This window comes from Pseudonaja textilis, chromosome 7 (genome assembly GCF_049901715.1).
Source record: "Pseudonaja textilis isolate UNSWEBS1 chromosome 7, rPseTex1.2, whole genome shotgun sequence".
Taxonomy (NCBI): domain Eukaryota; kingdom Metazoa; phylum Chordata; class Lepidosauria; order Squamata; family Elapidae; genus Pseudonaja; species Pseudonaja textilis.
Genome location: NC_141996.1, coordinates 29,420,830 through 29,482,075, shown reverse-complemented (window position 1 = coordinate 29,482,075; position 61,246 = coordinate 29,420,830). Strand labels below are relative to the sequence as shown.

At 36.4% G+C, this 61,246-nt stretch overlaps 2 protein-coding genes and 1 long non-coding RNA gene across 3 annotated transcripts; 2 read left to right on the top strand and 1 right to left on the bottom strand.

The window, feature by feature from the left end:
• Window positions 1-1,661: 1,661 nt before the first annotated feature.
• Window positions 1,662-16,009, top strand: SFT2D2 (SFT2 domain containing 2). The gene is made up of 9 exons (XM_026722403.2): window positions 1,662-2,028; window positions 4,104-4,190; window positions 5,403-5,488; window positions 5,672-5,753; window positions 8,214-8,249; window positions 8,344-8,402; window positions 10,425-10,454; window positions 11,123-11,165; window positions 12,446-16,009. Exons 1-8 carry the CDS (start codon window positions 1,966-1,968, stop codon window positions 11,160-11,162), a joined length of 483 nt encoding a protein of 160 aa, XP_026578188.1. The 5' UTR covers window positions 1,662-1,965; the 3' UTR covers window positions 11,163-11,165; window positions 12,446-16,009.
• Window positions 16,010-20,796: 4,787 nt separating this feature from the next.
• Window positions 20,797-38,267, top strand: TBX19 (T-box transcription factor 19). Its single transcript, XM_087937894.1, has 8 exons — window positions 20,797-20,993; window positions 26,387-26,651; window positions 28,813-28,947; window positions 29,800-29,861; window positions 30,173-30,238; window positions 33,413-33,537; window positions 36,365-36,500; window positions 37,912-38,267. The coding sequence occupies exons 1-8, from the start codon at window positions 20,797-20,799 to the stop codon at window positions 38,138-38,140; spliced, it is 1,215 nt and encodes a 404-aa protein (XP_087794020.1). The 3' UTR covers window positions 38,141-38,267.
• Window positions 38,268-46,137: 7,870 nt separating this feature from the next.
• On the bottom strand, window positions 46,138-60,608 carry LOC148125282 (uncharacterized). Its single transcript, XR_015744308.1, has 4 exons — window positions 60,376-60,608; window positions 57,703-57,814; window positions 54,074-54,144; window positions 46,138-51,917 (listed from the first exon to the last, which is right to left on the bottom strand). It is a non-coding gene; the product is annotated as an uncharacterized LOC148125282 (long non-coding RNA).
• Window positions 60,609-61,246: the final 638 nt, after the last annotated feature.

Here is a 61,246-nt window from a genome sequence, read left to right as displayed (position 1 = left end):
ATGTTAAGGTAAGTTACAATAGGAATGGAAAACCACCATGGTTATTTCTCCCATACACAAGTCATGAATATACTGTATAATTATGCTAGAACTATTGTTTACCTCGAGGAAAACTCACCAGTATCATTGATTCAAAACCTTGGGTGTTGAAGGGATTCAATGGGATTTCAGCTACACAGTTGTGTTTGAATATTGAAAGTATTGCAAACATTTATCTATTTTCCTTGGACTCAATTTTCAGATAAAATTGAAGATAAAAACAGATAAAAACATGAAGAGACTCCATAGGAAAAATCCATTCTGTGTGGGTACAGAATATTAAAGTATAAAAAGCTAAGAATGGCTTAGTGACTGTTCTTTCCTTCAATATGACATAATAAATATGAATATGTAAAAATAACAATAATGTTGCCTTAGAGTCTAACCTTATTGATAATTTATTGGATAATGCAGCCATTATTGTGATTGTCAGTAAAGCAGAAAAGTTTAATATTGCAGCAGTAATGGTGTAAATTTTTGATGCTGGTAGTCTCACTAAATAATAATATACCGGTTGATGTGACCTTCACATTATTCCCCTTCAGGGTAAATAATGTTAAACAAAGTACAGGAAAAAAAATAGCAACTGCTTTCTGTAGTCCTGTCCCCTAATGTCCTGTCCCATTGCCTTTCCAGCAATATTTCCTGCCAAACAGAAGCAAAGCCCTTTTCTATATACCTGCTCTGATATATTTTTAATATGGCACTTTAGTTCCACCAAATCTAAGCCATTTCTATAATTACAAAATCATCCTAATAATTGAAACCTAAAATGTTTCATTTTTTTTTCAATTTTGAGAAAAGTCAAAAAAAGTTTCTTAAGTAGAAATAAAAACTAAAACAGTCAATTTTGCCATCCCTTCTAACTCTCATCTTTACCATTCATTTTTCCACTGTGAGAAGTGTGTGTCTTTTCATCTTTGTAGTAATATTAAGATTCTTGCTGCTGTAAAAATAGATAATAAAATTCCAAATTTTCTTTCTAGTTGTTTATCCATCAAGCTTCTGTTTCACTTTATATTTATTTTAATAATCTTCTGAATTAAAGATTCAGTAACAGATTCAGAATAACAGGATGGGATTTTGGAAATCTTCTAGTCCAAAGTTTTCAAACTTGGCAAGTTTAAGACTTGTGGACTTCAACTCCCAGAATTCCTGAGCTAACATAACTGGAGGAGGAATTCTCGGAGTTGAAGTCCACAAATCCTAAAGCTGTCGAGTTTGAAGACCCCTGTAATCTAACCCAACCCCCTGCTCAACCCTATATCATTCCAGGCAAATGGCTTTCCAATCTCTTAAAAAGATCCAGTGGTGGAGAATCCACCACTTTTGGAAGCAGGCAGTAAAAATTGGATCCCAGAATTTTTTGTTTTTTTGTTTATCACAGGTGCATCAGATATGATCAAATGTATCCTTTTTACAGTTGTACTTCCAATATTCCCTTATACATATTTGACAATTTCTAACAGTTCAATTTATTCTCATGCGTTCTTCCATCTACAGCTCTCACTGCATTCTGCAATTAATCTTCAAGTCATATAAAACATAAAGCTTATTCTCAACGTCAGCAACTGTAAGATGTGTAAACTCCGGCACTTAGAATTCACCTGCTAGCATGCTGGGAGTTGAAGTCCACACATCTTACAGTTGCTGACGTTGAAAAACACCGAGCTAAACGTGTGAAGAAAAACGCCTCAAGACTAAAACTTCTACATGCGTAAGTGGGAAATTTCTACCCCAACTACATTTCCCGACTTGCATCGCAGCGGCGGGACGGGATGAGTAGTTCTGAAAGGCACCTGGCGGAAGCCTCTGAATGTTCTGTTTGCTGGGAGTTGTAGTCTTGCGAAGCTAGAGAAGGTTGATTGATGCGGGTGGAATCAACATAGGAACTGGCAAAACTCGGGAGTGCTTGGACCAGGAGGAATGGATAAATTAAAGCGAGTTCTCAGTGGGCAGGACGCGGAGGACCCTGGACCTTTGGCAGAAGTAAGCTTCTCTTTATTTCAACAGGATAAGGCGATGCCAAGTTACCACTTGCGTCGTCTTCTTCCGTTTAGGCTGTGTTTTCTTTGGATTTCTCCTTTGTCTGTTTCATCGTGTTTTGCTGCTCCTGTCCACCGCCAATGCTCCGTGTAGTCTCCCAAGTGTGCTCTTTCTGTCCACCCGCCTCCTCCTTTTCTTTTCCCAGAGATGTTTCAGAGTCTGTTTCTTACTTCTTGATACTGACAGCTTTTCTAATTAGGCTAGCAGCATATATGATTTACATTATTCCAGCGACCACAGTCGTTCTGGCTGAGTTTGGTGAAAGTTGTAATCTAAAACCTATTTACAGATGTCATTCTCTTCATTCTGCGAAGTTCTTGTGCTTTTAACTCTAGTGTGATCATCCTAATTTTGAATAAAGGCACTGTGCCCCCCCCCACACACACACATTATGGCTGTATTAGCAGGATGTACTTGAGTCATTAATAGTCACCTTTTAGTCTACTATGCTGAGTAAACATTTCTCCGGTTAGTTTATGGTACTGTATAGTGTAAATCCAGAAAAATGTGAAGGAATCTTGATTAGGGTAAACATGGATGAGTAGTATGTGCACACCTTTCTGTCAGTGCTTGAGTATTTACTTGTTTCGTTATTACACTTCCAACATTTTTAGCTTTTGACTCTGTGTGTGTGTGTGTGTGTGTTAGAAAAAGAAAGACAAGAATTGTTGCTCCTTAGTTTTAGAAAATTTGCCATTTCTTCTTTGGTACTTTATTTTGGTGAAATGAGTATCTTTATAGTTTCGTAAGTACTGAAAATGTATAAACTCCCATTTTGATAGATATTATGGCTAGAGAATTAAAAAGAGTTTTTAAATTTTTACCACATTTAAAATATGTCCCAGATATACTAAAGAGGTATCTGAAGCACTAAAACAGGATAGGATCTCAGGGGACGAAATTATGAAAAGGTTGTACCAGTAACAAGCAAATCACTCTGAGCAGTATTGACAAAGCACAAACACATAGGAACAAACAACAACAGGTTTGCAACTTAAATTGGTTATGAAAGTTATGGCTAAATTTGTGGTTTGATTACTAAGGGGAGTTAAAGCCAGTGTGGAGCACTGATTAACCAGTTTGACTGCCATTTGCAAAACCAGATTTGAGTCAGCCTTCAGCTTTGGAAGCATAGTAAATAGCTTTGGGCAGTCTTATATGAAGGGCCACAGATCTTTTCATGGCAGGAATTAGAAATGAGTAGTATTTAAAAAAACACAACAGCTTTATTTTGGACTACTTCAAAATACTGTACATTTATACAGTACATTTATTTACTACATTATTAGATTTATATCCTACATATATATGTACAATTCAAAGTGATGTACGCTGCTGCCTCCTGTTTTCCCCACTGCTCTATCTGGAAGATATTTTATTTTTCAATTAAAAATGAGAAACTCCAAAAACTTATTTAGCAGGTAGCTTCTAGTATTATAAAAACATGGTTTTAAATTTAAGCTAAAAACTAAAACTAGCAGTGATTGGGCATAACATATAAGAAGTAAAATAGCAGAAAGAGAGTAATTTAATGAACGTTGGTACTGTATAAATGTTAAAATGTTAATCTGATAGCTTATGAGAAAGCGAAAAGAAAGAAAATCCATGCAACAATGGAGAATATTTTAGAACTGAGAAAGTCACTAGTAAAAAAAACCTCAGCCAAATGTTACCACCCCTTAGTATGGATGAAACTTAAATGGAACCATTTTAATTTTAAAACATTTTAAAGAAGTTAGATACTTCCTTCTGTCACTAAGCTGTTAGGGAAAAAATACAAAGCAACAGCTACTATGTTGCTTGACATTGATGTTTGCTTATTAGAAAACTAAACAGAATCTCCTTGTTAATGCATAGGAGGACTGGGCACTGTTGGCTGAACTGGGAAACTGAAAAACAATCCTGGAAGAGGACAGTGGCAAAACTCTGCATAATGCTGCCAAAAAAGCTTCATAGATGCATTCACCAAGAACTGAATTGATTTGTCAGCATCCTTATTTTACTTTTAATATTTCCAGATAGCTGATGCAACTTCCTTAAGCTGGAGTACCAGATTGAAGGCCTTCATAGCTTGTTTTATAATAGGAGTTGTGTGTTCTGTTATGGTAAGTCTTTAATTTAATTTCTTCTATTCTTATCATAAAATTCTGCTCTTTTGGTACACTTATCACCTGCAGTACCAATACTTATTTTCAACTGCTTGTTACTGTACATGGATATACCCTAACTGAAGTACAACATGTGTTTTGACTGAATGGATTTTGATTTATTCACCATATAATTTTATATGAGTTGAATAGTTGCAAACCCTATGCATGTGCATTGAGATATAAGAATTCATATATTTTCAACTTTTCTAATTTAACTTAGAACAGCACAATTTCTAGGTTTAGGACTACCTGCAATCTCTTAAACAAGAATTCATCCAAAGGTTGCTGTGAAATCAGTTTAATCTGACAAAAGAGAAAAATAAGGATTGGATAACACTGACACACAGACACTTACACCGACATACCCACACACACTCGTATAACTTTTAGCCTTTTCATTAATTCATCCTATAGCCTAGTTTCTATGCATTTATTCATGAGTTCCACTCTACAAAAGCAGACCACAATCAAATATATCCTTGATGTTTTTCTTATTTTTAATGCCAAATATCTTTTTTCTTTCTTTCCACTTTCGTTTTATTCTTTTCTACATTCTAAACTACAATTTACCACATAAAATAGTCAAAACTTGCTTATTGAAACAAAAAATAAATTGTAGTTCAGTGAGTGTACTCACAAGTAAGTATACTCTGCAGTATACCATCTTGGCATATTTTTTCCTAGCCAAACCATACCTCTTCATCTCTTGAAGAAAACTACATTAATTGCCAAATAATTGACTGTAAAGCATGAATCAGAGGCTGCCTGCAGAATTCTTCTGTTCAGCCTCCTAGAGACTCTTTTCCATTTCCTCCCTGTTTGTGATTGCTGATCAGGGCATCTTCTGTGTCCATGGGGACACAGTCCATGTACTCAAAGCCAAGTTCCCTCTCCACCCAGTTGTACATGCTGTTTTGGCTGAGCAAGGATTAATATTCAAGAAGTTTGAGTTTGTTATTAATATGAGAATTGCTCCCTCTGAAAACAGGACTGTACATTATACATAGTAATGTTGTCTGAAGTTGTTTTATTTGAATATTTAGTGCTTTAACAAACAGACTCTGAGAATCAATAAGATAATTTGAATTTAATAACCCCTTATACTCTTACCTACAGGACAATATAAACATTTTTTACAGACTTCTTATTTCGTTTTCTCTCTTTTAGGGTTCATTTCTGCTATGGGTTCCCAAGAAAGGACCTATCTTGTTTGGAGTATTTTACACCCTGGGGAATATCTCCTCCCTTGGAAGGTAAATGATTCTTATTTTGAATTTGTAGATGATAAAATACTTTCAAATGCGTTAATGAGATTAGCATTAATAATACTTGAAATACATAACTCTACATAATGCATACTAATTTCTGCTGATTAAGTCAAAATATTTTTATTCTATATATTTGTTGAAGGTTACATTAATCTTTTTCTTCTGCAGTACCGTCTTTCTTATGGGACCAATGAAACAATTAAAAAGAATGTTTGAACCCACTCGTTTGATAGCTACAATTCTTATGCTTGTAAGTCATTTGTCTTTTTGATTTCTTAATGACTAATGAGAATGTTCAGTTCGATATTTTTTGTACAGAGGGGTATACATGGTTTCACAGATACTTTTTTCTTGTCTTTAAAAACCTTCATTTCCAATTGCACTGCAAAAATTACAAATTTAAAAAAGAAGAGCTTTTGCAGAAAAAAGCAAAATTGTAATATTCAATCTTTTAAGAGATTTATATATCTGACATCTCTTCTCCTTAAAATGACAAAGTTCTCTCCATCATCCTGTGATGCCAGTACCATAGTTCTTAGAAACTGATTTTTTAAAAAGTTCATCTGTTTGCCAAAAAAGTTTTCCCAATTCTTTTAAAGAAGTTTAGATAAATACCATTTTGCTTTTTAAAAATTGTTTTTGCTCATATAGATTACTGGATATAGATTACTGTAATTGTTTGTTAATGGCTCTTAAGGGTTTTTTAATAAGTGAGGCTTAATATAGGAAACTGCTTTTTTGTTGGAAAGAAATATACAAGATTTAGATACAAGATACACTCCAAACCATGGGAATACAATTATTAGGAATAATTGGGATCTTTTATTTAGAAGCTGAATTTGGGAAAGGCAATCTTCATTTAGTTCCATCTAAATTTCAGATGAAAAGTTATTCCAGGACCAGTGGTGGCAGCATCAAATCTTTTACCTGGGGGAACAACTACCGTGTTTCTCCAACAATACGGTCTCCCCCAATAGGAAGCCCCAACATGTTTTATCGGCATAAAATCAAATTAAGCCCCTCCCCCCAAATTAAGGCCTATATTAAACATGCGAAATGGGGGAGAATGGCAGGGGGACTTGCCATTACGAAGTACTTTTGTTGCATACCCGGATATGGTGCTGCCTGCATTGACTTTGGCGTTGGTAGGGCACTTTTATCAGGAGACCTTCCGCCACCGTTGCTTTCCCTTCTCCCCATGCTGTCACGGCATTTAGAGCAACGCCGCGGTGTTTGGTGCTGCCATGCACGGCCAGCCAGGGCTCCTCCCTGCAACCGGACCCCGTCGGAGACACTCGGCTTCAGGCGCTCCTGTCACCGCCTTCCCTTCGCCTTCGAAGGCAAAGCCAATTCTTTTAAAAATGATGTCCTACTACCAGTACGACAAAGCCTCCCCTGCCCAAGAGGGCAGCCCAACCCCACGTGGGGAGGTGAATCTCCCAGGGCAGCAGTGCAGGATTGGGCCACCCTGGGAGAAGCGCCCAGCCACCATCCCTGCCTGGTGCCAGGCAAGCACGAAGAGCTACGCCTGGGGCACCCAGCGCAGCTGACAGGCAGGCCCTCCTGCCCGGTGGCAGAGCTCTCACCAAGGCAGCGATCACCTCCCTGCTGGGCCCTCCACTCATCCTGCGAGGGCTGCGCCAGAGCCGTGCAGGCTGTGCAGAGCTGGGAAAGTGAGCCACGGGTGCGCGCCCGCCTGCCAAGCGAAAGAGCAGGGCCGACCTGAGCTTGGCTTCCTTCCCAAGTCCCTCCAGCCCGAACCCGAAGGGGCCACCAGGAGAGGCCACCCGAGGCAGTGATAGCACCCACCCATCCCTGGACAGGGAGGCAAGGCAACGGCCTGCGCCATGTCCTCCGAGCTGAGCCCCGCCGAGTCAGCGCCTCTGCCCGATGCCTGTGCTGCTGCAGCGTTTGGAGCTGCCGGCGCATTTGGAGATGCGTGGGGATGGGAACGGGCTGGGTGAGGGGTGGAAAGGATGGGCGGCTTTGGGGTCTCTCCACTGGATCTGCCAGCCAGGGAAGCAGTGCTGCTGTCGCCTCGCCTCCCTGTCCGCTATCACTGCCTCGGGCAGCCTCTCCCGGTGGCCCCTTTGGGTTCGGGCCGGAGGGACTTGGGAAGGAAGCCATTTGCAGATTCTCTGTTTGCTTCATCATTGCTATCTTTAAAATATACATATCATAAACATGAACCATTATAGAAAATCGGGGTATAGGAATTGTTTTGCTTTGCAAATGGGAGGTTTTAGGTTGTTGCTTACTTTTTAATGTTATTGTAAATGGATCTCTATATTATTGCTGCTATAGTATTTGGACATGGGTTTAATCTTTCAAGAAAAGGCGCTGTAATACTTTACCCAGTATTTTATTTCGATTATGCCTTCTATCAATAGGTATAACTCCTAATTAATTTAGAACTTAGAAAGTACATACTTGCAAAAAAGAAAATTTAGATTTGGCCTGAACCAGAAACTTTTATGTTTTCTGGGGATAAAGAGCAATTATAAACACATCTGCTTTTTAATTATTTACTTCAAGATTAAGTACTTGTACTATAAGTACTATTATATAGTACTATTACTATTAAAGCAACGCTTATGTGCTTCCTTAAATAAATTAAATTTATTTAGTCCATTTATTTATTTATTTATTTTGTAGCTATTATATTAGATAGCATTTCTTATTCAAATACTTTCTTTATATATTTTTTTAGTTATGCCTCATATTAACTCTATGTGCAGCTTTCTGGGTAAGTAATCAAATTTACAATGTGACTGATATGTTTTAATAAAATTATTTGTAAATAATTGCTGTCTAAGTTATAACTACCTTTTTCTTTTCAGTGGCATAATAAGGGGCTTACTATCCTCTTTTGCATTTTACAATTCTTTGCCTTGGCATGGTATGTATCACCTCATTTTTCTTGGCTTGTTTTCCTGTGTACATAAATTGTTGGCAATAATTGAAAGTTCTTGTGCATCTAGGAACAAAAGCCTTTCTTATATCTTTCATAGACCTTGCATCCTTTTCACATAAAGTATACCATAATGAAGCCAAGATATTTTCTTCTAATTCCCTAGGAATTTTGAAGGCATTGCCCTAAGTATCTGTTTTCACTGGATTTCACATGAGAAAACATGTCCACATTTGCATATAATGCAAAGGCAGTGATTGGCAGGATTGCATGAACATTTGATCTCTTACCTGATGAGATTTGACTCACTGTGCATCTGACCTCCTGGTTATTCCCGGCATATAAATCTTAGTTCTAACGTTTTATTAAAGAGTCGGTTTGAGGTAATATTTAAAGGTTACAGGTTAGAAACCAGGAGACTACTCAGCCTTAGGTATAAAACCAGCTGGGTGACTTTGAGCAAGTCACTCTCTCTGTCACTTTCCACAATTTTAGAAAAAGGGCACTTCCAGAATCTTGGGGGAAAAAACCCTACATGGATTAGTCTATAGTTTGCTAATTTAAAATCTTCAGTGTTTTCTAGTAAAACAAATAGTTTGTGGGATTCAGAAGGGACCAAACTGAATAGTAAAGCAGATTTCAAATGAATATTTTAGCCATTTCCAAAAGCTCTTGCAGTAGTTAAAAGGACAATAACCTAGTTTAAAGTACAAAACTCGTTTGCGCTCAGGATCTTTTTAAAAATCTGTTTAAATCTTTATGTTACACTTAATCAAATTACGAGTTTTTCTTGTAAACAGGTCTCAGAATTAAACTTCTAGCTTAAATCCTCCAAATATTAGTAGACTAAGATAAAAACAACTTGATCCTAACTAAAAGAGAAATCAGACTTCAATCAAGATATGAGGATCAGATAATTTTTCAATATACTCAAACTTTTTTAAAAAAAAAATCACTGGAATACCAAAAAGTTTTCCAATGATATCACTGAAAATCCAGAAGAATAACGTTTCCTTTTTCATATGAAATTAGCTAAAAAAAACAATGGGTCTGCCAATCCCATAAAACTTTCTCAATTGTTTATCAAGCTTCTTAAAATACTGAAGATAAATTAAACTTGGATTTCATACACCTGCATATGTATATATGAAAATCAGTTTAGATGCTGCATTCATTTTAACATATTTTTTCCTGTAAACTCATTAGGATATGCAGCCATTCATACATATGATGACTTAAACATTTAATAATGTTTAGCTCATTAAAACAGTTTTTACTGGAATTAATATTTGAAGATATTTAAGAACATATGAATAATAAATCCATTCTTGTAGATTTCCTAAAATAATTTGGATTTGAATGAAAACATATTATTTATTTTGTTGAATAACCTACTAATTTAGCAATGTTGAACCAAATATATAATAGCAATCTATGTTTAATTCCTGTTACATTGATACCCTAGATCTTCTTTGATTATCTAATAAAATAGGTTATAATTCCACTATCAACTTTTATGTGAATGGAGATGAATTACTTTCTTGACATAGTTTCTTATTCCCACTAACTCTCTTCGTCCAATATAATGAAAACTTCACATAATCTCTATAGAATGAAAATCCATGGCAGACATAGTTGGGGGCATATACCTACATTTCTGCTTACATGCAATGAAATATGATATTACAAATGTTGTGACAAAGTTCATATCTTAAATGCGTAGTATTTATCTCCTTGATCAGCCATGGCCAAAGTGACACAGAGAAAGTTCTGTTGCCCTTATTCTCTGGAATTTCATTCCTTGTCACTTGCTACTCTAGAAGTCAGCCTTATATAAATTGATTTTAAAATTAAAGCAATGCTTAGTCTTGGCACACTGCAGTGCAGTAGATATCTGCTGCCAGCATCTGAGTTCAGCCATGTGTAATGTAGGGTGTTAACAATATTGAATTGTGAGAGGAAGGTGATTTTCTTTGTTCTTGCTAATGATTTGTCCTATTCCTTTTCTAGGTACAGCATTTCCTACATACCATTCGCAAGGTAATCTTGATTGCCCCCATTTTGTTCATGGGACAAAATGGGACAAAAACACATTTCTTCCGTGATTCGTATGGGTTGGAAAGTCAAACTAACCTAATGAAAAGCTGTTCTGTGTGGCAGAAATCCAAGAATTACTTATAAAAACTATATATTTCCTGGGAGGAGTGACCTACATGATTGTTTTAGTGAAATACTGCCATCAGTATAGAGTTACTTTATAAGTGGATGCTGAAAAGTTTTAATCTATATTATGACAAAGGAAGATGAAGAAAGGAAAGAATATGGAGACTTATAGGTATATGGTTAATTCAGAGAGTAGCATTGGACAACTCTAACTAGTTTGAAGAAAAAAAGAATTGACAAATATAGAATTATGATACTGAGGACTTTCTGTGTAATAAATATCAAGATTACTCATCAGGATTTCATGGGAGATATGAATTTTGAGATTGGATTAAAAGGAAATATAGAGAGAGCTTGTTTGGTGTGGTTGGTTTAAATAAGGTAGGTCCTAGATTCATATGCCACCTTAAGTCATAATATAGATCATTGGATTTGTGCTTAGCAAAACCCTGTTAGTTGCAGCTTTGCTAACGAACTAAACCTAAAATATACTGGTGTTGTCTAAGTCTAGTCACCTTTAGCTTCATCAGCATTTCTTTCCACAGGGATGCTGTGAAAAAATGTTTTGCTGCATGCCTCACATAACAGGTAAACAAACAACCTAATAACTTAAAGAAGATACAGTGACTGGTACATTAGAGTAAAATGGTTATATCCTTATTTTTAGCCATGTTCATCTTAATTTATAGTAAAGAAAAGGACTCTAAAAACATTTGGAAGGGCCTTGGAGAGATGTTTCGATATTGCATGCAGCCTTTTTGAGGTAGTCTGAAAACGTTATGCAAAATTCAGAAGTACAGAACACAACACTGAGGAGAAGAAACCATGCGTATTGCAATATCCTAGGGATCTGATTTTCTGTCCAGGTTAGGGAAGATGGGCAAGTCCTCATCAGTGTTCCTTGGATAAGTTCTATTAGGCAAAGTGGCCCTTTCAGGACGCATCAGAGTTGGGGAAGTCCATTGTAAAGGAGATGGAATGTTGAGGTCATCAGCTAATAAGCAGATGGAAAGTTGGGGTGTTTCAATTTCTTACTATGTTATAGTTCCTTTATTAGGATTCCTTGGGCTGTACTGTTAGCTGTCAAGGACGCTTCTGCCCTCTGTTTTAGGTGGGAGCTTTGGGGCAAGGGAGGGTCAATTTGGGTCTGATGGAATTGGGCAAAAAGAGGAGTTGGATTTGGCTCTGGTAACGTTCAAAAGAGACGAATTAAAAGGGTGCATCCTCCATTTTGTTTGTTAGATATATTTTCTCCACTCCAGAGAACATGGAGTTTAGGATGTCTTTTTTTAAAAGGGGAAAAAAGGGAGGGGGGGAATAGTCCGCAATTCACTGTGAGGATTAAAATAATGTCCTAAAGTAAAACAGGTTTATTAAGGTATAGATTCCTTTAATTAACCTCTACATAAAATAAGGCAGTTTTAAGGATGTTATAATACCTATTTAAATGTTTCCATCTTCTTCATTTAACGTTATAGAATAAGCAATTGCAGATGTGATATTTTACACTCATGTTATGATGGGCAGTAAAAGCTATGATTTTTCTAGTTAGTAAACTTTTTTTTAATTTTCAAAAGCTTTTCTACATGTGAGTTCTAGTCCAAGGGCATATATCAGCAGCTGAATTACAAACTAAAGAACAGATTGTTGGAGGGATGCAATGTTTTTTAAAAAGGGATATGCATTTCTGTTTATTCCCAAAAATGCCTTCTGTTACTGCAGTTAATATATTCTATTACCAACAGTGTATTCCTATTTGAAACTGCAATATACTTTCTAGAAAAACAGTTTTCTGCCTTTCATAAGATAAATCAGATAATTAATGGAGAAATTACTTATAAAACTTTTGGTTTGGCTGCTTTTTGCAGGTTAAGGTGGCTATCTTCTTACACTGAGGACTACAACACCTGCACAACCAAATGATTCTTGAAACAGCACACACCTGCCTAAGAACAAAGCATTAACGTGTTAACACGTTAATCAGAAGACAAAGATACCATATATTCTTTTGAAGATAACACATTTTATGAAAATTTCAAGATAAATTGTGTCTCGTCTTCACTTGCAAATTAATACTTAATGTGTGCCACAAACAACTTTTCTTCAGATGATTTTATTTTGGAAATAAAATGGATATTCTAGTAATTGTGAAAGGGATGGGTGACATTTTATTACTTTTTATCAAGAGGTTTCTATCAAAAAGTCCTTAGGACAGATTACATTTTGGAAAACATTAGCTAAGCATGTAGTGAATTTTTCTCCATAACATTCTTTTAGTTACTTGCTATCAAAATACCATTTCTAAATGTCTCTTTTAGTTCTAAAAATCTGATTGCAAATTGTATTAGAGAAGTTCCTGGAATTTGTTGTCTAATAGGACAGCAAGTACAATTCCTTTCTTTAAAGTACATGAATTAGTGTCTGATAAGCAAGATAATCTGGGAGAAAAGTGGGAGTTATAAAAATAGATAAATTGATTTCTCCAAACATTTATGTTTATGGACTTTTGCACATGTGGCCTTGAAATGAAATAAAATCTAGACTTCTGCCTTTATTGCTAACTTATATTCTGAAAAATTTCATCTCTTCTTGATGCCATTGCAGTGCCTCTCTCATTTGTATTTTCATGTTGAACAGATATGACTTGTATAACTCAAAAGTGTACCATATTCTAATTGGGGAGACAAACATCTCAGATTTTGAGTGCCTTCTTTTCTCATCCTATCTCCCCCCCAATATCTTATGTTTGGTTGTATGATCACTCTGTATAATCATATTATGTTTCATGCTTTGATTTCCCAATAGGATAGTATCCTGGGATTATTTAAACTGCCAGATGCTGGCATATTGACCATTTTTGCTGCATTCCTTTTTTTCTCCTTTTTGCATTGGCGTATTCCTTGGTTATTTCCCATAAGAAGTAAAAATAGTATGTGTACATGTTAAGAATTATTTGATAGTTTTTGCAGTTGGTTATCTTGATACTATGCTATACTTATTTTTAAAAAAATCCAATAATTTTGCCTTTGGTGGAATTTATGAACTGTAATCATTCATTGCCCAAAGAAAAACAATTTACTATCTATGTTCATTATACTTCCTGTTCTGCTCTCTTTTGTCTTTTGAAAGAGACTAATACAGGATATCAGAACACAGAAATTTCCAAGTGAGAAGTAGCCACATTAATTCTGTTTTTGTACACAATGGAATCAATGTTTGTATCAGTCTAACTAGTTTAGTATAGCTCTATAATTGTGTTGTGCTGCTTACCAAGCAAGCATATTTGTAGATTTGTAAGCTTGATATTTGTGAAATAATTCACTTTTATTATAACTTTTATTATGAATGAAGCACAAAATTTTATACACTGATTGTAAATGAATACAGGTCAGGCAATTCTAAGTAATGTATTAAAATTAGGTCTACTAGACCTCGGTTTTCAGAAATGAACAGATATGATTCTTTCCTACATCTGCTTTTTGTGGAAACGTTTAAATTTATCACTGCTTACAACGTAAAACTATCCACATCTGTACATTATAAATTTTGAATATATTCTATAGATATTTAAGTATATATATTTAATAGGTTTTTATAGTGAAGCAATGTGTAATTCTTAGTGATAGTGGTAATTGCAAACTCTCTCTTATAGTAGACTGTTGAGACACAAGGAGGAAGATTGGGGACAACATTCTAAAAGATACAAGTCTCTTACTTGTTTCGGTGGTAAATTGTGCTGAACAATTTAACACTAAGTTCATATATTCTGTCTTGATTTTTAGGGTCACTTGAATATAATGTGATAAATTATTGTATAAACTTAAAGGATTTTATGAAGCTCCCTTGATTCCCCCCTCCCCCAGGATTTTCTAAATGTGTATTCTTTCTTTTGAATACCAGCTGAGATCATCTTTCCATTTTCCTTCTCAATGTCTTCAGATAATTTAATTTAACGTAACATGTATTGCTGTTACTGATGTGCAATGCATCTTATGTCTATTTCTGTTAGAATAACAGAAGGATAGTAATAGAAATGCTGGAAAATGCAAACATCCACAATAAGAAATTTATTACTTTATGAAAACAACTGGATTGAATCCCACTGAGACATACAGCTATCAGTTCCTGCCTTTACATCTTGGTGCTTCATGTTTGCCTTCTCCAACTTGAGGGTCTCCAAGCTGAAACAAAATCCCCTAACTTCCTAATCAGCATGAAGTCCTCATGGAGCTGTCAAACTGGGAAACAGCGCTTAAGAAGGGTAGCAAATGAGAAACAAAGCCCTTTAAGTATATTTTGTCCAGCCGTTAAATCTTTGAAGAAACAATTGTACAATATGTCTGTCTGAAGTAGAAGGCTTATTTTGGGGAGAGACTAAGATAATTCCAGTTGCTAGGGCTAGGCCAATAGTAAGATCTTGCATTTTAAGACAAATAAATGCTCTATCTTGTCTGACACTTAAATTGTTACAGTACATATCCAACACTAATTGAATTCGTAAATTCAATTTGAATAACTTCCAATTTTTGACCTTGCTGAATTCTTGTTAGGTATATTTTTACATATGTTTAATATAATATTATTAAAGATATTGAATGTCTTGTAAGAATATCATCTCTTAGTTATTTCTTTTCCCTGCTAAATATGCATTAAGGGAACAAAGGCATTATTGTCTTAATATGGTTATATGGCCTTTTAATAACTTTCTCTCTAAGTCAATGTTCAGCCTTTATGTTCTAGTAAATGTAGAATAAGATAGCTTTTCTTGTAATTTTTCCCACTCCCTCATATTGTCAATATGTTAAATCACTTATCTTTGTGCATTATTACTGTACTCTTTATGATAAACTGCCTTAATTGCAAGTGTGCTAGTTTTATCCTCTAAAGTATTTCCACAGCTAAATATAAGTAACGTGATCTGTTAGAGATATCTATTTATTTGAGGGGGCATGGAAAATGAAGTGCCTACCTCTATATTCTGACCCAGTCATGTTAGCAGGATTTCCATAATAGAGTTGTGCAAAGTGTTCAAAAGAGTTACTTACTTTTGAAGAGTAAATAGAGTGCAGAAGAGTCCAAATGAATCATACCTCTTCAAACTATTAAATCAGTTTGCGCAAAGCTTAAAGACAGAACTTAAAAACTTCTTTGGCTCGAAGCAGTCATACAAGGCTTGTTAAAGACACAGCTACTTTAATAAGCCAAAGATGGGTTCTTCTTTGGTGTAACAGCAGAAAAAATACATCTCTGTTGAATGTTTTCCAGAACCCTTGTAATAAGCTATTGATTTTTTTGTTTGAAAAAACATTCCATTTTTGTACACTGGCTTTTCTCTGTGCTGGAAATTTTGTTTGCCTTAGAAGAAAATATTGTTTGAAAGGAACTCTTTTTCAGTACCATATCACCTGTAATAAAAGTGTTTTCACAATGTTTGTCTGTCTGTATTGTGTTTTTCCTAAAGTAAACTTTGTTGAAATATTCAGAATTGTGAAACCTGCTACTGAAGCCATATCTTCTGAGAACACATTGCTGTTGTCAATATACTGTAATAATCATGTTGGTTTTCATGTTTATGAGTTGGAATGTGAATAGTTGAAATTATCCAAAAATTCCTGGTTCATAAAGAGTATTATGTGGGAAAATAGATCCATTAAAGCTGTCTGAATTTTGATTATATTTTATAAAATGATATACAATAGATATTGATATGGTGTTAAAGCTTTAGATAAAACCTTTTTAAAATAAAACTTCATAGTTTAACAATATTTCAAATCAACTTTACTGATAATCACTGATAAAATAGGTATAGATGAAGGAATTAAATGGTAAATTCAACAGAAATCTAAGTTGTCACTATATAAAATTAATCTGAAAATAATTGGACAAAAGTTGTTGGTTATAATGCAAATTTGTCAGTAAAGCCTAATATTTCTATGAAAGTAATTTGATTTCTCCGTAATACTTAGTTAACTTAAAGGTTATTACAGATACATGTTAACTACCAGTAACTATCTTTAAAAACCAGTGGCCTATACTTAAAATGCGTGGCTTTTAAAAAATTTCTGAAATATTTAACCTGAAGGTCAGTTCTGCTTCTCCGTAATTGTTACTCCATGTGAGAGCCAATTTGGTGTAATGGTTAAGGCATCAGAGTAGAAACTGGAAATATATGAGTTCTAGCCCTGCCTTCAAGATGAAACCAACTGAATGACCTTGGGCTAGTCCCTTTCTATCAATCCTAGGAAGGAGGCAATGGCAAACCACTCCTAAAAAACCTTGGCAAAAAATTGGAAAGATTGACAGGAAGACAAACATGCTCTGAACAAATAGGTCTCTTAATAGTTTACATTTGAATACAAAAATTCCATCTTGATATTTAGTTTATCCTAGTCAGAAGTGAGTGAGGTTTATATGAAATGCTGGAGAATCAAACCCAACTTCTGGCACTTTTATAAACATGGCATTGGCCATGTTATTTATTTTTTCCAACCATACAGAAGTGATTTGCCACTTCCTTATTCTGGGATGCTTTTCAATTTTCTAATAAGCTCTGGACCATTTACTTTCTCTGCTGTTTTGCCAAGTGCTAACAAAGTTTACCCTGCTTACCTATCTGGTTGCACCAATGTACCAATTAGCAGAGATCTAATTTGCAGAGGATTTCCCCCTGTTAGATTTGTTCAACTATTTGTCATTCATATAGAGCACAAACTTGATAAATGGAGTTTTATAAGTAGACTGAGGCAGAGAAACATTTTCAGAAATGTGTTTTGGTTGCTTCAGCAGAACCAAGAAATAATCAACAAATCAATCTGAAATTCTTTGAAGCGAACAGCTCTTTACATATAGCAGGGAAAAAAATAAAATATGTTTCCTCTTTAACTGATATTTAATAGCTGTACTTTCCTACAGACTTTTTTTACTGACTCTAATAATATAATAGAAAATTCTTGGTCAAATGAAATCCATGAGAAACTAACTCATTCTTTCCATCTCCTGTCCCATTTGAATGGATTCTCTTCCCTGAACATTCAGTTCCAGAAGCTAGGAAACTAAATATCTATCTAGCCATGACATCCAATGCCGAGACATAATTACAAAGGACAAAAAGACAGCAGGTTTTCTGGCGTTCTTTAATCAAGGTTTGACACCATCAGTAATTATTGGACTTGAAGTGATTTAGAAAAGATTAGTCTTTTCATTACTTTAGCAGACATATTCAAGAAAAGGGCCAATTAACTTCTGCTGGTGACCGAGGTTCACAGGCAGCAGGGCTTATGTATAGCAATAATGTATAGGTAAATGTTAATAGCATATAAAAAATTCTATTTTTATAAATTTCAGAGAAGCTGACAGTCTGGATGAACCATCAGTCCACTTATTTGCATAAAGTCTGGAAAGTTTAAGTCTTGCCAAACATTTACTTTTGATTCATTCTGTTGTTAAGAAATACTTTATGCACTGAGCCCTAGAAATTAAAGGCTATTAGGTATCATGCTGATAAGTCTAATTTAAGACATCCCATTAATAATGACAGGTGTTTCAAGAGTCCAACCAGTGGCAGCATCTTACCAACCTTGCCGATTTCAGGAAGCTTAGCAGGATTACAACTGATTAGTACTTGGATGGTAAAACCATCAGGAACATGAGGTCAGTAAGCTTGATAAGGAAGCTGAGGAATCATCTTGAAAGAAGACTACAGAACACCATTTCCACATTGTTCCAAGACACCCACATCATTATAGCATCACTATTGTGAGTGTAGTTTATTGCTATTCTCAGGAAAATTTATTTCTAGATAGGGTCAGTAAATACTGATTCTACCCTCCATAAAATTTATGAAGAAGCAGTGAATCCAGTTATTAGTAATGATATTTGATGCCTCCTCAGGAAACAGTTGTCCTAAAAATAATATTTATTTAATTTAACTGTCATTAAAATAATAATTGGTAGGCTCTCTTAGTATTTTTGGTTTAGTTTGTGGTATAATGATCAGAGCAGTGTTAGGTGCTGCTACTTATTTATCAGCAAAAATATTTCTTTTTCATAGAGAGCATGATTTCCATACAACACCCTTGTGAGCATTGGGAAAAGTTTTAGGAACAGAAACAGGAAGATAAAAATACTTTGGGAAGTATTATACTTTGGGAAGTAAAAATACTTTGGAAATACTTTCCTTTATATTGGGAAGATAAAAATACTTTGCAAATAGCATTCAGTCTATGAACCAAAGGTTCTTAATCCAACAGACTTGTTAATTCATTTTCCTTAACACCTGTTCACTTGAAGTGGTTTATCATATTCACCTCCTAGATTTGAGTCATATATTTCACCCTCTTGCTACTAAAGCAAGCAGCCAGAAGCAGGATATTTAGTTAATGCCCTTCTGTACAAATATTCATTAGAAGAAATCCATGTAGCTCAGAGTTAAACTGTGTAGCCTGTCAGGTACAAAGACCCAGGTTCACATGTGAAGGCCCAATAAAACTGATTTATTGCTGAAAAGTTTATGCACAGGAATTTCTCAACCAACAGTTAGTACCTGCTTGGAGTTAAATAGGCGTCCATAGAAATCAAGAGAGTTGGATTTAGCTCACTTATGGTATATAATGATTCTGGGCTGATTCTTCCTTTAATCCTACCCTCAAGCTTTCCCAATCCTACGGAGTCCTTGGTGCTTTCTGAGGTAGTTGTTTGCTTGCAGATGTTTCATCATCTGATTAAGTAACATCATCAATGCTTGATGATATTTGCTCTCTGCTTATTTAGAATTACAATATTAATGAGATGGACAGCATAGTAATTTAATAAATAATAAATAAATAATAAAGAAAGTACTTGCATTGGGAAGCATGGATTCTCCTTGACCAAGAAGAAAAGTGGTTCCTTGATTTCTTCTTGAATCAAGAAAACCATACCCCCAGCAACCTGGCAAAGCATGATATGTATATAAAAAAGGAGCAAATCCCACACTCACTACCTGTAGCAATGATGATGTTACCCAGTCAGGTTATGAAATATCTGTGGGAAAACAATCAAACTCAGAGAGCACCAAGGATTCCATGATCAACAGCTTTTCCTCAGTGGTCAATATTCAGTGGTAGATAGCCTATTGGCAGATGGTAAATAATTATCCATTTTAAATGAGAGCATGAACAAGAAACATTAGAATATACATCCTCTCTTCATCACCTCATTTTGGGGTTGGAATCTCAATGCCACATGTGGTCTATGAGCACTTTCTTTTGGCATCAACATGGTATTTTTCTTCTGATAATAACTTTAACTCTGTTAGCAATCCAGAATCTCCTGGCGAGTGGCAGCTGTACTATATATACTGAACAAGTAAAATATTAAATTTGCAAAAACTTTAATTTCTCATCATTTTAGGTGAGAAATAAATGAAAACTGCAGTGTAGATCAATAAAAAACAAACCGCATAGTAACAAGTTGAATTCCTGCTAACCAAGAGAAAACAGTATTGTGGTCTACAGTATGGCAATATCCTATATGCTTTACACCAAATACTGTCCACAGTATCCCTTACATTTCTCAAAGTAGATAAATTGGTCATTGCTGCCCTAGAATTTGGGGATCTGGCTTGCAAATAGGAAGCTCCTAGGAATTGTTCTCCGGTGCATAAATATATTTTGATGACGAACATAAATGTTTTTTCTTGACAATGATATACTGAAGCACAGAGAAATACACTTGCCTCAAGAAAGGCTAATATTATATATCATACAGTGTTCTTTTCAGTACCATTTGCATCTCCCTTTTCAGCTTGATTTTGCAAATCAGCACAGATTTGCTTTCCATTCATTGTTTCATTTGAGACATTAAATCATTTTCATTAATGGAAATATAGTTCTTGAGCAGAATAATTAGACCTTCCTCAGAAAGATAAAAGCTTAACAAATTGAATGGAAGATCCGTCTTCAGAAGCAGCCAATTGCCTAATCAGACTGCCTCCCACCTGACAGTTGGTAATTAGGACATGGTTGTGTGTTCATGTTAAAACCTTAACATGCAGGTGTCATCATCGTGTTGGGACATAGTGGAGGAAAGAACAAGTCTGTGGCAAAAGGCTGAGGTGAGCACTTTTGTTCCATTGTGGCTAATTAATTAGTTTGGGCTTAGGTTCAGAGGGGATTGTGAAGGCTTCCCTCTTTCATTTTTTTTTAAAATAACCTGAGAAGTTTCTGACATTAGAGTCACCATGACTGATTTGAGCTGTAAGAAACACAGTGATTGCACCATCTCCAGGCTGCTCAATGTGGTAGAAAATGAACTCCTGGCTGGCAGAGACAAAGGAGACCCTACTGAGAAACAACTCCAGGTTATCTTGGAAGATTCTGCCCTGTGGCAGAGGTTCAGAGAAGTTACAAATGAGATGATTGTTACCAAGAATGGCAGGTGAGTGTTAACCTTCTCTTTTGCTAACAATGAATGGTGAAGTGAATTTACTACATAGAACAACAACTGTGATCGATTTGCAGTTCATTAGAGATATTCTTCTTGAGATGATCTGTAGAAATAAATAAAAACTGCACGAGAACAGGTTATAGTCTCTCCATTATTCCACTTCTTTCACGTGAACTTGGATAGTTTGCTGGCAGGACCGGCCGGAATAGTTGATTATATATTTGTGTATAAATAGTCAGCCCTTTTGAATATTAGTGGTTGTTGAGAGATGCTATTATTGCCAGCTTAGAAGCAAGTGAAATATCTTCTTTATGTGTATCTAATGGATGTTGATGCAGCATATTTACATTTGCAAGTATCTTAATAAAAGAAGCAAGGCTTCATCTTTTTGTGAACCAAATGTTCAAGTTCTTTTCTGAAAGACTGTTTCATATGAGAGGATCCTATTGGGCACCATAATTTTCCTGTACCATATAAGAGATTAGTGTTGTTTAAGGTAAATACATATTTTCTCTTAAGAAGACTTAAAGCATTATAAACTTCAAAATGCAAAATGCAACATAAATATATAAATGACATAAATAAACCAATTGAAATGATTTTATCCATCACACATGCAGATAATGTAAAGTTCTGATTAGTTTATAATGCATTCTTACAATATTTATACATGATAAAGTGGTTGCGCATGTGGTTTTGTCCAAACATATTTAACATTATGTCCTGCTGGGCTGTTTACAAGTTATTTCTGGTGGAAGACTTTTCACTCTTACTTGTTCCATCACTTTTCTTTCCATAGAAAAAAACTCTTTGGGGTGAAAATATGGAACTATGTCAGAATCTATTTTGTACATTTTTTTTCTAATAGTGACTTAAAGCACAACAGAGCCAACCACTGATTGTAATAAATAATATAAATGTCTGTGCCCATTACTGTCATGTTGGCATCAGAATGAATGCATGTGAATAGAAGATGCTATAAGACAAGTCATTAGTGAGGAAATGCTAGGTAGTGCTAGGAGCTCCCTATCTAAAAGAATCCATGAACTATGTTTTTCCAATGGTTACAATAAGAGAGAACACATTATCTATAGCTCTCAGTTCCAGTAGTCAGTATCACACGAAGGCCAGATGTATTCAATATGTATCATCATCATGGAGAAAATCTATGTACATGATCAGTAGAAGTTGGTGACTTAATGGTACATAATCCATCAACCAGTACAATCAACCAATACAATTTGCATAGTTTTGCTTATGTAAACAGTAAGCACAGTAGCCTGTATAGCTTCGGGAATAATGGCACTGGGGGTGGGGGGTGGGGTTTGAATTGATTTTTTTTCTAATAGCTAAAAGAAAAAACTTTCTCTCCTGTGATATGTAATCATAGACAGAGTATGAAATTGGAAAGTGTCTTCTGTTCTGTCCCTCATTAGTTCTTGGCCATCATCTCTCTTCAATACATATAAATACTGAATCACCAAATTCAGTGCTATCTTTGATTTTTTAGTTTATTGATTCCCAAGTCAAATTCTCCCCCACCCCACTTTTGATGGTCACCTTTTATGAGAGGATCTATTGTGTTCTTCATGTCGGGAGATGGCAACAGGGCTATGTACAAATGGAAACTTATGTAAAAAAATCCTGTGACAATATACTGCGAGATCGATCATATAGTAAAGGGTTATAGTTTTGCATTGTCACATTTTAAGGGGAAATTTGAGTAGAATGTGTTATATATCTGAAAAGGTGCTAAAGAAAATATAACAATTATGCAAAGGATGCTTAAGAAATAATGTGTAACTCTGTGGGAGGTCTAAGAATTTCTTTAAGTTGCTACATTGTAACTTGTTGTATTTTCATTATGTAAAATTCTGGCTGGGTTTGCAAACTGTTGCATTTCAGCAAAATCAAGCATTCAGCTTCCGAAGTACAGAATTAAACATTAATACAAATTATAAAGTGATAAATCTCTTTTTCTAAGAGCACCTCAGTTGACTAAAGAGTTATGAAATATTATGCCTGAGAAAGTATTAATAATATAATTGATAAAAAGAAGAGGGAGGGAGAAGATCTCAAGCAGTATAGAAGTCTGCTTTCACTTCAAAGCCTTGTTATCATAGCCCATGAGTATGAAATTTGGTAGCTTTGATTTTATTTGTGCTACTGCTCAATGTTTTCTTTCTCTAATTTTGCTTCTTTTCTGATTCACCACTATTGCTTTTGCTAATTTGTTCACTGGCAAAAAAAGAATACCTATGTGATGACCCAGGGTGGGATGCAAAACAAACACAGTCACAGAAAACAGGTAAAGCCCCTTTTATTCCTTCACTTTGCTTCCAAGCTCTGAATATTCTTGATGGAAGCCAAAAAACTCCCACACCAACAGTTACAAAAAGAAGGGAAACAGCAACACAAACCAGACAAGATAAGGGCTGGAGGACGCCCACAGATAACATACACTGGGAAGGACGCCAATGTCATAGAGGAGTCATAAACTAGAGTTATTTCCATGCTTTGTTTCCAGCATTTGCCCATACGCAGGTCCATACTCTTATTCAGTTGTCACAGCTGCAGCCCATGAAGAGGATCAAGGTCCTCTCCTCCCAAGTAGACCACATCTCTCCCTTATCCTCTCCTCCCTGCAGGCCCTAGGATGGATAGGGGATGGGCCTGGGTCTCCTCTGACTGCTCAGCTCTCCTCTGCTCTTCCCCAGCCTCCTCCACAACCTCCGGAGCCACAATTCCACTCCCTGTTAGCTGTTCCTCCTCTCCCTCAGAGTCAATCTCCACCAGGGGCATGACAGCCAGATGAGCTTATGAACTCTAAATTAATCCATGCATAGGAGCGAAAGTCATCACAATGTTTCCCCAAGAATTCGAAAGGCTAATGTTGAAATAGGTAGTATTTTTACATCAAGATTTAATACATACATGGTTTTTTAATTTATGCCAGTATATAGAATGCATCTAGGTTCAACCAAGCTGTCCCAAGAATATTATATAGAACCATGATGTGCACTGGTTAGAATGCAGTATTACAGGCTAATTCTGCTGACTGCTGACTGCCAGAAATTTGGCAGTTCAAGTCTCACCAGCTCAGGAATGACTCAGCCTTCCATCCTTCTGAGATTGGTAAAATTAGGAACCAGATTGTTGGGGGCAATATGCTGACTCTGTAAACTGCTTAGAGAAGGCTGTAAAACACTATGAATTGGTATATAAGTCTAAGTGCTATTGCTCTAAGTTATTAAAAAGCCATAGCAACCCAATCCAACTCAACCAAATCAAATCAAGAAAGATTTTAATGTATAGTCTATAGAGATTCTCAGTAATCCAAGTTATGGTTGTCCTAAAGGTGCTTTTTTTCCAGAAGGCAACTGGACTTTCTTGTTTTTTCTTTGAAGACGTTTCCCTTCTCATCCAAAAAGCTTCTTCAGTTCTGACAAGAACCTTCCATCCGATCAGAGCTGAAGAAACTTCTTGGATGAGAAGTGAAATGTCTTCAAAAAAAAACAAGAAAGTCCAGTTGCCTCCTGAAAAAAAAGCACCTTTGGTGCTTTTGATGTATTTTTGATGTATTTTTATATCTAGGCAGTTTGATTTATGGAACTTTTAGAAGATGCTAGCTTCTACCATCTCTGACTAATATGATGAAAGATTTAATTTCAAGATAGCACAAGGCTAGGGAAAATGGCCTAAAAGATCTCAAATCTTCTGAGATTGAGTACTTTTCATTTATTCTTTAGTTTTATATCACATTTTTTTTCCTCTGCAAACAAAAGGCAACATACATAGGCCTCTTCAAAAATTTCCCCCAAATAACAATTATGTGGGGTTTATTGCTTTAGGAGAAACAGCAGAACCCAAGACAGCCAGTGAGTTTTTATGACTCATGATGGACTTAAATCTGGATCATCCTCATCCTCATCCCAAACGTGCTCCCAAGTATGATTTAAGTGTTTTAGTTGGAGTAAAAAGAGAAAATAGAAATTCTCTCGGTAAGTATATACATAAAACAGACTAAACCTGTTCAGAAATATTCCTAGGTTTCCCCCAAAATTTAAGTAGTGAATAATGGAGCACAAACAATGCAAAACAACCCATTTGAAGATTACTAGTATAGGATAATCAATGGACTAATCAAAGGGAATTGGCATTGTCCATATTTATCCTGCCTCTTTCTTCTCCATGCTAATCAATTTCACGGCATTTTTTTTTTTTTCATAAGCTGGAGCCAGGAAACACGAACCTATTTTTTTCTCCTTTTCTCCTTGACTATTTAAATAGGTCATCAGATAGGAGGTCTTATCCTATACTGTGATATCCTAATTTGTGATACAAGAAGTAAAGCCAAATGGAATTATTTTTATCTCTATTTTTAGGTAACACACATATTATTCATTTTGTAAATAAAAGCATAATAAACAAGATCAAAATCTAATAAGTTGGCCAGGACTCTCAACCATGGGAGGAAGAGGAAGAAAAGAAGGAGGAGAGGAGGAGAAGAAGAAATATTTTCCTCCCAGACATTATGAGGTTAAGGAAAGGAAAGCAAGTCGGGTAATTGGAAATGTAGTTGCAAAAAATTTAAAACTGAAATAAGTTGAGACCAATAATAGTTGGAATGGGTCTTGAAAAATGGTTCACATAAACAATAATAAACACAAATAATATGAAAAATATAATTAATTCAAATGTTGCATTACAACTTTCACCAACCCTACTCACCATTGAGAGGAAAGCTGAGACCTGTACAGTATTTCAAAATCTAGATAATCATAAAGTTTACAGGAAGAGAGTATAAAGAAATAAATGCAGGTACTTTCCCTTTTCCAAAATGTTAACATCTCCAATTTAAATATTCTGAATTCAGTTAAAATTGTCTTTTCTTCCTGCCTTCCAGAAAATGCTGTTTAGGAAAGCTGTGAAAAGATTGTTCCCATCCTTCCTGAAAATAGAAAGTTAGTCTTTCAGTGCTTTAATATTGGTTCTCCTCATTCTGCCTCAGCAAATAGATTGAAAAAATTAAATGTATTACCAAAAAAAACCAGCCTTTAGACCAATTATCATTATGTAGCATATCCTTGAATGTGGTTTTCATTGGAAAGACTAATAATGAGCCAAATATTTGTGATGACTATGTTCCCTAGTCAATTGTTTTAAGAACAGAACAAGCTGTCTTGATTGTAAGATCTCATACTTCATAGCACTATCCATGCAAAACAGAAGAGGAATGAGTGTTATCTGTCTCTCTCTTAGTGAAAAGATTTTGTGTCATCAACTGACTCATTAATATGCTAATTTATAAAGCAAGCAATTAAAACAAATTATTCTCTAAATTTAAAAAGACTTAATTTCACATATGATTGTTTCTCATACAGGCGGATGTTTCCAGTTTTAAAGATCAGTGTTTCGGGGTTGGATCCAAATGCTATGTATTCTTTTCTGCTGGATTTTGCTCCAACTGATAGTCACCGCTGGAAGTATGTGAATGGAGAATGGGTTCCTGCTGGAAAGCCAGAGCCATCCAACCACAGCTGTGTCTATATCCATCCAGACTCACCCAACTTTGGAGCACACTGGATGAAGGCCACAGTATCTTTTAGCAAAGTGAAACTTACCAATAAACTAAATGGCAATGGGCAGGTATGGCTCCATGGTTTTTTTTTTTTTTTTGTAGGCCTCTTGGCTTGAGTCATTGGCTTCTACCAATCGAGAATGATCAAGGGTGCATTTATGCAATTAGAAGGGCCCTTAGAGGCCTCTTCACCCACAGATGCCAATTATTCCATGGAGTCCAAATGTAAACAGGAATAAACAGGCTTTAATTGGAGCTTTCAGATTTTAATGGACTCCTTGATGTCAAGAGAGACAGAGTGTGCTGTGGTTTAACCATCAGGGATTTTTACCTCCATAGTGTGCCTTGTATGCTGAGTTTTTACATAGGGCTTCAGAGAAGGGAAAATGATTGAGGGTATTGAGCCTTTGTTTTCTCTCCTTTGCCATTTGGTGCGTAAGTGGGATGTTGGCAATAGTCAGGTACTCAAATAAAAGGCTTCGTCTAAATGAAATAATTACTGTGCTTGCTTTTGCCTCATGATAATTATCAATATTCTATTGAATCATCTTTGGTCTTTGGAATAATAATACAAAGTATATACCTGTATGAGAAAATAAGTGGCATTCTCTCTGTAGGCCCTTAAAAATAAAAGAGGAAAGTTGGCTTTGTTGGCTTGTTTGTTTAATATGCATCTAGGACTACAGTGATGAACATTTTCTTTGATTTATTTTGGAATGTAGGATTAAATCTGAAAGCAAATCCATTAGCAAGCAAAGAATGAATTTCCAGCTTTGCGTATTGTTTACATCTATTCTGACTTGTTTATGGACATTTCTAAACTTATCTGGGGTCCTCCAGAATTTACATGAAGAAGAAAACTGGGAAAGCACGGACAGCAGGAACTTTGGTTTTTATATGTAGCAATTGTTTAATACAGATTTTCGGAGAAAGATATTTCAGCATAGCAGCAGCAGCAGCAACAACAACAACAAAGCATTCAGATAGTGATTAGATTTCTGTTTCTTTCCCAAACTGGAATACTGTTATTTTTCTACAAAAACAATACTATCTTCCCTACATTTCAAGGTCCAGAACATTCTAATTATTGCTTAACTACACATTAAAGATGCATCCTCAACCAATCACTTGAGTTGTTAACACCTAAGATACCCAGAAAAGGAGTAAGATGTCATTGTGACCATAATTGAATCATTTTTTTCCAGTTTCTATGCATACAGTTTCTCCTGTAGGAAGCCTAAAAACTGTAAAAGAATTGAACTATCTTTTTGTACTGACCCAGAGCCATGATCTTTAAAAAAGTTACATTTCATTGCTTCAATTATGAGTAAGGGCAATGGAATTAGTACAATGCAAGATTTCATTTTTTAAACACTGAATTCAAATGGAGGGTCTCTTCCTCTACCATTCAAAAGGCCCCAGTTATTTCTTCTGTCTTCCTTAACAAATTTCCCCTAGAAAAATAAAAGGTGGAAGAAGTGGCCTGAAAAGACAGGAGGATCAAATTTGAAGGATGTTGATCTCTGGAGCCTTCATAAAATCATGAGAATAAGACAGGGCAATCGTGTGTTAAAAGCCTAACCTGGAATCCTTTATAGTTACGGACCATTTCTAATCAACCCGGTTTTCATCTCTCAAGCCTTCTGATTCTCAACCCCTCAAAATACTCAGTCTGCTACTACTGTTTGCAGATCTATTCTGTTTTACCTACTTTTCAGCTGTTTGCACACCTACAGTCATCCAGGTAAAGTGACCAGAGATTAAATTGATCATAGTGCATTAGCAATAAACCAACTATTGCTGTTATTAGTTACTTATTTTTCCTCTCCCCTTTTTGAGAGTGATATGATGGCGAAAGAAGGCTTGCCAGATATATAGAAGGGCTGTCAAACTTACAGGCTGGATGTGTCATGCATTGGCCACGCCCACGCCCAGTTTAGTAAAAGGGAAAAAAGTCCCATACGTCATGAGACGACAGTTTGACACCCTGATATATAGCAATAGGCCTTAAAATGAAAGTTCCCTGACCTTGGAAATAATGGGAGTATATTGAAATGTTTGTTTAATTGCAACACTTGGGCCACAAATTATTTGATTACCAGGAGTCGCATCTTGCCTTGAAACCAAAGTTAATACAACTTTGTATAATAACTTCCATATGTCACAGGTTTTTGTAGAATACAAAATAATATCTCTTCAATTATTTTCTCTCCCTTTTTCTCATTCTAGATTATGTTGAATTCCCTACATAAATATGAGCCTCAAGTTCATATTGTTCGAGTAGGAGGCCCACACAGGATGGTAATGAATTGTTCTTTTCCTGAAACTCAGTTTATTGCTGTGACTGCCTACCAGAATGAAGAGGTAGGTGGCTATCATACAAAAGCAATTCATTTATTAGTGGGAATCACTTTGCACTTTCCAGAGAAACATAAGTAAATTTTGTGATCCACTGCCCTTTTTAAAGTATTGTTATCAACAAGGATGTGTTCTTGCATGCTTGCTATTCAATAACCGTGGAAGAGGCATTCATATGACATAAGTAAATTTTGTGATCCACTGCCCTTTTTAAAGTATTGTTATCAACAAGGATGTGTTCTTGCATGCTTGCTATTCAATAACTGTGGAAGAGGCATTCATATGACACCAGAAGTTATCCTTCTGGATCAGGAAGTTAGTCTCTTCCAACTGCAAAATCAATAAAAAATCAAGAGAGAAATTGGCTAGTGGCCAGTGTATTTGTACTTTGTATTATTATTCTAAAGGCCAAAGATGATTCAATAGAATATTGATAATTATCATGAGGCAAAAGCAATTTAATTCAATACTGTGCTGCCACAGGAGAGCAAAGCATATGCAATAACCCCAACCAAGTATGTTGCTTCTGATAGTGAAGGATAATATGAAATCATTATGTGATTGATTGCTTTATCTTGTTGAAAAAATTGCTTAATATTCTTTTAAAGTTGTCCAAATTAATTTTTAGTGTCACATCTAAATAGTAGTCAAGTGTGGAATTGTTTTAAATCTTTTTTTTAACTTCCTTAAAAGGTCCAAAAAATTATTCCTCTCCACTCCATGCATTGTTTCCTAAATCTGAGAGCTATATTAAATTATGTATGGTATGAAGAATACATTTTGTATAAATTCTTCTTGTAAATGATCAGCTGTCACATTTAAAAGACTTAACAGAACCCTTCTTTCTTGAACCTCAAGATAACAGCTCTCAAAATCAAATATAACCCTTTTGCCAAGGCATTTCTGGATGCAAAAGAAAGGTAAGATCAGTTCTTCATCAAATGTATGAAATTTGTTAGTAATAGAAGAATACCAGCTAATTTCCTGTTCTTCATTCTTAGTTTGTAATCTGCATTAGAAATATAATAAACACTAATCTACTGTATACATTATGACTAGAGATCATAATAATTCTTTGGCTGACTTTAATGACAAAAAGTTTAAGAAAGCTTTGTAAAGTTGATTAGACTTGTAAATAATAAGTAGCCCACAGAATTTCATGATAAAATAAATGTCATTAGAAGAATAATTTTACCAGAATCAATGAACCTTTAATCTCCATATCCTTCAGAAACTACTCCAAGGATGTTCCAGATATTGTCTCTGAAAGTCAACACATGACATATTCTCACTGTAAGTCATAAAATAGCTTGTTCTTTATTTAAATTGATAATATGAGCTAACTGTTGACCATTGCTATTGTAACATCTGTCAGTGCACAGTATTGGATGGTTAACAAATGGAAAAGTATTTTGAATAATAGGCAATAGTATGAAACAACAATATTTTATCTAGTTTCCTGCAGCTGTGATTAGGATTTTACTCAAATGCCCTGATTACCCCTTCTCTCCATTTGAGCATCTTATTACACAGGAAAGGCAAAGTTTAGAACTAGTAGCTATGTTGTTGTGAATATTCTTATAACATCACTGCCATGTTGAACCTTCCTATGTACAAATTGCTACCATGATGGTCATGGCCAATAATAAAACACTTAGAGAAAGCAAACTGTAGTGATATTGCCTCATTGTCCCTCCTTGTATGCATTACTTTTTTATGTTCTATTATATCACCTCACATTTATCTTTTTTCTGGAAAAGATAGGTTTCCTTCCAGATAATGCATTTGATTACATCAACTCATCGTTGTCATTTTTAGGAATTGTGGCTTTATAAAGCTACTGACCAAAGCATCTTGCTGTTGTTCGTCTGCTTAGTATTTGGTTATGACACCACCAGTTTTCAATAATGAAAGTCATTAGCAATACAAATTTCTATGGGAAAACCTTGTTCCTCTTTAAAATTTAGAAGTCTATTGAAGTCTTTTTACATGTGCAGTATAGATGCTTAATTAACAAAAGAAAGCTGTAAATAAACATTGACTTTTTCTCAGAAATAAAATTATTACATTTATATTAGTTCAATAACAATAATAAATACTATATAGCAATAACAAAGATTTCTGAAGAGCAGAAATACTTAATTTCTATTATAGAAAGTTCATTTATTCTTAGTCATTGTTAAAAGATAAGTTTATTTTGAATCTAACTCAATTACTGCTCATTTTGTGTCCATGCAGTTTTCTTGGCAACATGATGGAAATAGTGTATCATTGAATTCTTCCATGGTATAGTTCTAGTATTTCTTGGTAACTTCCCATTCAAATATTAACCATGCATCTCCCTGATTAACCTTTGGGCCTAAATGAGATCATTTAGCTATTGTCACTTGCTAAGTTACTGTATTTTGTTTTACACATTGAGTAATAAGGAGTGATTATGGGTCAGTGAGCATTCTTTGTATACACAAAAATAGCATTACTATTTATTTATTTGATTTTTATCTTACTTTTATTATTTTATAAGTAACTCAAGATAGCCAACATACAATACTTCCTTCTTCTAATTTCCCCAAAGCAACAACCTTCTGAGGTGGGTTGTGTTGAGAGAGCAACTGGCCCAAAATCACCCAGCTAGCTTTCATGCCTAAACCAGGACTAGAATTCTCAGTATCCTAGTTTGCAAGTCAGCATCTTAACCACTAGACCAAACTGGCTCTCTGTATCAACCTCCAACGGATTGCTAATTTAATCTGGTGAGAGAACTTAGTCATTTAAATGATACTGATAATGATGCCATAAGGAGTTTGAACTCCTAAAAGGCTCACCCTTGCTAGTAAAATCATGAGAGAGCTGAAGGAAAGGCCAACTCATAACAGATATAGGGCTCTCTGGGCATGAGAAAAGCCAAGCCATCTAGACAAAGGATTTCCAAACTCAAACCCAGAAGAATGCCAATGGCAAATAATTCCAGCAATGTTGCCAAGAAAAGTATGGGCATAGCTGAAACATGTGGACAAATCTAAGTATTAAATAATTTGACACACACATTAGGTTACAGGCAATTTAATTGCTGAAAAACAGCATTTCATTTTTATGAATAGATTCTGAAGTGATAAAATAGATAAACCTCGAGAAAGCTTGATCACTGATTGAAAAATAAATTCATTATTTTACAAGGATGCATACAATTAAGATTTAATTATGGGAGGTAAAAGTGAACTTAAACGTGTAGATCAGGGCTGTCAAACTCGTGGTCCCATGGGCCAGATGTGTCACACACAGGCCATGCCGGTGCCCATGCCTGGTTTAGCAAAGGGGAAAAATGTCCCAATATGTCATGTGACACCACTGCAACGACATGAGTTTGACACCCCTGATATAGATTATGGATTCCAACTTTCTATTAGTCCTACAGGTGGAGTTCTTGATAAAAAAATGCTGGCTCATCAAGGAGTTGAAGTACATAACTATATTGCTGATAGAAAATAGATTCCAGTCTTCTAATATCAACTTTTTTGCTATCAAAGAACTCCATTTGTTTCTGTTAATTTCCAAGTTGTTGGCATATTATGCATGGAATGAAAAAATCTACAAAATCATTCCATCTTCCAGAATAAAATTAATTTGTGAAAAAAACATCTACAAAAGGGAGCCACATTGTATAAATCAAAGTAGCATTTTGAACACCATATCTATGTCTAATTAACTGAACCATCAACAGTAATTTTATTGATAATAAAACATGTGACATTTACTTTAGAATTTTTAATTTAGAGTAGTCAAACAACCATTCATAAATAATTATTATACGGCTATTACTTTGTAAAAAAAACATGTTAAATCCTCAAGTACTAGAATATTAACAGCTCCGCTGTTAATATTCTAGGTATGATGTTTCCTTGCTAATTTTGATAAATCAAAGCTACACATTTCACATATAGGTTTATTAGTAATGTACTCAGAGTATATATTGTACTTCAGGCTATTAATTGACTTTATTTATTTTACTATAGAAAACACCAATATCACATACAAGTAGAGCCACTTTATGATCCTCACCTGTATATATCAAACCATGAACTTCACTGCTGTGCCTAATTACCCAAGGAGAGCAACCCTCCAGTAAAAAGGACTTAGATTAGATGGTTCTTATTTCCATTCTTTTTCTTTGAGATGAAAAGATTATTTAGTCATCCTATGTTTTTGAGTATTTTAGTCTGCATGACAGACTAAAAGATTATGTATGTATGTATGTATGTATGTATGTATGTATGTATCTGTGTGTGTACTTGTGTATGTATGTATGTATGTATGTATGTATGTATGTATGTATGTATGTATATTCCTGTTTCCCTACTTCAGCCTTTTTTAAAAACTCAATTCTCAATATTTCCCTAGTGGGTGGCTGGTTGATTTCCAATCCTGATGCTGTCTGTGCAGCAGGAACTTCCAATTATCCATATACGGGGAGTTTTTCTCTGCCTGCTCCACATTCTCATGCCTGCGAACATTATTCAGGTCTTCGAGGACACAGAGCCGTTCCGTATCCTGCTTCATACATGCAAAAAAATAATTATCCAGGCAAGTTCTTGTCATGTTTTGCATGCTAAATTACATCATATGAAATAATTAGCAAGTTTATCACAGCAAAAAGATTTTGAAAGGATAAAGAAGGTGTATAACTAACTATTCTAAATGTCAGTCAATAAATGCTCTGTTTTTTAATATATTGAATAACCACAAAAGGGAAATATTTATTAGTTCATAGAATACTCTTTTCTATATTATTTTCCTTCACAGCTGAGAAAGAGATAGTAATAGATCTTGGCTGATTTTATTTCAAAAAAATAAGAAGGATTAGATTTGATTAGTATTTTGATGGGAAATACCACCAAGAAATACTAGGACTGTAAATTAAGCTGTAAAATTAAATAGGCAAACACAGAGAATGGAAACTATGTCTGTATTGTTGCCAAGAAAATTACACCAATGATATCCCTAGGTGTCAAACCAGATTCCAAGGAGACTTCATTTTTAGGCAAAATTAACCAGTGAAGTTTCTGCTTGGAAAGATAGTACACATTTCCAGGAAATGCTTTTCTTCACTTTTGCTTCCCCTTGAGGCTTCCAGAAAAGCAGCTCTTTAATGGCAGAGAAGAAAAGAATTGATCCTTTTCTTTGAGAAATTATTATGATATTTTAGGTAAAAAGATTAAAAAGAGTAGAAAAACATGAGGCAAGATTTGATATCATCAGAAACCTCATAAAATTATATGAAGAGGGAAAGCCATATAGTAATATAAGCCTCATCTCTAGGATGCTGAACATGATGCAAGTAAAGTATGTACACTAGAATAGAACTATAATTCCTTCTTCTCAAGAAATACCGGAATATGATTGGACAGCAAGAATATCATAGTTCAACTGTCTTCTCCCAGTGGTGCCCCATTTAATAGCAATAGAAATAGTACTTACTAATAGTACTTATATATCACTTCATGGTGTTTTTCAGCCCTCTCTAAGTGGTTTACAGAATCAGCATATGTCCCCCAACAATCTGGGTTCTCATTTTACTGACCTTGGAAGGATGGAAGGCTGAGTCAACCTTGAGCCGATGGGAATCGAACTGCTGAACTGCTGGTAGCCAGCAGTCAGCAGAAGTAGCTTGCAGTACTACATTCTTTTTTTTTTTGAAAATTTTATTTGGGTTTTCACAAAAAAACCCATAATACAAATAAAATGTCTTTTTTTTGAAAATAGCATTGTCCCAGGTTACACTTCTTCATACAGACACAAACTCAATTTCATGCTCACTTTTATGTTCTATTCCATTTCTTATTACTGTTTTACATTTTTACGTAGTTTTTCTCCTCTCTTAATTTTCTCAGTTTTATTTTAATTATCTCATATCAATTCAAATCATTATATTTATACTTTTGTTTGTCCTGTTTCAATTTCATATTTTCTTTTCTCATTAAACAACTTTCTCCTGTAGTTACTAATTGGAGTATGACACCTTTATATCTTTTAATTTTATCCATTCAACTCTTATTTAAGCTTCAATATATACCTTGAGGTTATAACATTCAATATAATACATAACTTCCAATCGAATACTGCTTGGTACATTCTTAAAATACACACTATATTCTTAAAAAGTGATTATAAATATATGTAATTAAAATGCTCATTCCTTTCTTTTTTTCCAGATCCTGCCCTTTTATTCTTTTTCTCTCCTTTCCTGCTTTTAAAAGTTTTTAAGTATCCAGAAATCTTTATTATCCCTTTGACATTTTATTTTCAGCTTGAATGGCTATCAGTGTCAAAGTGGATTTTTTTTTTCAATTTCTTATTTAGGTCACTTTAGCTGGCAGTATAGGGAAAAGGAGAGAAGAAGAAAAAACCAAATCCTTTCCCTTTTCTCTCTCCTTCGCTGCTTCAGAATCTTCTTTGGGAACAATGTTACTTTTTTCTTTTTAGTTTAAATTCCAGGGTACCTTAATTGTTGCTTTTGCAGTTTAACGTGGTCAACCAAAACTTTCTCTTCTTATCTTCCTCCTGCACATTCTTTTCTGGTTGAGTTCTTCTTTGAGGTGGCCATTTCTGACCACCGCTGCAACCACCTTCAGGAAAGGGAGTAATGGCCAGCTGAGGAGGAGAGATGCGGCTCTCCTCAACCCTGCTGTCAGTCTCCCCGCTCTTCACCACCTCTACAGGGTGGCTTAGCCCTGAAACCAGCCGGCTCGGGGCACTCCAGCGGCGAGCACAGATTGAAACCGTGCACGATCGCGGTTTCGATCTGTCCATGAAGAGGCTCAGACCGGAAGTCTATCACAGTACTGCATTCTAACCACTACGCCAACATGGCTCATTTAAAGATGCCTTCTTGTGTCCCAGTTAGCAGGAAGTAGATACAATAAACCAGAAACTGGCAATACACAGGCTGAGATCCCTTGACCCACAGCATTGCAAAATCTTAAATAGAATTGTACTACAACATTACATAGAAGCATATTTTCATGAAAAATCTTGCTAAAAATAAATAAAATAAAAAATCTGAATATGTGAAATTTTAGTTGTTCATTATTCTTGAATGAAATGTCATAGATGAGACTGCTGATATCTTAAAAGACTCTGGGTGCTTTTAATATTTTGGTTTATTTATTTTATTATGGGCCCCAAACCATAGTTGAAGGATAGTTCAACAACTCCTGAAAAAAGTCATATTCTCAGCCAAACTGAAAAGAAAAACTGCACCTTGTACATATAGATATGTAGACATATACATATAGATATCAAGGAGTGAAAGAATAAAGGCTGTCCATTCAGCTCAAGGTTCTGCCTTTTTCTGTTTTATTTAATACTCAGCCTGATTTGGTAATCTTGCAATGGTGCTAAATCCTTTGTGTTTCCTACTCTAAAGTGAATCTGACAGAAAATGCCAATAGCGATTTCCAAGTGTCCCCAGGACATGAAGGTTGGCCTACAGGATCCTCCAGTCACCACAACAACCTGCTCCCAGTGCCACACAATAGTGGTACTAGTGCTCCAGGGCCCAGGTAAGCAAGCATCTTCTCAGTGTGCATGTTGTCCTAGCAGCAATACCTCAGCAGTCTCAGCAGAGCAGCCCTTCTTGTGTTCAACGTGTAAGAAAAATAGGTCAGATTTTACTATACACCACCTTTTCTCCTTTAAAGACAAATAAATAAATCAAATAAATAAATGAAATAAAACAGTTATGTTAACTTCCTAAATGACAAGGGGCAGCTTTAATTAGAAAGAATGTTTATATTTTGCTGATATAAATATCAGGCAAACACAGAGGTGGTATTCAGCAGGTTCTGACCCGTTCTGGAGAACTGGTAGCAGAAATTTTGAGTTGTTTGGAGAACCAGCAAATACCACCTCTGACTGGCCCCGCCCCCATCTATTCTCTGCCTCCCATTGAGTCCCAGGTGATTGGCTGGGTCTTCTTTTGTTGCCTTGCACAGGAGAATGGAGCTGGAAAGCAGGTATGTGGGGTGGGGAGGGAATGGGATTTGCAGTAACCTTCCCCTGGAGTGGTGTGGGAATGGAGATTTTGCAGTATCCTTCCCCTGCCACACCCATCAAGCTACGCCCACCAAGCCACACCCACAGAACCCGTAGTAAAAATTTTTGAATCCTACCACTGGGCGAACAGTCTAAGCATTTAAGACTAGTTTGTCTCCAAGGATGCAATTAAAAACTTGGTCTGGACTCAAGGGTAAAACAGGGTCTGGCCTGATTAGTACTTGGATGAAAAACCACAAGAAAATAGAGAGGCTGTAGACTAGCCTGGGAAATTGAGGAAAAATATTGTGGAAGATGATAGCAAAGTATTTCCAAACTGTTTCCAAGAAGTCACCAGGAGTTTGTCTAGATTCAAAATACACTCTAATTGTTGCAAGAAGTGTTTCACTGAAAGGACTGGTTTATCATACAACTGTGCTGTAAATTATAGCCCAGTCAGACCATTTATTCTGAAATCCAACAAAGGGAGGCTTTGGGTTAAGTTCTCAGGTAATAAGAAATATGGATAAAACAAAATGAAACAAGTTAATGTTTTGAATGCTATATTCCTTTGAACCAAGTGCAGACAATCATGTTAAAGGGTTTGTGTGGTTTTTAATTTTTTAAAAAAATAATTATTGAATCTTAGAACTTTAATAAATTGTTTCACCACAATAGGCTGAAGCACCTAAAGATGCAAGAAACTCTCCCCAACCTCGCCCTAAGTTAGAAAGAAATGAAAAATGGGCACTATATACATGCATAAAATCATAATTCTGGATTATAATAATTTCTTTGCAAGACAAATAATGCATTGAATAAAGAAATACAATTTTTAGCTACAAAATGATTATCTGTTCCTGTCATACATCAAGCAATGATAACGGTAGCTGCAAATTTCAGTTGTGGTTTTTGTGTGTGTGTGTTGCTTTGTTGCAGTCACTATCCTTGCCTCTGGACTGTCAGTAACAATGCTGTCAACGTTTCTAACCTGGCAAATGATGTAAGCAGCAGTTCTCCATTTCTGCGAAGCAGCATTGCATTGCCTGCCACATCCTCATCTGGTTTATCGGGCACAGTTGCCAGCAACATGGACACACAATTGGAACCTGCTTTCTCCAGATTAACTGATTCAACCTGGACACCTGCCACCTCTCGTTCTTTCTAGTGGGCTTTGGGAAGGAGCACATGATCACACAACAACAGAACTGGAGGCTGCCATAGCATAGGAAAAAGCCACATCTAATAAGAAATTCCAGTTTTGCACAATCTGTTCATTTTGTTAATAAAGGAATTAATCAATTATTATAACATTATTCCTCAAGAATGGATAGTAATAGATGAACTTGAAGACTTCACCAATTCATGCTTGCTTTCAAACATGAATTGGTGAAGTCTTCAAGTTCATTTCACCCCTTATAATACTGCATAGAAAACAGTATTCTTTGTGGCACAACATGTTGCTTTGAGATTAAGAGTGGCAAAAGATCATTTATGTGCAAGATGAAATTGGAAAACCAGCAGAGACCCATAGCTCTATTTGTTATAGTAGATATACTAATGGTAACCAAAGAGAAGGCAAGTACAGTCATCTTTCTGATTCTGACTCAGTCACTTCTGTCTTGACATACCTTTTTTCCTAGTGGAAGGAAGAAAATGAAATTCGAAAGAAATTCCAAAAGGCAAGAATTTAATCCCCAAAAGTTTGCTTGCCTCTGCACACATTCAATTTGTCATGCCAAGGAAAAGAGGGAAAAAGAGGGAAGGATACAGGGCTGCTATTGATTTCAACTTATTTCAGGATACAGCAATTCTGTCTAATTGGATTATTGCTCATGACAGAGAAGATATTACATCTCATTAATTTTCTTAAATCTTCATAAAAGGAAATTAGCTTTCTTCAGAATGTTCAGAATGTTTATAAGAGTGTCCAAAGGAGTAACAATATTTTTCTTTGAACTAATTCATTAGAGAAAAGCTATCCAATCCATCATCATTGTTTTTTGCCCTTCCATTGTAGGCTGTCAATCTTTAGTAGTGATGATAACTCTACCCAGCATCCCTATTGGCGTCATATAAATGTGTAGGAATAATCATTAAAAAAAAAAAAAGGAATATTGTATTTTTTGTTGCATTTTCACTGACATCCGATGGGACTTCATTTGATCCACTCTGCTGGCTGGAAGTTCTTGTTGTTTCACATTCTTGGTAAATGTTTTATGCTGTAGTTTTTCTGTGCCATTTTGGCTTACCTGAACAGTGCTCATATAGACAATTGTGTATGTGACCCCAGAAGGACAGTTGACATTTCTGTGACTCAATCATTTCTGATAAACAGAAAATTTCAGCAACCACATAACTGAATTAATAATGAATGAATAAAATTAATCATATGGATTACATGTGTGATTCTTTTAATATGTTCTCATACAAAAAGGAAAAAGCATGACTTAGATTCTTCTTCAATGTTACTTTATTTTCTGTGTAATGTTTATTAAAAGTACCACTCATAAAATTACCACACCACTATAAGGAGTGCACTTCAACATCAAACATGACACATAAAACCAAGAGATTTTATGTACCTCAGTGGTCCTGAGAATTAACTAATGTTGACTGGAAGAAATAATTTTAAAATCAATTTGGTGGGGGATTATTACATTGATTAATTATACTCAATTATTTTTAAAATGAAAATTGCAGATAGCCCTCAACTTACATTTGTTTAATGAGCATTTAAAGTTATAGTGATACTGAAAAAAGTGACTTATGATCAATTTTCACACTTACGACCATTGCAGCATCCCCATGCTCACTTGATCAAAATTTAGGCAATTGGCATTTATTTTATGACAATTGCACTGTTTTCGGATCATGTGATTATATTTCTTACTTTCCCAGTGGGCTTTAGACAAGCAAAGTTCAATGGAAGAAGCCAGATTTGCTTAAGGACTGCTTGATTCACTTGATAACTGCAATGATTCACTTAACAACTATGGCAGAAAAGTTGTAAAATGGGGTGAAACTCAGTTAACAACCGTCTTACTTAACAATGGAAATTTTAGATTCAAAAGTAGTTGTAAGTTGAGGATTCAACTGCAGTGGTGGGATTCAATTTTTTGTACTACCGGTTCTGTGGGCGTGGCTTGGTGGGAATGGCAGGGGAAGGATATTGTAAAATCTCCAGTCAGAAGTGGTATTTGCCGGTTCTCTGAACTACTCAAACTTTCCGCTACTGGTTCTCCAGAAGTGGTCAGAACCTGCTGAATACCACCTCTGATTACTTGTATTGATTTCAATTTTCCATTATTTAGAAGTTAATATTTCCTTTAAAAAACCTGCTGCAAAAGATACAATTTGCCAAGTCTACGGAGTATTTCCCCATCCCTTTTGGGGAATTAATAAGAAAAATGTCCCGCCTCTAAATTGATAAGAACTCCACTGCTACTTGTGGTAGAATACCAATAACCACACTGATATACAGACAGGACCACACAGAGTAATTATAAATAACACTAAGCTATTGAACGGACTGAGATGAATCTCCTTGTGTCCGTGGTGGGATTCAATTTTTTTTTACTACCAATTCTGTGGGCGTGGCTTGGTGGGCGCAGCAGGGGAAGGTTACTGCATAATCCCCGTTCCCTTCCCATTCTAGGGGAAGGATACTGCAAAATCCCCATCCCCTCCCCACCCCACTAACCTGCTTTCCAGCTCCATTCTGCTGTGCAGGGCAACAAAAGAAGGCCCAGCTAATCAGCTGGGACTTGGGAGGCAGAGAATAGATGGGGGCAGGGCCAGTCAGAGGTGGTATTTGCCAGTTCTCTGAACTACTCAAAATTTCCACTACCAGTTCTCCAGAATACTACCTGAATGCTACCATTGCTGAGTGGGTCAAAGAACTTCATTAAACATGTAGCTTATTTCTAAAGCTTAGTACAGCATGTATTTCAGTAATCCCACCCCCCTTGCAAAAATAGTCACAGGAACAGTATTTCTGGGCAACTTACCTGTTCCCTCCACCTTGCAGTTCCTCATTCAGTCCCTTCTGTCCCATCAACCTTACAAACCAAGGGCATCTCAACAGGTGCTGGTCAGAGACTGAGAGGAGTTGCCAAAGAGATGCCAGAACACCCAATTGGACAATGTGACCTGTAAACATGAGGGAGGGAATTATCTATTCTTTAATTATCCTGAAATTGCAGGAAATATTTAGAACTGGTTTTGTTTTCATTTGTGCTGAAATGATGTACTCAATAAAACAGCTCTGAGAAAACTGAAAGTCTCTAAACCTTGACAATGGGTTAGTGTGGGCTGTTGTTCAATAAACATGCTTTTTTAATTTGCCTTAATTTCCTCTGCGGATGAGGATATCCAGGATATTGTTTTCTTCATCCGTTGTGAATTTTCTTTGACTATGTTGTTGATTGTTTTAAGCGTTTTCTCCAGAGTATGGCTCTGGTATGTAGATGCTACTTAGTTGTAAAAAAGGAACAACAGCTGAAGCCACAGTGAGGGCAAAATACACCAGAGCTTGCAGCAACTGGGAAAAACCGTCATCAGGCTGTTAGTCCACTTGTAAGATAAAGAAATATAAGAACTCAACCTAGCGCTCGTTGTGAGGGAAGACATAAAAAGAAACAAAAGGAATCTTTTGGAAAGGACCGTATTAAGCATGAGAAAAATTTAATCTAGATATTGAAATGAAAATAATAAAATTAAAAATACTAATAAAACAATAAAATTATTGAAATTATAGGCAAGTAGAATAATTGCTGTAGTAAATCAATATAGAAATGTAATCTAATCATATACATATAGATATTTATTTAAATATAAAATATATACTCGGCTGTAGAGCAAGATTGGCATAAATTTTGATAGTGTAATTATAGGCAGGGATGGGATTCTACCAGTTCGCACCTATTCACTAGAACCGGTTGTTAACATTCTAAGCAGTTCAGAGAACCGGTTGTTAGAAGAAATTACTGGCCTAATCCTGTAAGGAAGGCAGGAAGGAAACATTCTGGTGTTGCTTACAGAAACTGCCTCTCTGTTAATCCTTATTACATTCTTGACAGGACTAGACTTCCTGTCTCAGGAACTTCTCTGGAATTTTTTCCCCCTCTTTTGCTGGTACTTTGCTTGTGTGGAGTGACCATTCAAAGTTACAATGGCACTGAAAAAAGTGACTTATGACCATTTTTTCACACTTACGACTGTTGCAGTATCCCCACAGTCATGAGAGGCCAGGCAAGGAGATGCGTGCCTTGATGATATTGAGTTGGCCACACCCAGCCAAAAAGCCACGCCCACCACTTAAGCCACACCCACAGAACCGGTTGTTAAAAAATTTGAATCCCACCCCTGATTATAGGGTCATAAACATTAGAACAGGTTCAAAAAAACCCCAAAGGCTCAGACAAGCAAATCTTAAGAAGAGAGATTGAGAGTAAAAACAATCTCAGTTTTTAAATAATAACACAGATTACATTGGAGGATTTCTAGTATTCAAATGTTTAAAGATAATCTCTGCAATTTAGGGGCTGACATCAGTGGTATGACTATTCATAAAGTGTCATTTCTGCAGACAGAAAGTGAAAATTGGGACATATTATGGCTGGTTTAATTTTTAATTAGCATGGCTGATTGACCAGTTATATGATTTGTAAACAATTTGATCTTAAGTAGTCTTTATTCAAACTAAGTTAGATTTTATATGTAATTGCTTTTTACCAACTTGGTTCTATTGATATAGGAATTGTAAAATGGAAGTTGTTTGTAATCCGGGGGCCTAATCTTGCTCTATACTACAGGTATTTCAGTTCAAAGAAATGCTATTTTAAGATTCACATTTTATTGTAACATTTTGGACACTAGATGGCAGCCTTGGTCTAAAAATCCCAAGAACAATGCTATCATTTAGTTAATAACAATTTTTCTACTCATGCCTTGGTAATAGGTTCCTTTGGAGAATTAATAATAACTGATTTTAAAAGTCTATACAACTACTGGACATATATTATCTAGTTTTTCCTCAGTCATGGAAACAGATCAGTTATGATTTGATTGACCCAAATGATTGCTGTATTCTGAAATGTTTTATGTGGTTCTCATATTTAACAGCAGGCTTTTTAAAAAATGCTTTAGCTGAAAGCTATGTCTTCACTGATCGATTTTTGGATGTCATTTGTTCCAGATGTAGAAAGGGCAGGCCAGAATAACATCCAATAATGGTATGTGGGAATTACCTTTAGAGGCAGGTGGAAGAGCTGCAGACTAGACAATGGTCTGGAAAACAAAATTTGACTCCACAGAAGAAAAGTGGGCATAGCAAATATCTCAGAAAGGACTGTAAAGACTGAAGTACTGCCAGACTTGCAAGATTAATGTCAACCTTGTGAGGTAAACCAGGCAAGAAGAAAAAAAAACAGGAATGGTAGCTCTACTTTATTGTAAGGCTTATTAACAGAATTTGAGTCTGAAAGTACCTCTTTCCCCCACCACTTTTACAAACTCTTCTGGGATGTGGGATATTTGCCATGCCTTCCTTCCTTCTGCAGACTCAGATTTCATTCATCAGACGTTGTCCAGGGTGCAGTTCCTCCATCAAGGACATTTTCACATATCATGACACAGCAGAGTGAGATGTGAGCCAAGAGAGTGGGATATAAGGGAAGGCACCACAGAAAGAAAGAAGGCATGGCAAACATCTTTCCACATTTTCATAACACTCAAAGTTGAAGTGAAAGGCAAAATCACAAAACTGTGTCTCATTTACTTCACAAAACTGCGTCTCATTTACCTTTTTTTAAAACAAAATTTTATTGAATAAACATTAAAAACATTGAACACAGTATGACTTTCCTGGCAGTTATTTTGCCATACATACTACAACATGAAACCATATACAACAGTTGATCTCCTATTTATCTTACATTGCTAAGTTGGTGCTATTAACATATTGACATATTGATTTCTATTTCTATTCATATTTATAGCTTAATTTCCTTTCACAACAATATATTTAATGATACATGTTATACCTGCTGCAAGATTGGAATATTGGAAATATCCCTTCTGAAAGTGAAATAAAAAAATTGGTCTGTGTAGAAATGGACAGACTAACATTAGAGATTAAAGATAAGGATGAGTCAGAATACTATGAAGTCTGGAACAAAATGTACAAGTGGTTGGAATCGAGGAAAAGAGGTCAGAACAAAAAGTTCAATACTGCATAGGATTAAAGGTAGAAGACATTTGGACTAAAGATAACGAAATATAGTAGATTAAAAAAATATGGTGTCTCATTTACTTTGGCCATGTCATACGGGAGAATTCACTGGATAAAGCAATTGTGTTTGGAAGAGTGAATGGTAAAAGGAAACCAGGCCAGCAACGAACATGATGGCTAGACACCATCAAAGCTGATATCAGCAAGAGTAGTGTTTCCCAAACTTTTTCAGTCCACCACCCACTTGGCGCTACAAACTCATCCTCAGTTCCCCCCATCCAGGGGTGGAATTCAAATTTCTTAACAACTGGTTCTGTGGGCATGGCCTAATGTGTAGGCGTGGCTTAGTGGTCATGTGACTGGGTGGGCATGGCTTGCTGGCTGGGCATGGCTTGGTGGTCACATGACTGGATGGGTGTGGTTTCATCATGAGACTGGGTGGGCATGGCCAGGTGGCCAGGTGACTGGCAAACCAAATATAAGTGGTCCTCACTTAATGGCCAGTTGCTTAGTAAGTGTTCTAATTTATGACTGACTTCCCCAGAGCTACTTGACCTGTTTTTGGAGTTTTGACAGCCATGCACACAGACACATACAGACACACACAGACACAGACACAGACACACACTCCCTTCTAACCCTGCTGGAGCAGGTGGTTGGACTAGATATCTCATTCACTTTCCCCTTCCTCCCTCCCTCCCTCCCTTTCTTTCTTTCTTTCTTTCTTTCTTTCTTTCTTTCTTTCTTTCTTTCTTTCTTTTTTCTTTCTTTTTCTTTCTGACCCTTACTTCCATCCCCCCCTCTTTCTTTGTCTATCCTTTTTCTTCCCTTTTCTCTCCCTTTTTCTTTCCCTTTTCTCTTTCTTTTCTTTCTTGTCCCTTCCTTCTCTCTCTTTTCTCTCTCTCTCTCCCTCCCTCTTTCTTTCCTTCCTTCCCTCCCTCCTTCCTTCCTTCTTTCTTTCTTCCTTTCTTTCTCTCTCATTCCCTCTTTCTCTCTTTCTCTTTCCCTCTCTCTCTTTCTTTCTGTCCCTTCCTTCCATCCCCCTTTCTTTGTCTATCCCTTTTCTTCCATTCTCTTCTTTCCTTTCTCCCCTTTTCTTTTTTTATTTTCTTGTCTATTCCTTTTCTCTTTCCCCACTCTCTCTTTCCCCCTCTTTTCCTCTCTCTCTTTCTCTCTTTCTCACTCTCTCTTTCTTTTGTCTCTCTTTCTCTCTCTCTCTTTCTCTCTTTCCCCTCTCTTTCTTTCCCTCTCTCTCTATCCCTTCCTTAACCTATCTACCTATTTTCTGCCCAGGTAGGTGTGGCCTAATGTGTCAAAGGCCTGGGCTAATCTTGCATCACCCTATTTCCACTTTCAGAGGCCCCAGTCCTTAATCTTCCCATTTTCTCCCCCACGACTGCTTCTTTCATTGTCCCACGGCCATGACTTTACTTCTTCCCGCAGCTGGCTGCCAGGGAAGGCAAGCCAGGGCTGAGCCATTGTTGTCGCTGGGCTTCCCACCAGCCCACATCACCCTTGTCACTAATGCCTGCAGCCACCAAGTATTTTTTTCAGTGTGGCTAGACTGCAGCTGCACCAAAAAAAACCATGCAGCTGGAGGATTTTTTGCAGCAAAAATTACTGACCTCCAGCTTTGCTCTGCTTCTCCGATGCACTGCTGCAGACATATTCTAGGTGCTGGCCCCGCAGGTCCACCCCATTGAGCCCGTTGCACTGCACTTGCCCAAGCAAGTCCGAGTAGAGTGGTGCAGCAGTCAATGGGGTGAGCCTGTATGGCCAGTGCCTAGAATGCGGCAGTGGTGGCATGTTGGAGAAACAGAGCAAAGCTGGAGGTCAGAAATTTTCACTGCAAAAAATGTCCAGATGCTGTGTGATTTTTCCGGTGCGGCTGGACTCCAGCTGCACTGAAAAAAACACACAGCGTCTGGATGATTTTTGCAGTGAAAATTACTGACCTCTGGCTTTGCTTGCTCCGTTTCTCCAACATACCGCTGTGGCTGTCAGCGATAGTTGTGCATGCACGCGATGTTGTGCATGTGCAATAAGGACTGACTGGGCAGGGAACAGAGGACCAGGCTGAGAGGTGCAGGGCCAGCCAGGGACCCATTTTACAAGTTCTCCAAACTACTGGGAATGGCAATTAACCTGTAGAATCGCACCCCTGAATTGCACCCTGCAAGGGGCCCACCTCCAGCGCCCCCCTGCCACCTCTTAGCACACTCCTGCCCGCTCCCTTGCCTCTTAGTGCCCTCCTAAGGCATCCTACCTCCCCCCGGGGGTGGTACCATCCACTGTGGGAACCACTGAGCTAGAGCGTAGAATAACTCGAAGAAATAGTGCAAGATCAGAAGATGTGAAAAGACCTGGCCCATAGAATTTCCAAGAGTTGGACATGACTGAATGAGCATCATCATCATCATCATCAGATGGAGAATGATTCTATAATGCCATCTCCCTTGTTGCACAATTATAAAATGCCCAGAGTCTTGCATCTTGCTCAACCCATCCACTTATGCCCACTTTTATGTGAGAATGGTATACTTAGGTCAATTACATGGGGCCCATTTTCTCTGAAATTTGTATCATTCTTCCTTGGAGAATAACATAGCTTCTAGTGCAGGATATCTCCTTTAGATTAAAATTTAACTTGGAGACACATTATGAGTATCAGGACAATATGTCTGGAGATCAATCTTCTCACTCCCCTCCATCCTCTACCCACACAATACGTGGCAATTCAGGTTAATCAACAATAATTTAATATCACAAATAAAATCATTAAGTCTAAAACTTTATGCTTTTCCTCAAAACCTTGAGGTACCAATGAAAGCATGCAGTATCTTTTTGGATTCGCACATCATTAATTCTAATAGGTGGTTAGCAAGGATGAAACCATTGTATGAACTATGCACCAGCAAAGTGAGAACAAAGCAGTATAATCAATGGTCAATAAATCAGAGATGAAAGATCTTAAAAGAACCGCTAGATAGAAACAAAGAAATACTGCAGTCCATCTTTTGGCCATCACCTACTGATCACTTGGAATATTGCAGTCCAAATCTAACAGCCATTCCTAAGTAGACATTTGTTGTACTCTACAATTATAATAACATGTATTTTGCAACTCCATCCAACAAACAAATAAACTCCTTAACTATGAGATATAGACACACAGACAGACAGAAGACTATAGAAATAACAAGAGTATATAAGATATTATTGGCTTTTATTAATGCAAATTAAATAAGTAAAAGAAACATATAATCAGCTAATCCTGCAGGATAGCTCTAAGTTCAAGGAAAAAATATGCTATCAAAGGGATTGTGGCTACTAGAGAAACAGAAAGTATCCTAACTCTGGGCCATGGCATAACAGGAAATGGTTAAATAAAGGTTGATTCCAAATAAAAGAGCTCTGATGTTTTAAACCAATTGGAATTTACTTCTGGATAAACATTTCTTGATATCTTAATGCTTGTGTTGTGTGATATTTAAGGGGAGTAAAGTGCCATATTTAACACTGTATGAGATGATAAAATTAAGCCTCTGTCTGTATATAAACAGCTGCCAGCAATATTAAAAATCTTTATTACAAAAATGATTTTGGACTCTGCTCAGGACAAGAAAATGTTATATATGCTCAGAACTATCTTGCATTTTCTAGAATACAAGTGGGATATGTATACACTCTAAACATGTTAAGAAAAAATGGCTTTAATGTATTTGGGGATACAGTAAAATGCAAATTTTGGCACAATATTAAAATAAAATTTCAAGAAATCAGACTTGACATATTTGCAAGAATGAGAAATTGAAAGACAGATGTACCGACGGATTCACTAATCTCTAATTACAAAGCATGTTTAAACCACACATCAATTTTATTATCAGTGTCCTTATTGAGGTTTATAGTATGTAATTTGCTCTCCACACAAAAAGGCGGTTTCCTTTCATGTTAACTACTCTGAGTAACCTAATGGAAATGTGACACATTACTTATAACGTTGTAAGATGAGACCACCCACAATCTGGAAAGATGACAGTTGAATATAGGAGCCTCTCGTGGTGAAGGAGTTTGAAGGAAGATTGAAGAGGAAGAAGGAGGGAATGGAAAGCGTATATGTGTGGGCATTCTGAGAATGTTAAAAAGCAACATCAACCTCAAAATTTTGTTAGCCTTTCTTTCAGGGTTAAAAAAATGTCTAGCAGAAGGCCAGGTCCTCCTCCTCTGACTCTCTCATGCACCAACACGGAGAAAAGGGTCACAGGTTTACACTGCCTGCCCCCGTTCATTTCCTGCTACACTGTAGGTTTTCAACTTTTTTTTTTTTTTTGAATCTCCATTCAGGTGCAAAAGACAAAGCAACCTAGAAAATATTATGATTCATTTAATGTTGTACCTTGCAGTTTATTAAATTATTTTAAAATTAAAATTTGCCATGAATGAATAAATAATTCTGGGGGAAAGTAGGTTGCCCAGATGGAAATATTGTGAGCTTGATTGTGAGTTTGCCCATGCGGCACCTGATAATCTCAGCTGCATCACAAATGTCTGATAGCTGATGTTTATCAGCAAGCCAGTTATGAATCATCCATCAGTTGATTTCTAGTACTGATCAAAAGACCTTTTGGCTATCTATATCAAACTCAATTATTTATACACACACATATACAGTATTTAGTTTGGATGCCAGCCACAAATGGTCTACTTAGTATTTCTATATTGTTGTCGATTTCTTTCAGTTTTTTTCTCTCAATATATAATTCTGTGTGCAAAAACAAGAGATCTGGAAGAAATTTTGCTTCTTTAAATAAATCACCTTCAGAAGGGCAGGTGGGCAAAACGGTCTTGCTGTAGATCTGCCATCCTTCCAACAAGACTGCACTGAATAATTTGAACAGAAAATATGTGGAGAGAATAATGGCTGATGCTTTGCTTGCGCAGTCTGCACTGCTAATGTATGACTCATCACTGTCCAGAGAGATTCCTGCACTAAAGAAATGGAACAACTGAGAATTGCAATCTGATTATCTTCACTTTAGCAACCTTATTTCCTTGTATGTTTTTAGAGGAAAATGGGTAAACTCACATGAACAGTTAGTAGGTAGTTTGGGGGGGGGCGCACTATTATTTGGCTGAGAAGAGGGGAGAAGGAAGAGGAAGAGGAGGAGGAGATTGAGCAAAATCAAACCAGTCCCAATACTAAAGAATTACTATATCACAGCTGAAAAACCGTTATGTCTAATGCCTTTTACTATGATTGTAATACATTATTCTAAAATGTAGACTTACATTCCCCTAGAAAAACGATTTATCAATGCGATATAAAAAGAAATGTCCTGCTTGGTGAAAAATATTAATTTACCACTACCTGCCTTCTTTTGAATGCATGTGGACACAACTAATAAAAGATTATTATTTAATTCAACTAATTAAGAATGATTCAGTTCTGTTCCGTTTATTTTCCTTGACATACTGATGTCAGATATTTTACTGATCACTGATGCTTCTCAGTGCTTCCCAATAAAAAATAAATTAGCACAGTTTGGTTATCAATTAGAACAATGAAACAAGTAAAATAACTGGGATTAATAATAAAAATTAGCAGTTCAAGCCAGCATTTAAAAATATGCAGACAAATATGTGCTGTGAGGGTCTTTTAAAAAGCTATTAGACAACGCATACTCCATTGGGTCATCATTTCAGAGACATTTCTTTACCTAAACAGACAAACAGAATGAACACAGTGGGCAAAAGCAATGGAAATGGGAATGACTTTTGATTTCCTGCTGGTTTCTCCATTGACATTCCTTGTAGGAAACTGGCAGAGAACAATGGAAATGATAATCACATGATCTTGGCTCACTGGAGTAGCACAGTAATCACCAGTAGGAAACATGGCACCATTGAAGCAGCCATAACTTTGCCAAATTCAATCCAATGGAAAACATGTATTGCAGATTTCATTCACATTCTGTAAGTAAACCCATTTGAGGTATGTTGAGTTAAAAATTGATGCCTTATGATGCATTGTTTCATCCAATTGAAGGTTACAAATAATCAAAGATATACGAAAGTTTTAGTAGTTATTGAGCTATCATACATATGAAAAATACTACCCAGTACAATAGCTATAGTCTTGTCCCTTATAAATTTTTGTCACAGAACCTAGATGGAATTATTTTTTCTCTTCCATAATAAATGTCTAGCAATACATTAATAATATTATTAATAATAACATTATTAATTTGACTTACATGATTGCATGTAATCATGCAAGTGATTCTGGGTCATTCAGATTAAGTAAAAACAACAATTCAATAAAAGCCAGGTTAAAAAACCGACATAAAAAAACATAAAACTATCATTCATTTCAAACAAAAATAATCATGGCCAGAGGCAGAATCCATCAGCTCAACACAGATACTGTAAAAGCTTCCCACCATTGTTGGATCCTAAAGGCCAAAACGTTTGAGTTCATTCTAGGTTCTGGGAATGCCACAGCGGAAAAGAGCCTCCTCTTGGATCCTGCCAGATGACACTCTTTCATAGACAGGGCCTGTAACATTCTTCTCCTGCTGGTCCTGATGTAACTGGGGAGAGGCACTACTTCAAAGAACCCAGTCCCATGTCATGTAGGTGTGGTCATTTCCAGCACCTTGAGTTAAAACTGGAAGCATGCTGGCAACCAATACAATTCACAGATTGAGGAGTGCACATAATTGCCTGTATATTTTGTACTAGCTGCAGCTTTTGGCTGACTCCCATGTAGAGTGCATTACAATAATCCATTCGAGAGGTGATCGGGGCATGAATGACTGAGCAGAGCCTCCTGGACTAGAAATGCTAATAACTGGCATACAACACAAAACTCCACTCAGGTTCAGTTAAAGCCCATGCACAACCTGATTGTCTCCAGACTTTGGAAATAGCATTCACTGTGGTGGAGACAAGATAGAGTATCATTAGCATATTAATGATATGTCATCTCATGGCAAAATTGATGTCACCCTGTGGCTTCATATAAATAAGTTAAACAGGAGTGAACAAGTCCTGTATCCTGCAGAACCTCACAAAGCAGAGTATCTTTCCTAACATTGACTAGTGTTACATGGAAAACATGCTATTAGCAACCCTTACTTCCCATGTCCTTAGGTAGCCAAGACATAACAGCCACCCCCAAAACAGATTCAGCCTTTGTTTGGAGACATCAGCAAATTTTCATCCTACTTTTTAAGGTAACTAAAGTAAGTGGAAAATGTTTCCTAAAATTGAAACCTTGAAGATGCTCAGTAAGTGGGAACCAACTGTTCAAAGGTAGAGGGTGGAAAACCCAAAAGGAATGAAGGACCTATGAAAAAAAATCTTTAATCCCTCCAGATATCCAGCCAGTTGATTCTGTAATGTAGACTCTCCATCAACTGAAGTCCTCCAAGTCTCTACAATGTCAGAGAATCAAGATTTCTTTGGTTTCAGCTCCTTCATTTTGAACATTGACTTGAAGCAGAAACTAAACAAGAAGTTTAAAAGATAACACCCCCATCATCCAAAACAAAATCTTTAGTCTTTGCTTCTTGAAATTTCCACCACATTTTGAATGTTTTCATGCATTTTTTCTTCTTGTTACACTCCAGCAGATGGTGACAGGTGGCAGTTTAATGACTCACACTCTGGTTGATGAGGAAAGGAGATCATTCTGGCAATAACAAAACTGAGAGACATTCATGTGAGGCTGTTGGTTTGGCAAGAATAGATGTGAAATATATTCAGGCAGTTTAATTCCATTATTTTCTTAATTAAATGTATACCGTATATGGGTACTTAAGGAAGAGGGTGGAATGTTTAGGCTGATAACTATAGTTTTATATTATAGAAACAGGCTAGTCAGCAAAAGAATGCTATAAAATTCCAGTGCACTAAACATAGGTTAGCATGTATGTATGTATGTACATATGTGTGCAAACATATAATTCTGAGAGAGATTTACATGGACTTGAAAGGCAGTTCCATTATATTCCAATAAGTGAATATGTTTAGCACTAGCATATCAATTCCTGATATTTATTTTGATTTGATTTTTGTTCATGACACTTAGTTTATAGTCAAGTTACCTGCATGGAATTTTTCCACTCTATCTTTGAGTTTGTATCCAAAACAGGAGAAACCCCCAAAACTTTAATCTTAGACTGTCTACTATTGACCCTTTCCTAAGAGGTCTGTAGGAGGCGTGCATAAGCGTACCAACATGCCTACCGTCCATGTCTTATTGTTTCTATTTATTTTTCTTATATGTATCCATTTCATGTATTCATAACTATGTTTATACTTATACCTGTTACTTTATAATCGCTTGACAAAATAAATAAATAAATAAGATAGAGGGGGCCCCTGAAATCCTTAACCCCACATGGGCAGACATTATGGGCCAGTGATATTACTAATTGCAGGAAAACAGTGGTAGAGTAAGGAGACTAACTTACCTTGAAGGCTTTTTGAAGGCATCTGGTTGACTTTTTCAAAAAAACAGTGTTTGGAATTGCAAAGATCTTTTGATTCGGTTCAATAGGGTGAAACCTGCCCCCCCCCCCCAACAAGTATAACTAGTTGCATTGTCATGTCATTGTGCAATTTTCCCTAACCGGATATTTTTCAAATGTTGTAATTCAAACTTCATAAACTCCAATAATTCAGGATTGTTGGAGTTAAAGTCCAACATATCTGCAGATATGTAATAGTTTCATTGCAGGTAGTGTACCTTCTAATTTGGAACTGAGTAGAAATAGTTGGTTTCACATTTGCATACGGAAGGAAAACAAAATAATTCTTATGACTAAATTGCTATTATGAATTTATATTGGTGGATAAAGGACATACAAAAGTGGATGAAGCAGACTAGAAAAGATGATTGCTTAATCATAGTTAAACAAAATGCATTAACACTGAGTGCACAATTCAGCTCAGATTTCATAATTTGCCATGGAGCATTAGGAAAATAGTTTGCTAATATTCTCCAAAATGTTATGAGGGAGGCCATAAAAAAAGAAAAATAGAATAGAAGGGGAACTTACCAAATTTGCAGATGATACTAAGTTGGCAGGAATAGCTAACATCCAAGAAGATAGGCTCAGGATCCAAATGGATCTTGACAGACTAGAACACTTATTGAGAATTGATGGATTTCTTAATTATATTGTTGCTACCAAGAGATTTCAGCCAAAATCTTACAATAGTCAGAATGTAACTTAAAAAAAATCTGGAACCTTGTCTGTCAAAATATTCAATGCAATTTGTCTTATATTTCATTCAGTTTTGAAATCCCTCCCCCCCTTCCTTGGATTTTGGACCCATTCTGTAAGTTAGCCCATTTGAGGTACTTTGGTTCAAAACCTATTGCCCTATGGTGTACAGTTTCATTCCCTCCCTCCCTCCCTCCCTCCCTTCCTTCCTTCTCTTTTATGATGAGATGCGAATCTACATTTATGGGACTGGCATCCAGGAGTTGTTAAATCCAGTAGTGATTACATCATAACAGCACGTGTAGACTGAATGGGCCTGTTGCAGTCTTAATCAAAAGAAAAGAAAGCAGCCCACAGCCAGCCTGGCAAGTTTTAAATGCTTGGTAGGAGTTCTCTGACTTGGCTGCATTATCTACCCAGCTCACAGTTTTATAGGACCTTTGGGCAGACAAAATTGATCAGCAGCAAGAGGAAAATTGCTGTTGCCTCAGCAACCAGTAGATGACTCATCCTAGGTAGCAAGCAGTTGAAGCTGAGAGGCTGCAGTAATTTTCCAGATGCTTAATTCAGCCTTTCTTCTTTTGCTTGCTTCATTTTCTCTTGTTCTAAAAAGCAGGGATCTCTTACCTACCTTCCCTTCCCTTAAACCTGCACGCTCCGTGTTCTTCTGTGATGCAGCATGCGATCCTTCATGGAGGTCACCTAGCCACAAGGTCACAGTGAAAAGCTGAATAATACAATAGTCTCAATAGAATTTAAAAATGCCCAGGAGGTGCACGGTTCTCTCCAGGCCAGCAGTGTAATGTTTCTAATAGAGGATCAGGCCAATCCATCTCTTCCAGTTTTTAAAGGTGCAATTGCAAAATGAAAAAACAACAACACCTGCTTCAGTTGACAAAAACTGGGAGGTAGATGTCTAGACTAAATAGCCTACCCTGAACCCATTTAAACCATCATGTTGCTTTGAAGTGGAAGAGTTGTTCTGTCCCACTTCAGGTACTGAAGTGAGATTCATATGGAAATTGAGTTTGCATTTTTAAATGTTGTTTACTACCTAGGTCTGTGGTGAATTTTAGGTTCAGGATTGATTCAAAAGCAGTATGATTAATTTACCCCTTTAAATCAAAGTTTAGAAATGAACCACTCAATAAATGCAACACGTTAAATCACATCGAGTCAACTCAAAAGGGTCAATGGATTTTTGCTAAATTGAATAAAATGATTGCAAAAATCAACTTTTTGAACTGAATAAAAAAAATTAGTTGGACCACATTCCTATTTATAAAGTTCCAGCCTAATTAGGATTAAGAAGATAGTTATGCAAAAAGTCATCTGCCAACTATTTTGTTATCAGTGAAAAACTCACTTACCCAATCACAGGAATGGTGTAAGAAAGAAACTAAATAATTTTATATTGCGTAATGTCTGGGGGAAAAACTGTACTAAATAAATACTTCAGTTGCTGAAATTTATATTAGATTCTTCAGCAGTTGCCTTGTTGGAAGTTAAAACCCACCCCTCTCCTAGGAAAATGAAATATTTTAGGACAGTGGTCGCCAACCAGTGGGCTGGGGACCACTGGTGGTCCGTGAGAAAATTTTGGTGGTCCATAGAGAAATGTCACCTCCAAAGCATCTCCCAAAGCAACTAATCCAGGCTGTGTGGAAACACAAGGCTGCGCCGCCCACATGGCCCACAGGAACACACGGCTTGCATCACTTGAGAACAACACAAGGTAGTGAGGGGAGGGGGGAAAGGGCAGAGGGAGGCAACTTGCCCCACATGCGTGGCCTGGGCAGTGGGCTGCTGCTTTCCACTTCTTTCTTCTGCTTTTGGCTGCATGCAAGGAAAGCAGCAAAAGTCTTTCTTTCTCTCTCCCAAACTCCACCAGAAATGAGACTTCAGGGCCCTGCAAGGCATCCTGCTCCAAGAGGCTGCGCCATTCTGGCGTAGTTTGGGGAAGAGAAAGAAAGACTTCTGCTGCTTCCGCTGCTTTCCTTGCATGAAGCCAAAAGTCTCTTTCTCTTTCTCCCTCTCCCCCTCCCTCTCTCCACCCTCTACCTGAGAATGGAGTTGGAGATGGTATCCTGCAATCCCAAATAAAGAATGATCAATTGGTAGGAAATCGGGCTGGGGAGTATTCTTGCAGACTTTTGGGGGGATTTTCCCAGGGTGTCTGGTCCACAGGATTTAAAATTATGAGTTTGGTGGTCCCTGAGATCAAAAAGGTTGGCGAGCCCTGTTTTAGGATATACTAAAAAGGCAGAATATTTCCCCTAAAAAGAGAAGTAAAAACTTAGAAGCAGAAGCTCACCTCAGAAGCAGAAGCTAACCCCCACCTTTGTTAATGGGTGGGGCCATTAAGGCCTGGGTCAGAGAATTCTACATAACAAAGCCCTCTACCCATCTCACCAGATGGTCTGGGAAGATTGCATCAGCCAGAACTCAGGTGAAGCCCTGTGGTCCAGACCAGGGGTTGCCTGGTGCATGCATAAGCGCACCAACATGCCCACCGTCCCTGTCCTATTGTTTCTTTTATTTTTCTTATATGTACCCATTTCATGTATTCATAACTATGTATATACTTATACCTATTATCTTGTAAACAATTGACAAATCAAATAAATAAAAAAATAAAAAAAATTCTGTATTAATATTCAAATGCCGAGACATTCACTGTACAATATTTCACAGCAGACTTGTTGCAGCTGTCCTGCACTATAGCAATGACAGGGAAATCTTTTTTTTCCCTGTTATAATTTTAGCCAAAATAATTTCCCTAAAGTGAATTCAAAGGGAAAATCTTATGGGCACTATTGGAGATTTTTCTTGTAATATATAATAATTTCAAAGAAGGTATTTTTGCTTGGGCTTTTCCAGAGAAAGAAAATATGGATATTTCTGTTACAAAGGCCATATTTAACCTACCCTGGAAACTATTACTTATACAATACATAACCAAACCCAACACATAACATCATTAATTAGCTGGTTTTTATTTTTTTACAATTTATGAGACATTTAAATCACATGATTTATTCTTTTTAGCTAATTAGTTAATATGTTTACTATCCATGTAAACCTATAGCATGGCATCCCCAATTTGTAAAATCTAATTGCCTTACACTTTTTCCACTTTCTGCCACAGAGTTTCTGTTCGTATTTGAACAGGTGATATGCTAATAGATTCAGTATGGATAATTGTGTGGGAGAGATTTCAGCTGCATCTATAGGCTGCAGGTTACAAATTGCTATCTAACCCTTTTTTTAGAATACTTTATTGGCCAAGAAATTTGTCTCTGGTGCAGAAGCTTTCAGTGTACATTGAAAACAAGGGAATAATAACAATCGTAATAATGATACCAATAAGGGGAGGTAGTAGAGAAGATGAGAAGGATACCACATGGCAATTATACTTAGAGATAAGACAGTACTGTGGGAATTAATATTCAGTGGAATGACGGAATGAAGGAAAAAATTGTATCTGGTTGTTCCTTTCAAATATAACAGGTTTGTATAATTTTGATATTGTGCATCCAAAGTTTGGAACACAAATTAATCTCTTGCATTAATTCAATTTCCCTTTTCATTCTTTGCCATTGTTTTTCCCTGATTACATTTATTATAGACTTTAAGCTATTTTTTTAAAGCAAAACAAAAGAAGATTCAAAACAGTTTTTCTCCACCTACAGTTCACTGCTTATGGGTTATATATACTGAACATCATGCTTGTAATAATAAGCATCACAGCAGCTTGTATAACAGATGTGTGAAGATCTCTTTTATTGTAGCCACTGGCAGAGGGGACATTTTTGGAGTTGGCTGGTTTTTCAGCAGTGTGAAAACAGGGAGCTAACAAAGCACTTTTGGGCTCTCAATAACATACATTTTAGTTGTCCTTGATAGGCACAATGTTCTCCATCTCTTTTTTTAGGGAAAGCTGAACCGATGCCTTTCTTCCATGAAATAATATGTTTCAAATTAAGCACAATTTAATAACTGTCCTTAATTAGGTGGTGCAGAGCTGCTCTCTTTCATGTTGTTCATGAAAGTAGGTAGGAGAAAACTGGAGGGGAAAAAAGAGAAATGAATGCCTGTAACATTCCTTTAAGAATTCACAGGCTCTCCCCTGCTGTAAATTTATGCAATCAACTACATAACACTGATCGTTGCAGAATAATTGATAATGAAACTAAGAGAATATTCCTATTGTTCAAAGTCAACCATGCCCTCCTAGGAAGAGAGGATTTAGAGAGTTACCTGCTGGGTTGTTATGAGGAATATGCAAGCCATCTCTTGGATAAAGTCCTCCAGGTTGGACTCTAGCCTTCAACCAGCTCCTGTGGAGGTGACCAAGGTTCTGTCTAGCTTCCTGTTAGAGAATGGGATAGCCAGAGATAGAGTGATAGTTCCATTTTGCTGCCCTCATTCCTTAAGGAGTTGGAGAAAAAGTTTCACATTTCCCCATAGCCCCAGAATAAATTGTATGTAAGTCATCTTCCAGTCCTCTCCCAGACTGTTTTGACTAGGTAGCTGGGTAAGAATCCAATTTACAAGTGGAAGAACTAAGATATGTATAGTATACAGGTAGTCTTCAACTTACAACAGTTCATTTAGTGATTGTTCAAAGTTTCAAGGGCACTGAAAAATGTGACATGACTGCTTTCCTGTGGTCACGTGATTCCCACCTTTTGTGACCCTCTGACAAGCAAAATCAATGGGAAAATCAGAATCACTTAACAACCGCATCACTAACTTAAAAACTGCATTGATTCACTTCACAACTATGGCAAGAAAAGTTGTAAAATGAGGCAAAACTCACTTAGCAAATGTTTCATTTAGCAACAGAAAATTTGGGCTCAATTGTGGTTGTACATTAAGGACCACCTGTATTCAAGGCATAATCTAGGGCAAATAGGAGCTAATTATGTTATTATGCTTTAAATGCATCTCTCACAGATCATCAGCCAAAAAATGGTGGAACATTTAAGCCAAATGATATGCTATATAACTGTGATGTCTAACGTGTTTGGCAGTGAGAGCCCAAAGTGCGTGTGCACATCTTCAAAATGCAATATGTGCACATCCCCCGCACATATTCCCTGCCCCATGCATCCATGTGCATCCCCCAAACATGCGCCCCACCGCCCAAATGCCCCCTGTTGCGCGGCAGAGATCCGAAGGCCAGCTTGCTAGTGGGAGGTGCATGCATGCAAGCACGGTGAAGTTGAGCTGGGACGACGGCTCACGTGCTCACAGAGAGAATAATACAATTAACATGTATTTGTTATACATGGAGAACAGTAGACAAACAGTTCTTCCTGTCTGCAGATACATATGAGAAATTTTTTTTATCAGAATTAGCAATATGCTTTTGAAATAACCTTTCTTTTTTTCTTTTCACATTTCTTCCTGAGTGGATTGATGAATTGATGATATGCCAAAGAAACTGAAAATCATATGGCAAAGATTCATTAGAAATGAAGGAAGAGTTTGTTCTGTTTTGTGCATCTGCAAAACGTTTCTCCATTATGTCATATCATATGTAGATGGAGTTTAGCTGTTTCCACTACTGCTTAATATTTTATCATTATTTTGTTAATGGTTTGTTATTTGTTACTCAGTGTCATGTCATAATCACACAGGCAGCTTCATTCAAGTCAAGATTTTACCTTGATTTTTATAAGGTCAAGGAATCCTCATGAAAAGGAATTTTATGTAATATCTGTTATTTACTTTATGAAAAAGTATCAAATATTGCTTTGCACATAAAACAGTTATTCATTTATTCCCTGGGAACAAAATGTTCAAAGATAACATATAATAAGAAAGTATCTAACTTCCAAACCTGTTTGCCAGTCATGATCCTAATATCTAGGGGTATAATGATTATCATAGTATTTCTTCCCAATGCACAGAAAAATAATATTTAAGCCTCTAAAAAGCTGTTAAAAATTCTATCAACCTGGTTATGAAGTTTGGAAATGAACAATCTGTTAGAGTTTTTAAAGACTATCCTTTCTTCTTGGATTCCAAAAATATTTTAATTGCACATTTTGTTTTTAATTTCTTTGATTTTAAAAATAAAATGGATATTTTAATATCTGCTACATTGAAATCATCATCATCATCTCCACTGCCACCACCAACCCTACTATGCAAAGGTTTTTATTAAGAAGAATGAAAGGGTTATTATGATGGGGGAAAAATTAGCTAATTCTCTTATAGAAATTTCTAATTATCTGAAACTGCATACTAGTGCATAGCACAACTTTTATGTATAGTAGTTCTATTTAGTCAATGTGGATTTGCTAGGAAATTGGAAAACAATTCATAATATAATGATGAAAAAGTCCAAAAAGACTAGTTTATCTAACTATAAAATGTTCTGAAATGCATTTGTCCATTGATTTAAAAAAAATAAACACACATTGATAAGATAGCAAATTAGGAGATAATATAGTCCACTGAATAATTCTGAAATGGCATAAAGAAATTTAAGAAAAAAATTCTATCTCCCAAATCTATGTTACGAATGTCTGATGAAGTAAATGTAACCAGCCTATGTGTTCAATAGCAACATTTATTTTCCACATATTCTAGTTTAAGGCTGTTTTTTTTCATCTTGGGAGAATAGTCATCAACTGCTATCCTATAGAAACTGAATTGACCAAAAATCCAAGCTATAAAAATTGATTTTCAGCTAAATATCACAAACTGGCCTAGCCATGAGAAAAAAAAATCGACTTTAATTTTTAAAGTCTGCTTTTTAACATTTTCAAAAAAATTTTTTGAGATGAGTAGAATAGGGCAAGAAAAAAAAAATCAGGGAATTGTGCTGAGACTAACCTAATCCATCTTCCAAAGTTGGAGGTCCAGTGCATTTATTTATTTAACTTAATCATTCTTTCCTAAATTACTTCGTTTACTTACCTTGTACAATGAAATCAAACACCATCTTCAGTGCACATCATGACCATGAAAATAAACACAAACACACATCCTTCACACTCCACACATTGAACTGAAACCCCCCCGACATCGAACAACACTGCACGATACAGCAGAATTCAAAAGAGCTACTACCCTGGAATAGAAGCTGTTTTTCAGCCCATTTCTCCTAGTTTTTATTATTCTGTACCATCTGCCAGATGGTAAAGGTAACTTCCTTCTTTATACAATAATTAAACACTGATCATAACCATTGAAATACAAATACAGCAACCATAAAGTAATCCATAAGTACATAAATCAGAAGGAACCAGGATATAAAATTTAACAAGGAAGCTTTTGTATTCATGGGGAACACAGAGGATTGTGGACCAGATACAATATTGCAGAAAGTTAGCACCCACCCTTCTTCTAGAAGAATAAAACATTCTAGGTAATGTTAAAAAGGCAGAATATTTCCCCTAAAAGAGAAATAAAAATCTTAAAGGAAACAGAAACAAAAGACCCCAGCTCCCTGCCCCCAGCAGATATTTTGGTGCCAGCTTATCTATAAGACAAAAGATTGGGGCAGTCCATCTACAAAACGAAAGACCTCAGCTCCAGGGTGATAGGATTATCTTTCAGGGCAAAGCCATTTAGCCACAATAGGAAATTGTCCTTCATTGCATCACCCAGCAAGATTCAATCAAGCCTGGGGCACAGAGAATCTCAGTTAGGAATGCGTAGTCCTATGGGAGTCTGACTGCAACCAATAGGATACATGCTCTTACCACAGGAACAGGAAGCTCAAATTCAAAGCCCAAGAGAGGGTATAAATATCTCTTTCTCTCTCTTCCATGTGGTCAGCTACCCA

What these genes read in the sequence shown, in the direction of transcription:
- SFT2D2 (XM_026722403.2), top strand. Translation starts at nt 1,966, where the DNA reads ATGGATAAATTAAAGCGAGTTCTCAGTGGGCAGGACGCGGAGGACCCT. An exon ending in CAATTCTTTGCCTTGGCATG is followed by an intron (nt 8,403 to 10,424) that starts GTATGTATCACC and finishes TTCCTTTTCTAG; the next exon opens with GTACAGCATTTCCTACATAC. An exon ending in TCCTACATACCATTCGCAAG is followed by an intron (nt 10,455 to 11,122) that starts GTAATCTTGATT and finishes TTCTTTCCACAG; the next exon opens with GGATGCTGTGAAAAAATGTT.
- TBX19 (XM_087937894.1), top strand. Translation starts at nt 20,797, where the DNA reads ATGACTGATTTGAGCTGTAAGAAACACAGTGATTGCACCATCTCCAGG. An exon ending in TCCAGGCAAGTTCTTGTCAT is followed by an intron (nt 33,538 to 36,364) that starts GTTTTGCATGCT and finishes CCTACTCTAAAG; the next exon opens with TGAATCTGACAGAAAATGCC. An exon ending in ACTAGTGCTCCAGGGCCCAG is followed by an intron (nt 36,501 to 37,911) that starts GTAAGCAAGCAT and finishes GCTTTGTTGCAG; the next exon opens with TCACTATCCTTGCCTCTGGA.